The sequence below is a fragment of the Phyllobates terribilis genome, unplaced genomic scaffold (assembly GCF_046119375.1).
Source record: "Phyllobates terribilis strain yellow unplaced genomic scaffold, ASM4611937v1 Scaffold_1027__1_contigs__length_463685, whole genome shotgun sequence".
NCBI lineage: Eukaryota > Metazoa > Chordata > Amphibia > Anura > Dendrobatidae > Phyllobates > Phyllobates terribilis.
In genome coordinates, this window is record NW_027363787.1 from 304,312 (window position 1) to 376,400 (window position 72,089).

At 42.8% G+C, this 72,089-nt stretch overlaps 1 long non-coding RNA gene across 1 annotated transcript; it reads right to left on the reverse strand.

Annotated features, from left to right (window-relative positions):
• Nucleotides 1-17,785: 17,785 nt before the first annotated feature.
• Nucleotides 17,786-38,531, reverse strand: LOC141241985 (uncharacterized). Its single transcript, XR_012306641.1, has 3 exons — nucleotides 38,449-38,531; nucleotides 36,490-36,633; nucleotides 17,786-19,567 (listed from the first exon to the last, which is right to left on the reverse strand). It is a non-coding gene; the product is annotated as an uncharacterized lncRNA (long non-coding RNA).
• Between the last annotated feature and the right edge of the window lie 33,558 nt (nucleotides 38,532-72,089).

Sequence of the window (72,089 nt, forward strand, 5' to 3'; positions counted from 1 at the left end):
TGCTCACCACTCCGGCGGTTCTAGCCTGCTCTGACTCCTTTGCTCACCGCTCCGGCGGTTCTAGCCTGCTCTGACTCCTTTGCTCACCGCTCCGGCGGTTCTAGCCTGCTCTGACTCCTTTGCTCACCGCTCCGGCGGTTCTAGCCTGCTCTGACTCCTTTGCTCACCGCTCCGGCAGTTCTAGCCTGCTCTGACTCCTTTGCTCACCGCTCCGGCGGTTCTAGCCTGCTCTGACTCCTTTGCTCACTGCTCCGGCGGTTCTAGCCTGTTCTGACTCCTTTGCTCGCTGCTCCGGCAGCCTTGCTCCGCTCTGACCCTTTTGCTCACTGCTCCGGCAGTCTCGCTCCGCTCTTATCCTTTTGCTCACTGCTCCGGCAGTCTTGCTCCACTCTTGCTCACCGCTCCAGGCGGCCTCGTCCTGCTTTACTCTTGCTCACTGCTCCGGCAGTCTCGCTCAGCTCTGACACTTTGCTCACTGCTCCTGGCAGCCTTGTCCTGCTCTACTCATTCTCACCGCTCCAGGCGGCCTCGTCCTGCCCTGCCCTGCTCTCGCTCATCTCTCTGGGCGGCCTCACTCTGCTGTGTTTGTCCGCCACATCTGTGGTTCTGTTCCTGAGTCCCAGTGTGTACTGGGTCCTATCCCACCAGTGTCCCTACCTGCTAGTGCCTCCCTGTCTGCACTCTAGCTGTGCTTGCCTGTACCCCTCTGCCTGTATTGTTCCTGAGTCCCAGTGTGTACTGGGTCCTATCCCGCCTGTGTTCCTACCTGCTAGTGCCTCCCTGTCTGCACTCTAGCCGTGCTTGCCTGTACCCCCCTGCCTGCATACCCGCCTGCCTGCATACCAGTCGTGCCTGCCTATACCCACCAGTCTGTGCGCCAGCCTACCAGTCTGTTCCTGTGTTCCCCTGTGTGGGTCAACAGCCGTGTCTGGGGTCTGTCCTGGAGTAGCACCTGGTCCCTCTGCTCGGTTCCTCCTTGGTGCACTGGCGTCGTATGCCGTCGTGCGACCCTGGTCGGATCGGGTGAATACCTAGTTACGCCCCTCCAGGCATTCACTCTCCGGCACGGTCCAGTGGAATCACTACAATCACACGCACACGCCGCTCAGCCCGGGCGTGTGCATTACAGTATGTGTATAATGTATATACACTGCTCAAAAAATAAAGGAAACACTTAAACAACAGAATATAACTCCAAGTAAATCAAACTTCTGTGAAATCAAACTGTCCACTTAGGAAGCAACACTGATTGACAATCAATTTCACATGCTGTTGTGCAAATGGAATAGAAAATAGATGGAAATTATTGGCAATTATCAAGACACACTCAATAAAGGAGTGGTTCTACAGGTGGGGACCGCAGATCACATCTCAGTACCAATGCTTTCTGGCTGATGTTTTGGTCACTTTTGAATGTTGGTTGTGCTTTCACACTCATGGTAGCATGAGACGGACTCTACAACCCACAGAAGTTGCTCAGGTACTGCAACTCATCCAGCATGGCACATCAATGCGAGCTGTGGCAAGAAGGTTTGCTGTGTCTGTCAGCGTAATATCCAGAGGCTGGAGGCACTACCAGGAGACAGGCCAGTACACCAGGAGATGTGGAGGGGGCCGTAGGAGGGCAACAATCCAGCAGCAGGACTGCTACTTCCGCCTTTGTGCAAGGAGGAACAGGAGGAGCACTGCCAGAGCCCTTCAAAATTACCTCCATCAGGCCACAAATGTGCATGTGTCTGCACAAACGGTTAGAAACAGACTCCATGAGGGTGGTATGAGGGCCCGACGTCCACAGATGGGGGTTGTGCTCACAGCCCATCACCGTGCAGGACGCTTGGCATTTGCCACAGAACACCAGGATTGGCAAAGTCACCACTGGCACCCTGTGCTCTTCACAGATGAAAGCAGGTTCACACTGAGCACATGTGACAGACGTAACAGAGTCTGGAGACGCCGTGGAGAGCGATCTGCTGCCTGCAACATCCTTCAGCATCACCAGTTTGGCTGTGGGTCAGTAATGGTGTGGGGTGGCATTTCTTTGGAGGGCTGCACAGCCCTCCATGTGCTTGCCAGAGGTAGCCTGACTGCCATTAGGTACCGAGATGAGATCCTCAGACCCCTTGTGAGAACATATGCTGGTGAGGTTGGCCCTGGGTTCCTCCTAATGCAGGACAATGCTAGACCTCATGTGGCTGGAGTGTGTCAGATGTTCCTGCAAGATGAAGGCATTAAAGCTATGGAATGGCCCGCACGTTCCCCAGACCTGAATCCGATTGAGCACATCTGGGACATCATGTCTCGCTCCATCCACCAACGTCACGTTGCACCACAGACTGCCCAAGAGTTGGCGGATTCTTTAGTCCAGGTCTGGGAGGAGATCCCACAGGAGACCATCCACAACCTCATCAGGAGCATGCCCAGGCGTTGTAGGGAGGTCATACAGGCACGTTGAGGCCACACACAATACTGAGCCTCATTTTGACTTGTTTTAAGGACATTACATCAAAGTTGGATCAGCCTGTAGTGTGTTTTTCCACTTTAATTTTGGGGGTGACTCCAAATCCAGGCCTCCATTGGTTCATAAATTTGATTTCCATTGATGATTTTTGTGTGATTTTATTTTCAGCACATTCAACTTTGTAAAGAACAAAGTATTCAATGAGAGTATTTCATTCATTCAGATCTAGGATGTGTTATTTGAGTGTTCCCTTAATTTTTTTGAGCAGTGTATATAAAATATGTGTGTACATGTATAGGGTATATCTGTTATGTGCTGCATATATAGTTCTGTAATTGTAGTGTCACCATAATAGGGATCATCTCTAAGCACAGTTTATGTCTTATGTAAGCGTTTTACATTAGGGCCTGTTCACACTGTTTTTCTTTACTGAGCCTGGTGGTTTCTGCCTGAATTTCCTATGGAGCCATAGACTGCAATGACAGGAATGAACTTCAAATGAATTCCATGTGTGATTTTTTTCTGTATATGTCTGTCTGTTCCAACAGCCACAGAAAAATGGACGCTTAGAAGAAAAAACACAAACAGGGACTTTAAGAAACTAAATCAGAGGATCAATATCAGAAAAAAAAGCAAATGGAATTCATTTGAAGTCCGCTTGTGTCATTGTAGTCTGTGGCCCCATCGGGAATTTGTGTGAATCCTATTTTGGGGGGATTCAAGCAGAGCCCCCGGACGCACTGCAGAAAAAGTGTGAAAAGGGTTGAACATACTATAGTATGGAATAGTGCAGTCTACTATACAACTCCAAACTCTCCCAGTACAGCAGACAGACAGACACAGACCACAAGACACTTTTTTTTTATAAATCCGTTGCATGTCAATTCTTCCAGCATTTTTGCAGTGTTTTTTTTCCCTATTCAAATGAATGGGAAACGAAAAGGCTGAAAAAACGCAGAATTTTTCCTGCCAACACTCTGGTTTTTGATGCAGAACAATCCGCAGAAAAACTGTGCAAGTGAACAGACCTTACAGGGGTTTTCTGCGAGTGTAAAAATAATTCTCATGAAATGATGACTCCCCCGCGGCTCCAGCACTGATGCTCTAGAAGTCTATGGCAGTCGTGGTACTTGGCTGCAGTGATCTTGTGGCTCTACCTCTAGCTGCAAATTGAATAATGACTATCAGGGACACGGGAGCATCGGCACTAAAGCCAGAGGGGATTTAGCAGGGTAGTTTGGGGGACATATAGGACTTTATTTTATCACTTTTTATTCTGCCATTTGTGAGGTAGAATGTACAAAAAGATGGAAATTCTGCTAATGTTTTCTATTTGACTGTTAGATTTCATTCACATGACTGTACTTTCAGTCCGAGTGTTAACCGTGATAAAACCAGACAGCACTCGGACCAATGTGATCCAATGGGGCAGTGCAGATGAGGGATTTTTTTTTCACTGACCGAATTGCAGCATGCACTAGTTCCTACCATAAACCAGATGAGACACCCATTCAAGCCTATGGGTGCGTCATAAAAAATCAGATGCCACAATGTAGAATCCGATTTTACATTGCAGTTCTGTAACATAAGAAACTGTAAATGGTCCTGTAAAGGGTTAATAACTGCTGCTGTAAAACACGGATTGTACACGGAAGACAAGTGAGAAAAAAATTGCTCCACTTTTCAGAATGAAACTCTGAAAGATGTTTTATACGGTCGTGTGACCCTACGCTGAGGCCCCCTTCCTACGTCACTGTTTCCGGCACGTGTGGCATCCATACAGTACGTGTGACATTTTTTTTAGGGATTCCAAATGTACTCATTTCAACCTATGGTGCTGCTCACATGTCCATTTTTTTCCCTGCAGCCGGATGACAGGGGCCAATACAAGTCTATGGGTGTAAACACATCCAGCACACGGATGGCACCCGGGTACAGTCCATGTGCCGTGTGTATGTGTTTAACATTGAAAGCATAGTGGAAGCATTGTAATTTCATTTCCAGTATCCATACAGGAAAAACACGATGACACACACACGGCACACGAATGACACACTGATGGCACATTGATTACACTGGTACCAGTGTAAGGCTACGTTCACACATTCAGTATTTGGTCAGTATTTCACATCAGTATTTGTAATCCAAAAACAGGAGTGGGTGATAAATACAGAAGTGGTGACGTGTTTCTATTATACTTTTCCTCTGATTGTTCCTCTCCTGATTTTGGCTTACAAATACTGATATAAAATACTGACCAAATACTCAACATGGGCACGAGGCCAAACAGTGTTGTTGGTGGAATATTTCAGGATTGGGGGCCCCAATATGTCTAAAACCGGTCCTGCGTGTGTACCTGCATATATAGCGAGGTCTTAGCATTATGGAAACCTGTTTACTATAAATGTGAGTTACTGCAAATTATTACTTCTTGTATAAAAATACTCCTCAAAATTGCAAAAAAGAGTATTCGTAACCTGCTGTAAAATAAGCGGTGCGACCTGTGCTCCTATGAATGCTCACCAATGTACCAAAGTGTATTTTGTTTTTGAACATTTTTCTAGTTTTCTTTTTTCCCAGTGATGTTCATAGGCTTCCATTATTTATGTTAGAGTATCATCCATATTTATTCCCCGCAGCACAGGCAATATGTCCGCTCTTTCCCCATAGAGTAGGACCCACTGACTCATTTTTATTTTATTTTCAGTGAATTTTTATTTCGTTTTCTCAGATTAAAACATTTGTAGCTTTTTATGACAAAGACGCAATCAATTATACAATCAATAGTTGCTTTACAATCAGGATCATTAGGTATGACTCATTTTTGTAAGTAATTTTTATTTGATTTTACAATGCAATGAATACAACACAAAATATAAAGCTCGCTCGCACATAGGGGGTTCATCTACAGAGTGTTGGGCGCGCAGGCCTCAGAATATCACAATACATATTACATTATCAAATGCAGAGAAAAGCGATCCCTATGTAACAAAACCTAAAATCAAAATCTATAATCATTACCATAAATACACAAATACACATAACAATATTCATCTACATTCAACTGGGACATTGAAATCTCAATAAATTGCCAATTTTGCTTTCAGACTCTAGAAGGTCACTTCTACGTTATTTCTTTCTTTGAGCAATATCTAGAAATAGATACAGTAGCTTCCATTTTGTTAGGAATTTACTTGCTTGTTCCTCCTTTTTTCGGCATCTACCCTATCGGTGTGTAATATTTTTGTTTTATTTTTGTGATTAGTTCGGACAAGGTGGTAACTGATCTTACAACCAATGTTTCAAGTTGGAGCACATGTAATAAACAAGATGGATACATATAATGTTTGGAGCCATCATTGCCTTCAAGTAAAGTCAATGAATAGTCGACACTATGTATACAAGCTGGTGAACATGGGGAATCAACTTGAACAAATAGAAAGAACCAGCCCGGCACTCACGTGTTGATTAAATGCTTCTTTAATGGCAATCCATATAAAGCAAGACATTTCAGCCTCTCCTAGGTTTTTGTCAATAGTGGAACAACACATTCGACATGATTGTATATCACATATAGCCACGGAAATGACTTCATATAAATTAACATAAAAAGGAGGAACCAATATACCTAGAATGTTTTGCATATTTTTTCTTTTTGTTTCCTCCTTTTTATGTTAATTTATATGAAGTCATTTCCGTGGCTATATGTGACATATAATCATGTTGAATGTGTTGTGCCACAATTGACAAAAGCCTGGGAGAGGCTGAAATGTCTTGCTTTATGTGGATTGCCATTAAAGAAGCATTTAATCAACACGTGAGTGCCGGGGCTGGTCCTTTCTATATCATTGCCTTCAGACCATGAATTAAACAGTATGAGTTGAGACCTCAAATTTCTTTCACCCCCTCCCCGACAATCCTCCACTGATTACCTGAATGAGTACATAACCAAAACCCATGAGATACAGTCTTAGGTGTCTGGCATTTAGGGCAGGTAGTTATTCTGTTCGGTTTCAATTCTGCTCTTAGTGGGTCAAAATAATAAGTTACATTGTACATAGGTTTAACCCTCTGAATTTACCGTCTTGCCAGTAATTTTCCATATATATTCTGTTACCTGGAAGTAACTTGCAGATCATTGGACGGTGACTTGTGCGGAAGACGCTGAGTCTTTGTGCTGAGATCTCTGCTGGAACGTGGACTTCTATGACTTTGATATATCAGCTTGTACATGACACTGTCCCTACAGAAGACATGATATATTGTCATTTACATCCCAGAAGAGGCGGCACGTGACGTCCCATATCTGCACAGTACCAGGGCTGGGGTCAGATATAACCAGAAGCTCCTCACCGGAACCAACCGACACATTCCAACTGTCATCTCACAAGGGGCAGAAAAAGAAAGCATCTGATTGGTTGGTTCTACTGTCACTCTGAAATGATGGAAAACAGAGCAAGCAGCTGATTGGTTCATTCCACCTGTCACTTATATAAATGACAGAATCAAGGAAGAAGCATCTGATCATTCAGAGCTTCACATGTAAAACTGTGTATGGAGAAATATGTCACATGATATGATATTTAAATCATTCATAATCCGTATCTGTTACAACAAGTAGAAGTGCTGTCAGATATAAAGAGATTCCAGCTTGATAATTAAAATATAATTTTATTATTATTAATACATAAAAACAAGAAACCAATTAAAAAGAAAGGGCAATAGGCCTCCAAAAAGGATGGAGACAGACAGTATATTACAGATCCAAATAGTAAGATTGGATATATCTGCATATAGAAATCCTAAGCATAAGTGCAAAGGAACGGACCCCATATTGGAATCCCTCACTAATAAGTCATAAAATATAACTTTAATTTTTAATTGTAGAAAACTTGCTGTAGGGTATTACTAAAATATTGTCCCTAATCTGTTCAATCTCATATTATAAGGTATACACCTATATTTGATATGGACGAAACACGGGAAGTCACCAACTTTATAACAGAATAGGACAAGCAGACATTAAATCACAAGTCTCCCCAACATGTTTCACCTCAGGTGCGGCTTCATCAGGGAATGGGACACTGACATGAATCACATTCATACCATTCATACCCAATTTGTACCCAAGAAACCATCAATGAAATATATACTTATTATTACATAGGAATATACGTGTGTTAGTGTATTTTATGTCTGGCATTCTGTACATGAATCAGGAGTCTCAGGATGCACAATGCTACTCTACACATCCCACTCAATGAAATATTAATAAAATATATGGAATGAAATATAAATTTGCACTGATACATAGTAAAACATGCTTGTCAATCTTTATTATACTTCTGTCATACAGTTCATGAACCAGCATGTCCAGCCTGAGCAATGCTATAGATGCCGAACAGATAAGCTGATGATACTCTATACCAGGGGTCTCAAACACGCGGCCCCTCTGGCTGCTTCTTGCGGCCCACAGGCACAGACCCCGTAATGATCGCGGCTCTCTCCAGCAGCCGTCGACATCAGCGCTGTAATGCAGGGTATTGCCGCGCAGAGACCGGCTCTCTGCACAGCAATACCAGTGTCAGCCGCCGGCCTATCAGAGGCCAGCAGCTGCCATCTGCGTCCCAGCGCAGCAGCGTATGACGTCACTGCCATGCGCAGATGTCAGTTGCTGGCCTCTGATAGGCCGGCGGCTGACACTGGTATTGCTGTGCAGAGAGCCGGTCTCTGCGCGGCAATACACTGCATTACAGCGCTGATGTCGGCGGCTGCTGGAGAGAGCCGCTATCGTTACGGGGTCTGTGTCTGGGGGCCACAGGTGCAGGAAGGACTCTGAGGGAACGGAGGACAGGTGAGCACTTTTTTTTTCCTCTGTCCTCAGTATAGGGGGAGCACTGTGGGCAGTATGGGGGACGAGAACCCTGAGCGCTGTATGGGGGGACGGGGACCCTGAGCGCAGTATGGGGCGGAGGGTGGCCCTGTGCGCAGTATGGGGGGGGACCTGGATGGGGGACATGTCTGCAACATAAGGACCAGGATGGGGGACCATGTCTGCAATATGGGGGACCTGGATGGGGGACCATGTCTGCAATATGGGGGACCATGTCTGCAATATGGGGGACCTGGAGGGGGGACCATGTCTGCAATATGGGGGACCTGGATGGGGGACCATGTCTGCAATATGGGGGACCATGTCTGCAATATGGGGGACCTGGAGGGGGGACCATGTCTGCAATATGGGAGACCTGGATGGGAGGCCATGTCTGCAATATGAAGATCATGTCTGCAATATGGGGGACCTGGATGCGGGACCATGTCTGCAATATGGGGGACCATGTCTGCTGGATGGGGGACCTGGATGGGGGCCATGTCTGCAATATGGGGGACCTGGATGGGGGACCAAGTCTGCAATATGGGGGACCATAATGGGAGACCATGTCTGCTTAATGGGGGACCATGTCTGCAATATGGGGGACCTGGATGGGAGACCATGTCTGCAATATGGGGGACCTGGATGGGGGACCATGTCTGCAATATGGGGGACCATGATGGGAGACCATGTCTGCTGGATGGGGGACCATGTCTGCAATATGGGGGACCTGGATGGGAGACCATGTCTGCAATATGGGGGACCTGGAGGGGAGACCATGTCTGCAATATGGGGGACCTGGAGGGGAGACTATGTCTGCAATATGGGGGACCTGGAGGGGAGACTATGTCTGCAATATGGGGGACCTGGAGGGGAGACCATGTCTGCAAGATGAGGACCAGTTCAAAAGGTGTATAGAAGATAAAATGGTATCACTAAAAATGTCACTTTGTCATGCAAATAATGCGGCCCCCCAAATTAAATGTTTTTCCGTGTGCGGCCCATATGCCCAGCTGAGTTTGAGACCCCTGCTGTATACAATGAAATTCATTGTTATTCTCATAGACCCTAAGTGGAGTTTAAATTTTCTCTAATACATAACAATATACGTGTGTCAGTTTTATTACTTCTGAATCAAAAAACTCAGGATAAACAATGCTATACATATAACCTAATGACATATTAATGAAATATACTGACAGAAAAATACATTTCACTTATGCATGTATACAGAAGCATTGTGCATCCTGAGCTTCCTGGTTCTTGTACAGAATGCCAGACATAAAATAGGCTAAAACATGTGTATTGCTCTGTATCAGGGTAAATCTATATTCCATTCACGGTCTATGGGTACAATTATGAATTTCATTGTGTAGTGTTTCATTAGCTTATCTGGTTGGGATCTATGACATTGTTCATCCTGAGTTTTCTAGATGAGCTCTCATCTTTAGACAGACAGTACAGCAGAAATATCAGATACACATAAGATACACTGTACACACATCAGATACATGGTACACACATCAGATACACGGTACACACATCAGATACATGGTACACACATCAGATACATGGTACACACATCAGATATACTGTACACACACATCGGATACATGGTACACACATCAGATACATGGTACACACATCAGATATACTGTACACACACATCGGATACATGGTACACACATCAGATACATGGTACACACATCAGATATACTGTACACACACATCGGATACATGGTACACACATCAGATACATGGTACACACATCAGATATACTGTACACACACATCGGATACATGGTACACACATCAGATACATGGTACACACATCAGATATACTGTACACACACATCGGATACATGGTGAGCACACATCATTTACACGGTGCGCACACATCAGATATACAGAGCACACACATTGGATACACGGTGCGCACACATAATTTACACGGTGCGCACACATCATTTACACGGTGCGCACACATCAGATACACGGTGCGCACACATCATTTACACGGTGCGCACACATCAGATACACAGAGCACATACATTGGATACAGGGTGTGCACACATCATTTACACTGTGCACACACATCAGATACACAGAGCACACACATCAGATACACAGAGCACACACATTGGATACACGGTGCGCACACATAATTTACACGGTGCGCACACATAATTTACACGGTGCGCACACATCAGATACACGGTGCGCACACATCATTTACACGGTGCGCACACATCATTTACACGGTGCGCACACATCAGATACACAGAGCACATACATTGGATACAGGGTGTGCACACATCATTTACACTGTGCACACACATCAGATACACAGAGCACACACATCAGATACACAGAGCACACACATTGGATACAGAGTGTGCACACATCATTTACACTGTGCGCACACATCATTTACATTGTGTGAACACATCACATACACGGTGCGCACACATCATTTACACAGTGCACACACATCACATACACGGTGTGCACACATCAGATACACAGAGCACACACATTGGATACACGGTGCGCACACATCATTTACACTGTGTGAACACATCACATACACGGTGCGCACACATCATTTACACGGTGCACACACATCAGATACACAGAGCACACACATTGGATACAGGGTGTGCACACATCATTTACACTGTGTGAACACATCATTTACACAGTGCACACACATCACATACACGGTGTGCACACATCAGATACACAGAGCACACACATTGGATACAGGGTGTGCACACACCATTTACACTGTGCGCACACATCATTTACATGGTGCACACACATCAGATACACAGTGCACACACAACATTTACACGGTGCACACACATCGGATACACAGTGAGCACACATTGGATACTCGGTGCACACACATCGTATACACAGTTCAAACACATCATTTACACAGTGTAAACATATGATATACACGGTGCACATACATCGGGTACACGATGCACACACATCATTTACACGGTGTACACACATCGTATATCGTATACACGCATTGTATACATGGTGTGCACACATCACTTTGGGAAGACATATCTCGACTTCCTGAAGAAGAAGCCAATAAATGGATAGAGGCAACAGAAATAGAAATAAAATCCATGCATGACTCAAAAACATGGACACTAACAGAATTACCAGAAGGAAGAAAAGCTATAGGATGTAAATGGGTTTTTAAAGTAAAGTAACGAACAGATGACACAGCTGAACGATGCCGAGCAAGACTCGTAGCTAAAGGTTATTCTCAAAAATATGGAGAAGACTATGATGAAACATTTGCTCCAGTTGTCAAACATACTACAATAAGAACTTTGTTTGCAGTTGCAGAAATGAAACAAATGGAACTGAAACATCTGGATGTAAAGACAGCATTTTTGAATGGAAGCTTAACAGAAGATATTTACATGGAACAACCTCCAGGATTCAAAGATGAAAGTAACCCAAACATGGTGTGCAAATTACAGAAAAGTATATACGGTTTAAAACAAGCTGTTAAAGTGTGGAATGATAAAATCACAGAGGTGCTCACAAATGAAAAATTTAAAAGAAGCAAAGCTGATCCTTGCCTGTACACAAAAAGACTAATGGTCAGATGGATCTATGTACTCATATATGTTGATGACATTTTAGTTCGTTTTGAAAAAGAGATAAAGAGGACATACTAAAAATCCTGAATCAACATTTCGAGATCAAAGACTTGGGAAATGTGAAACCGTACTTAGGAATGAAAATAGAAAGAGAAGAAGATGGAAGTTTCCTACTTAATCAAAATCACATGATTCAAGACATATCCGAAACATTTGGATTGAAGGATGCAAAACCAGCAAAGTCTCTAATGGAAACTAATTATCTTAAAGAGATGAGTAGTGAGAAAAATGTGTTACCAAATAATGAAGAGTACAGAATGGCGATAGGAAAATTACTGTATCTAGCGACTGTTACAAGGCTAGACATTGCAGCAGAAGTAGGAATTCTGAGTAGAAAAGTGTCCAAGCGAAATAAAGCGGATTGGAATGCTGTGAAGAGAGTAATAAGTTATTTGAAATGAACCAGCAATGTTAAACTGAAACTGCCTACAAGTGATGAATGCATTTTATCTGTATACGTTGATGCGGATTGGGCTGGAGATCCAACTGACATAAAATCTACCAGTGGCTATCTTTTCTTTCTCTCAGGTGGACCAATTAGTTGGACTAGTAAAAAACAATCAATAGTAATGCTGTCATCAACAGAAGCAGAATATGTTGCAGCAGCACATGCGCGTCAAGAAGTTCTATGGTTTTAGACAATTGCTAACAGACCTAGGACAAGCACAGTTGGAACCAACAAAAATAAATGAGGACAATCAGGGATGTCTTGTTCTTGCTCAGATGGAAAGAGTTAACCCAAGAACCAAGCACATTGATGTGAAGTATCATTTCTTGAGGGACCATCAGGAACAAGGAATCCTGAAATTAGAATATTGTCCAACTGAAGATATGACAGCAGACATTTTCACAAAGGCATTGAATGCTGAAAAACATCAGAGAATAATGAAGAAATTAGGTTTGACTGAATAAGTCCTTACTGTTGAGAAAGGGTGTTGGTATATGCAACAGTTGTGGACTTCTTTGTTTGTGTGAAGGGGGACTTTATGCTGATCTGACAGTAGATGGCGATGTTGTGTAAAGTTTCCTTGTTTACTGTATTGTAAAAGAAAAAAAAGTCTCTCTTGTACTTTCAGTTTTGTTCTTACTTCCTGGTGCAGTACTGAGTGACTGCGCATTTTTTCCTTTACCTCATGTTCTGAGAAGTAAAAGCTTGTTATCCCATGTAATCTGCTCTGTGAAGTTTCTACCGCAACTGTGGGTATCCAGAAGCTGTGCAACACCAATGATGTTTCATTTGAGAATTCCAGTGAATTTTGGGATACTCACACGGGACAACATCAGGAGTCAGAGGCTGCGGACCTTTTAACAAAGCGTCATCTGTGACCTGTGTTTCAGGGGATGGGCTAGTCATTGCTTGCTTCGTGGTCTCCTTACAATTTCTACTGAGAGTGCTCTCTCCTTCTGGCTTGTCATTTCTCTCTAGAATAAGGCGCTAAGCTGAAATGCGTTGGTCTATCTGCACTGTCTCCTGGAATTTTCTTGGTGACCTGCTACTACAGTTTTTAAATTGTTCTAAATAAACTTTTTGCATTTTTATATATAACCTTTTTGGGCTTCTCTTTGCTATATTGTTCTCTCCTTCTGGCTTGTCATTTCTCTCTAAAGCTGGCAAGGGAGCGCACTGTGAATTCAAAAGAATATAGCACAGGAAGCTCATAGTGAGAATACGTCAGAATTTACAACCGACACATTATCATTAGAGTAAGGACTAGCCCAGCCCTGAAACAGACGTCGCTGATGCCGCTTTGTTTTTGGGAGGCAGCAGAGGCTACGGAGGTGACTGCAGCCTCTGCCCCCTGATGAGGGCTCATTTGAGTATCTCAGCATGCATTGGGAGTTCTCAAACAAAATTCCATTGGAAGTTTAAAAAAAAGAGGCAAGAAGTCAGACTGGGGAGGATACGTTAGGGAATTTGTAATTAAAGTGAGCTATAGTGTACAGCCGACAGCTGCTGCATTTTCACCCGTAGGAGGATGCTAAATTCACTTATAGCTCAGGTCAGTTTTAAGTCATATTGGTGGTCACTCAGTGGTTAATCTTTAATTCATATGGACTATATCATCTATAATGTTTGCAGTTATAAATCAATTATATATCTTTTATTATAATATTGATACATTGTTTTAAACTGTTAGAGTAATGGTAGATAGGCATAGAAAGTCTGACTAACAAGATTCATCTGAATAGATGCTGTGCAGGACTATCATCCCATAATTTACATAGGTTTAGCCTTGGACCTTATGTAGTAGGGTTGTCTTGCAGACCTGTGATGGTGAGGCAGGGAAGGTATTTTAGAAAGGTATGCAAGATGATAAAAAAGGGGAATTGTGAAAGAAATTGCTACATTTCCTTTTCATTTTGATTTTTGTTTCCTGAATATTCTTTAGTGGCGTTATCTTATGTCTGCACTTCATCCTTGTTTGTACTATATTGTGCAATATTTGGCTTTGACTGGATGGGAGTTTGGCTTCTGAAGTGAAGATAAAATTTCCCTTTTGAGATGGAACAATGAGAAACTCCAGGCTTCTATTCGGCCAAGGACAAACTATTTACGCTGGTATTTGAGACGTACAGTAGTTCAGGTGCCATAAAGACAATCCATCATCTCACAAAATCAGTATTTCTGCCAAATCATTGTCTTACCAATACTCATGCAAATAGTTATGCAACCATTATGCAATCTCTTATGTAACCAAGCCACCCCTATAAAAAGATGGGCTTATGTTAGTATAAATGAGACTTTCACAGTGACTCCCCGGCACCTGCGCAATAGAACACTGCTGCACTGTACTCAGCCAAACGGGCCTGGGAGGAAACAAAGCTCGCTCCCCGTGAGCTGCGCTTTGCGCATGCGCCGGGAGGTGAGGGGGAAAAAAGCGCATGTCACAGGGCCCTGTGACGTGCAGGGAGGGGGGGAAATATGGTAAACATGTACATAGGCGGGGAATTGGTGGAAGAACAAGCAGATGGGCGAAGATAGCTTGGCATCCGGGGGACACCAAGCCTGTGAAAAACCAAGGAGATAAAACTACATTTCTCTGCATTCAGACCTCTACCATGGGCCATACAGGTATGTATAGATTTACTTTTCTATACTCTGTATGCCCATAGTAGAGGTCTGGTAACTCCAAAGTGGTGACAGATTCCCTTTAAAAACCACCAATACACATTAAAACATCAGTCATAAAGAGGCCTCATTCCTGATCGGCGATTAGGAATAAGTGTATAGCACCTGCAAGTGAGCAAAATTCTCATGAGTGACAGCTGTATACGAAAACTGACACCCTGCAGCTTCGGCCCCTACCGGTTTTGGAAACGATCGGGCCCAATTAACCCCTTTCCACTGTCAATTGCGACAACAGCACCTAAGTTGTTAAAAGGGGTTTTAAAGATTCCGTTTGATACCATCGCCCCCCCCGTGATCCTAATCGCTGATGGTGATAATTGCCATGGTACCCCAAGGTCATCTGATGACCCCACAGTACGGTGGTTTGTTGATTCTGCTATAAGCAGGGCGTAACAGGCTGTGTCAGTGAGTCACTGGCACGTCTTACGCACTGCAGTACAAGAGTAAACTTATTATTTCTGTGCTAAAAGGCTCAACGTATAAAAGTACTTAAAGTGTACGTTAAATGGTGGAAGGCAAAAAAATGAAACATCTCTTGGTTTCTGCGCTTCTCCCCAAACATACAATAAAAAACAATTAAACCAATTAAATAAGCCTTCACCCAGTTCCTTGGACAAAAAAATAAATAGAAAAGGTTACCAGTCTCAGAAAATAGTGACAATAACCTTTTTTGTTAAAGAAGGTTCTGAATTTTCTTAACTATTAAAATAAACCTCTCATGTTAAAAAAAAATGCTATTAACCTGCAGATATGGGGTAACTCTGCATGTTAATAGCGTTCTAAAGCTGTCCGGTGCCCACACTGAGAGCCCTGCAGCCGGGAGGAAATTAACTTTATTCCTCTCTTCAGCCTCGGGCTTTCAGTCATACTGGTGCGGCCGGTGTAGCTTCCGTCATAGTGAGTGGTGGCTGAAACCACGCCCTGGCACTGACTGACAGCCGGCTCAACATTAGAGCTCAGGTTTAGAGCTGGCTGTCAAACAGTGCCGGGGCGCAGCTACAGCCATCGCTCATTATGCACTGAGCAGCGACTGAAGCTGCACTAGCCATACCCCTATGGTTGAAAGCCTGAGGCTGCTGCAAAGAATAAAGGTAATTCCCTTCTGGCAGCGGGGCTCTCAGTGCGTGAACCAGGCAGCTTTAGAACGCTATTAACCTGCAGATTAACCTCATATCTGCAGGTTAATAGCTTTTTTTACATGACTGTTTCCCCTTAAAATATAAAAAGTTTGGTATTGTAATCATACTGACTGGGAGAATCATATTACCAAGTAAATTTTGCTGCAGAATGACTTCTGTAAAAACAATCCCCAAAAAACAGTGAAGAAATTGCATTTTTGTCACCATTTCACCCCACTTGGATTTGTTTTCCCATTTAACAGAACATTATATGGTAAAAAGTTGTCATTAAAAACTACAACTCATCCAGTTTTTTGATCTTACAGTTTCCCTTTAACCCCTTAACGATGAATGATGAACATAGCACTTCATGAGCAAGTGTCAGTTCCCGCATCATGACGAGCTATGTCCATCATGAATTTAAGCGGTCACTGTGTGAAATCAAACAGTGACTGCTCCATGCAGACAGCTTCCACTGACAGAAATGCAGGGACCCATTTCATTGATCCCGCTCTCTGATTGCTGTTAGAGAAATTGCACAACAAATTATATAGCCCATTTTCTCCTGTTACCCTTGTGAAAATGCAAAATTTGGGGCTAAATCGAAATTTTTGTGGGAAAAAGTTCAATTTTAATTTTTTTCCTTGCACATTGCTTTAATTCCTGTGAAGCACCTGCAGGGTTAATAAACTTATTGAATGTGGCTTTGAGCACTTTGAGGGGTGCAGTTTTTAAAATGGTGTCACGTTTGGGTCATTTGTCATATAGACCCCTCATAGTCACTTCAGATCTGATGCGCTCCCTACAAAAAAATAGTTTTGTAAATTTTGTTTGAAAATTGAGAAATTGCTGGTCAACTTTTAACCCTTCTAAATTCCTAACAATAAAAAAATGGTGTTTCAAAAATGATGCTGCATGGAGGACCATGACAGGTGCATTATATTATATGGAGGACCAGGGCAAGTGCATTATATTGTATAGAGGAAAATGGGGGTTCATTATATTGTATGGAGAACCATGGGGGGTGCATTATATTGTATGGAGGACCATGGGGGTGCATTATATTTTATGGTAGACCATGGGGGGTGCATTATATTGTATGGAAGACCATGGGGAGTGCATTATATTCTATGAAGGACCATGGGGGTGCATTATAATGTATGGAGGACTATGGGGAATGCATTATACTATATGGAGGATTATGGGGGGTGCATTATGCTATATGGAGGATCATGGGGCGCATTATACTATATAGAGGATTAAGGGGGTGCATTATCATAGAATGGTAGAGTTGGAAGGGACCTCCTGGGTCATCTGGTCCAACCCCCTGCTCAAAGCAGGATTCACTAAATCATCTCAGACAGATGTCTGTCCAGCCTCTGTTTGAAGACGTCCATTGAAGGGGAACTCACCACCTCTTGTATCAGCCTGTTCCACTCATTAATCAAACTAACTGTCAAAAAGTTTTTTCTAATATCTAATCTGTGTCTCCTCCCATTTAGTTTCATCCCATTGCTTCCAGTCTTTCCTTGTGCAAATGAGAATAAAGATGATCCTTCTACAATGTGACAGCCCTTGAGATATTTGTAGACAGCTATTAAGTCTCCTCTCAGTCTTCTTTTTTGCAAGCTAAACATTCCCAAATCCTGCAACCGTTCCTCATAGGACATGGTTTGCAGACCAGTCACCATTCTGGTCGCTCTTCTCTGAACTTGCTCCAGTTTGTCTATGTCTTTTTTAAAATGTGGTGCCCAAAACTGTACACAGTATTCCAGATGAGGTCTGACCAAAGAGGAGTAAAGACCGATAATGACTTCACGTGATCTAGACTGTATGCTTCTGTTAATACATCCCACTATATGGAGGATTATGAGGGGTCGCATTACATTATATGGAAGACTATGTGGGGGACCATTTTAATATTTGGAGGGCTATGTGGGGGGCCATTATACTGTATGCAAGAAAGTATACAGCATGAAGGTTTGCATGGGGTCCATCATACTGTGTGGAGGGCTGTGTGGGGGCCATTATACTGTTTACTGTTTGGAGGGCCATTATATAGTATGGGGCAATTAAACTGTATGTAGACCCATTATCCTGCATGGAGGGCTGTGTGAGGGCCACAGTTGGGGGATTATACTGTGTTAGGGTCACCATACTTTACCTTAGGAATTGAGGTGGGGTACAGTTGAGTCATTATACTGTGCATGTGGAGGCTAATGTGGAGGAATTCACTGTGGGGGTATCATATTGTGTTTGGTGGGCACTTTTGTTGGCATTATACTTTATGGGGGCACTGAAAGAGGAATCTAAGACTTCAGCAGGAGGAAAATGACTATACAAAGGCTGAAAAGTTGTGAGATATGGTCTTCTGTGACGCTGACAATTATTTTTTTTTTGGGAGGGTGGACCCAATTAGAATTTCTGCTATGGGGCCCCATGATTTCTATGTACGCCCCTGGCTATTGCTAAAGCTCGGCTTTTTACCTGAGAACCATTGCAGACAGCTATTGGCTTGTCTACAGTAAACAGAGGAGAGAGACCGAGCATGCATGTCCAGCAGCACTAAGCACATTAACTGCGCCTGCACATTGATATACACTTTGAACACAAGAGGGTGCCATACTATATATTTAAATGAAGAAAATGACTGCATAATTGATGTTTATAACAACATGTAAATGCATATAACTCCTATTAACTATTTTTTTTCTAACATGAGATACCTACATAAGAGATATGAACACCTGTAGGGGAAAATGTAAATTTGCAACAAAGTATATATAAAGTAAAACACCTTTATAAATCAAATGTGTTTATCATATACATCACTGTATTATATAGAGTTTATAACAAAACGGGAAATTTTTAAAATGTTTTCATCCACCATTGAAGCTCGAGCAGGCATTAAAATATGTGTATCTGATACAATGACAGTAAGTGATGGTGGTACATATAATCCTTTACTTGTTCCATCAATAAACAGAGGTCCAATGAAATGTAAAACAGGGCCGAATGGAGTTTTCACTTTCCAGTATGAGCAAAAAGTGTCCCAGACCACAGAATATTTTTCATTGTTCGAGCTAAAAACCCATATATATTCTCCTTTTTGGAACCCAAATGACTTCGGGGAGAATCTGATGTAAATGCATGGTTAATTCTTTCCCATATCAACTTCATTGGCCAACATGCCTCATCAAATGCCGCCATCTGTACGAAATCCATCTCTGTATTGATTTCTGATGTCTTCTTTCTGTAATGTCTTCAGAAGTGTTAAATTGGTATTGATAATAAAGCATGTCTGGAATTAAAAAAAAAAATTCATGATGAAAGACGCAATCCAGCTACTATACCCCTCACCAAGTTTATTACACTCTGCAATTCTTTTATATAAAATTTACTCAGTTTCCTGCAGTTAAGCCCCATCTTTGCTTCTCTTTAGCCTCGGATTTCACAAAGAAGTTTTTCTTGTATACTTTGCTATCAGTACCATGATGCATCAGCACAGCATCACATGAGCATCCACAGCCAGGATCATCTGAGCCTCTAGGAAAGACATGGTAATTATCCTCCACTCTGCATTCCCTAGATAGGTTAACATAAGTAAACAGTCAGAGCTGTTTAGTCATCATCAGTAGCTGTGATATGAACTCATGTGCCTGCTTTATGAGACTGTGCTGTAATGAAGATTGTTGCTGTAATATCCCTGAACTGCACTGGCCGTGCTTAAGATTAAATCCCACTGTTAAACTGTTGAAAAAGACTCTTGTCAGATGTGTCTGGTCAGCAACTGAATCTATCATGTGCCTGAGAGAAGCTGCAGCCTATGGTCATCCTGAGTAACAGTTCCTCCAGGATTCCAATGAATTTATGAAACCCGTCTCGCCCTATCTGAACCTAGCGGTGTGCGTGTAACATTGGTGGCCCATATGGGGAGGACTGAGCGGGGATTAATGTCTAGAGGGAGAAGAGGAAAAATGTCTGGAAAAATACAGCAGCACAGCACCTCAACTTAACTCTGCTACACCACTTAAAGGGGACCATCCCTAAAGAAAACTCACTAGCAGCAATGGATGTTGAAATACAAATAGACAGAATTAGTGAGCGGTTTCTTCAGTTAACCTGCGAAGAATTAAGAACAGTAGCATATAAAGATGTCAGAAGAACAGATTTCTAAAGCACACAACCGCAGGCAACTGTTAGCTGCCATTAATGCAAAAATGGATGAGCTGGGGGAGAAAGAAGCTGAAGACGTCATGGGGACATGCCTCCAGGAGCTAACACAGTTTCTAACCAGGTTGAAGTTGGAGGATGGAGGGACGGCACCAATTACCAAAAGCGGGAATCTCTGTCCGCAGACTGAACTACGGGAATTGAAAGAACAACTCAAAACCCTAACAACAGCCCTGCAGGAATCGACCAAAATCTCTTAACGGGTGACAGACTCAGACAGAACCTTTAACCTGCTCGGGTTAGATAAATCAGGAAGACAGTCCTCTCTAACACCACAAATCACCATAAGTAAAGAATTCAAGATCCTGGGAAAGATTGGAGAGTGTGAACAGAAAGAGAAACTGTCTTATATGAACTTGTTTCACCAGATTGATGCAGGCTTACAGAAAGGCTACCAGCCAGATGAAATCGTTGAGGGGGTGGTGAAGTGATCAGCCCAGGAATGAACCTCTGTAGTATGCTAGAAATGAAGAGTCAATTGACCTTGCAACAACTGAAGATGATTTTAAAAGGGCACTATAAAGAAGAGAGTACTTCAGAATTGTTCCACCGACTCATTAACCTCTCACAGAAAAATAATGAATCACCCCAAAGTTTCTTGTGCAGAGAAATTGAACTGAAGGATAGACTGTTGTTTGCATCCAGAGATGTAGAAGCGGACGAGAGGTTTGATGCTGGACTAGTCCAGAAGAAGTTCTTGAGATCATTGGGAACAGGGTTAATCAGTACATACATCAAGTCGCAGCTGAAACAGTACCTAGAAGATCCTGGCATTCTGGACAAAATCCTAATTGAACAAATGAATGAGGCAGCTAGTTTGGAGTCAGAGAGCGAACAAAAGATAAAGAAAGGCTCTGCTCCTAAATCAAAAAATATCACAGTAAAAGACAAATTCCTTACCAACACCAGGTCAGATTACATGGAGGGGGTGGCTGTGTAGTATTATACGTGCACACGCACACCGATGGAGCTTGCGTATTTTTAATGTTTAATGTTAGGACTCGCAAGTATGGGGACCCTTGATGCTGGGTTGCGAGCTTGCGTATTTTGGTCAAAATATCGACCCTTACCTCATGTGGTGTATTTATCTTATACACTATTTTTCATCTTTTTTACACATTTTTGTGCAGGATGCAGCCAGGCCTCTTTAGTGTTGGCTGGGTAAATTGGGGCGTCTGTCCTGTGGGGGTGCACGTATATAGTGCTGGGCAGCCCCCCTGATCTAATAGTATGGGCGTCATCAATAGGCTGCAAGCCAGACACTGTGCATCACACATATCTGAGTGATTGGTGCCCTATGCAAACTCCATCGGTGTGCATGTATAATACTACACAGTCACCCCCTCCATGAATTGGTAGGTTAGTGAGTGGCTGTCTGCCTCAGTATTTTGCACATGTGCTGCCCCGGCCTTTATCATGGAGGCTTGCTGCATCCTGCAATGCCTTGGTAATCAGACCTGGTGTTGATAAGGCATTATCTTATACTGTGATGTTTTTTTAAATTAGCTTCTAAATCACCAAAATGAGTCAGCTGAGGTTGGAGACCCCCAGTGGCCAGTCTGAAGATAATCATGGAGACCCTCCAGTGCCACCTCCGAGAGGGAACCTTAAAGCACCAACAAAAGAGAGGACCGCCAGCGCTGACTGGGAAGAAGTAATAGGAGAACTGCGAGCTGAGTTGATTGAGATGAAAAAGTTGATTCATTCCAGAACAGAACCTGCATCCCTCAGACCCAGGAGTGGGTTCCAAAACAGAAGATACCCGGCTTGTGAAGCGTGCCGTTCATCAAATCAGAGTACGGTATGTGTACACTGACTAAGATGTGGTGAGGAAGGACATTATGCCAAGGAATGCCAATGGTCATGGTCTTTTGGGTTAAAAGACAGGAGGTTGCCAGAGAGGGGCGACTGGTAACCACGACACAGAGGAGGTCCCAGAAGCAAATCCAAATCTCACCAAACCCCAGAACGGCATATGAGCTAAAACAGCTGCGTTATTACTATCCCCAAGTGTGTTTCCGTCTACAACAGCTGCAAGAGAGACAGGGGCATCAGTTACTTAATGCCCAGTGTGGAGGTCAAATGATGAACTCCTGGGAGGAGGATTCCTCGGTCAGTAAAGATAGCATCATCGGCCTAATCAGCGAAAGATGCTTTATATAGTGCCAGCTAGATGGACTCCTGATAACAGCACTGTGGGACACAGGAGCCCAAGCGAGCCTTTTAAATGAAGAATGGAGAAGGCGCTACCTGCCACATACGTGCCTTCAAACTCTTAGGACCAGTGGAACTCCACGGCAAAGCAGTCAACCTGACCGAAGTCCCTTTCATAGGCTGGGTGGAAGTGACTTTCCAACTGAGGGCCACGAACAACAGCAACACCATTGAGCTTTTGGTACCTTTTCTCGTGACCAGTGATCAGAACGTGGAAGAGGATCCTATCCTGGGTTATAATGTAATCAGTGAGGTCATCATGAAACACAAGTCAGTGACGCTGGTGGTGGATGCAACTGTCACATTGCTTGCCATACCCAATGTCGTGGTGGAAAATGTGATTCATAGAGTAAAGAAAGCACAGAATACAATGAACCTAAAAGAAGTCAAGGTAGGCTGGCGCCCAAACATCATTCCTGCAAACCAAATGGTGGGGGTGAGGTGTGGAGTCCAGGTAGAACTGGTAAGAAAAGTTCAGAAAAGACTGTTCATGCCAAAAGACTCATCAGAACTTCCGGAAGGCCTAGTTCAAGGTGAGACTGTGCTTACCATTCCTACTGGTGGGTTTACTCGAGTGAAAGTACCGGTGATGAATACTACGAAACAAGGGATCCAAAGACTGTGTTAGGTCACATTGAAACCGTTAAAACTGTATATTCAGCCAGTGTGAGACCCGCCCACGGGTCTACCATGAATTCAGTCTCCCCACCAAGGAACAGGAGTTGACCAGGGGAGGAAATTGCACGACCCACCTCGGGGTCCTGGGATCCCCCAGTACCCCTAGAACACTTGTGTGCTGAAGATAGAGCGGTAGCAAAACAGATGCTGAGAGAAGAGTGTCATGCATTCTCCAAAGATGACTCTGATATAGGCGGTATCCCGTTGGTGCAGTTGGAAATCAATTTGAAAGACATGACCCCAGTAACCAGAAGTTACATGTCTGTGCCAAAACCATTACACCGTGAAGTGAAAGAGTATTTACAAGATCTAATCAACAGAGTTTGGGTCCAAAAGTAAAAGCCGTCTTATTCCTCTCCTATTCTTTGTGTTAGGAAGAAGGACGGTACGTTGAGACTCTGCTGTGATTACCGGGAACTAAACCGAAAGTCAGTACCTGATCAGCACCCGATACCACAGATTCAAGATATGCTGGATAACCTATCAGGAAGTACCTGGTTCTCTGTCCTCGATCAGGGTAAAGCATACCATCAAGGGTTTGTTGAAGAGTCCAGTAGACCTTTGACAGCATTCATCACACCATGCGGGATATACGAGTGGATCTGCATACCGTTTGGGCTCAGTTCAGCTCCAGAAAAATTCCAGAGGAGCATGGAGACATATTTAGAAGGATTGAGGGATAATATCTTCCAGCTGTACTTGGATGACAATGTGGTACACAGAAAAACTTTCTGGGAGCATGTTGAACACGTGAGGACCGTATTACAACGATATCAAGTCAACAATATGGAGTTAAGTTGACCCCCAAAGAAGTGTGAACTGTTCAAAAGGCAAGTCCGATTTCTAGGGAAAATTGTGTCCGGAGAAGAATATACCATAGACCCAGCAGAAATCGCTCTGGTACCGGCCTTAAAAGACAAGCGGCCCTCAACTGTCGGGGAGTTGAGGTAGATATTATTATTCCCCTCCTACTGTCGTACTTACGTTCGGAACTTCTCCAGGATTGCCGCCCCACTATACCTCCTCTTGGTGGGGGGGGGGCGACAGAGTCAACAACACCCACGGAGAAAAAGAAGAATGCGGGTAGAACTGGGCTTAAAAGAAGCAACGCCGTTTCATCCCAAAAGCCCATTCTCTGGACAGCAGACCACCAGGAGGTATTGGAAGAACTAGTAGACTACCTGGTAAAACCACCCATCTTGGGATATCCTGATTTCAACTTACCGTTTGTTCTTCATTGTGACGTTTCTCAAGTTGGACTGGGAGCTGCCCTGTATCAGCATCAAGATAGAAAAGGTTAAGGTTAAGGTTCTAGAACGTTGACAGACGCCGAGAAGAATTACCATCTACATTCCGGAAAATTGAAGTTCCTGGAGTTGAAATGGACTATCTGTGAACCATTTAGAGATTATCTCTACTACAGCAAAGAGTTTGAGGTATACACTGACAACAACCCTTTGACCTATGTCCTCACTACAGCCAAACTGAATGCAACAGGTCAGAGATGAGTCGCTGAACTAGCTGACTTCAATTTCAGCATCAAGTACAGGCCAGGAAAATGCAAGGCGGATGCTGACAGATTGTGGAAAATCCCACTAGAGCCTGATCAGTTCATGCAAGAAAGCTCAGAGGAAGTCAGTTTGGAAGCAATTGAGAGCACTGCCCAAGCAGTACAAGCTTATCAAAAGGACAACACACCATTGTGGTGTCCGTTGACGGTGGAAACCACCATAAAAGCGAGAGAACAAGATTACCCCCTGTCTATTCAACGACTACCAAAAGGAAAAATCCATAGAGCACAACGGGAAGATCAGATAAATGGTAGAATACTACTTTATGTGGACCAAAATTGGTTTCCAAGTAAATGGGAGAGAGATAATGAGTCACCAGCAGTATCTGTTTTAGTTAAAGAATGGATGAAGCTCTACCTCAGTGAAGACGGTATCCTGTATCGTAAAGGAGGTCAAAACCGGCAGTTGGTACTACCCAGAGTATTTCGTAGATTGGTCTTAAAAGAACTCCATGAAAACATGGGACACCTGGGAGTGGAAAGGACAACAAACTTGATCCGTGAACGTTTCTTCTGGCCGTACATGCAGTGAGATATTGAGAGATACGTGACCAGGGAGTGTGGGGGTCTGAAAGATAAACGTCCCAACACATCAACCCGGGCACCTATGGGCAACATCCAAACTACGTATCCGTTTGAGATGGTCTCAATAGACTTTCTACATCTCGAGACGTGCAAGGGTGGTGACGAATACATCTTGGTGGTGATGGACCATTTTACTTGATTTGCTCAAGCATATGTCACCACCAATAAAGCGGGTCGAACAGCAGCAGAGAAGATCTTCAATGATTTTGCTTTGAGGTTTGGGTTCCCTACGAGGTTACACCATGACCAAGGAAGAGAATTTGAGAACCAGATCTTTGCCAAGATAGGAAAGTACTGTAGGATTCAGAGATCCCACATAATGCCCTATCACCCAGAGGGTAATGGACAAGTGAAACGTTTTAGTAGGACATTATTGTCGATGTTGCGCACTTTAACAGCTGACGAGAAGAAAGACTGGAATAGTTCTCTGTCAAAAGTGGTACATGCCTATAACTGTACAAAGAGCAATGCAATGGGTTACTCACCCTTCTTTCTATTGTACGGTCAATCGCCAAGACTGTCAATCGACATCATGTTCGATACTCCAGTATCAGAGACTTACAGAACATATCCAGAGTTTGTTCGGAAATGGAAGGAACGGATGGCAGAGGGATACAACATAGCGTCCAAAGTGGTTACGCAAGGACAGAGCAAGAGCAAGGAGTACTATGACTGAAAATGTTATGGAGCAGAATTGGCACTGGGAAGCCGTGTGCTAGTCAAGAACAAAAGGCGGTCCGGGAAAACTTTGTTTGTACTGGGAAGACAAGGTGTATGTGGTCGTAAGGAGGAAAGCCGATGACAGTCCAGTGTATGAAATCCGATTGGAAACCAGAATAGTCCATCGGAATTTACTACTACCCTGTGATTATCTCCCACCACAACAAGACTTTCCAGAAGTAGAACAACATCGTCCGAGATCGACTAAGGGACCACCACAGACTGAAGCTCCGAAGATGGATAGTGATCTTGAAAGTTCACATGAAGAAGAACACACCGTTGTATTTCTCGGACCGGCAAGGAGAGGGATGTACCATCCTCAGGAGAGTGAAGTAAGTCCCCAGGCTCCAGAGTTTGTACCAAGGAGTACAGATATAGTCCAATTCAGATTTGATGATCTAACACCGTTCACTGAAGAGACCGATCGACACTTAGGAGTAGCAGAATTACCAGACCAGGTGGAAACGAACGATTCAAGAGAAGTACAGTAACTTACAGAGGCAGTTCCAAGATCATTTGAGGAAGTTCGAGAAATGAGTGTGGCAGAAGAAACTCCTGCAACCGAGGAACCCGTGGTATCTGAGGAACAACCTACCAGGAGGATGTCGACTCGAGAAGTGAGGAGGCCTGTGATGCTGACATATGAGACACTCGGTGAACCGAGTCAAGTGCCAAGGACTGTCCATTGGAAACAGGTATTTCTGCCTACGGACCAGGTAAGCTCACTTGAGTGGTATTCACCACCGAGAGACATTATGGACAATGTTACCTGGTGGAAAGACTTGTTTTGGCCTAGTGAGAGAGAGAGCTGGTTGAAGACGTATGAAAACCTCCAGCGGAAGAGATGCTGATTGTTTTAATTGTGTATTTCTTTCAGGAGTTCTACAAGCAAAAGGTCGTAAGAACAGGTTGTTATTGATGTTTGTAAATTTTATGCCAATATGACAATGCCAATTTGTATATAAAGTTATTCAACTTTTAGCACTGTCTCAGAATTGGTCAGCTTGACCAATTAAAACGAATATCGAGAACGACATTAAAAAAGAAGGGAAAGTGTGACATGCAGAAATAGTGCTGTTGCTTCAAAAGGATCCAGCAACTATAAGAGTTAACACAGTCACAAGAGACAGGGAGTGGTTAGCAGAGCCCCAGGGGGATTGTGGGGAACTTGTTTACTATTCTGGCTGCAGCCAAAGGGAGAAGTGGTATGTGATCTGTATCTCACAGAAGTGCAGGAAAGAGAACAGGATTCAAGTCTAGGGTGAAACTCAACACAGGTCAGATACCTTGCACTGTTAGTTCAGGAAATCTACCATCAGGCAGGAAGATAAGGAATTGAAGGAATTGTGTCACAGAGATCATCTTCCTCATCAAACCCTCCCCCCTCCATCTCCATGCAGAATAAAGAATGTTGTGTACTAGTGAGTCCTTGTGAAGGAAAAGCCTGCTGTTTACGTATAGAAGTGTGTTGCCAAGAGATCTAATTTGTGCTGAATTATGCTACTGAAGAGACTGAGGTTCCTGTGCCTGCTTTATGAGACTGTGCTGTAATGAAGATTGTTGCTGTAATATCCCTGAACTGCACTGGCCATGCTTCAGATTAAATTCCACTGTTAAACTGTTGAACAAGACTCTTGTCAGATGTGTCTGGTCAGCAACTGAATCTATCATGTGCCTGAGAGAAGCTGCAGCCTATGGTTGCCCTGAGTAACGGTTCCCCCAAGATTCCAATGAATTTATGAAACCCGTCTCGCCCTATTTGAACCTAGTGTCGTGCGTGTAACAAAAGCCTAGTTTTGTTGGTTGGCTCTGTCAGGCACTGTAGTAAGGGCACTAGCAGCAGCTATCTCAGTCATAGCAAATTTAAAGATGTGAATAATGTGTGGGAGCATTGAGCTCAGGACCTTTTTCATACTGACTCCGGGATAGTGATGATTTTGTAAAGGTGTCAGTTGTGTCAGCCAGACCTGGAGATTATCTGTGAACGAATGCATGGTCAGCAAGGCTACAGCATGTTAGAGAGGTGGTAGCTAGAGAGAGCCCCCTTAGGCTGCGTGCCCACGATGCCCACAATGTTTTTTAAGCACTTCCGTAGCAGCAATTCCGCCGTGGAAACGCTTAAAAAACGCTTGGTAGAAGGTCTGCAATGTTCCCCAATGATAATCCGCATTTGCTGAGCACATGCTGGGAAATTTCCGCTGCAGATTATCATTGCGGAAAAATCCGCAGCACTACCATTAATTTTGCGGAATCGCGGCGTTTTAGCCACCATTGACTTGTATTGGACCGCATAACATCCGCATGACTACATGTGCACATGCGGATATTATGCGGTTCAATGCGCAGATGGTACCTGTGTCTGGAGAAGAGGAGACTCCCTTTCAGTCCCGGGTACCATACTACCTGTAGTTAAAAAAGAATTAAAATAAAAAATAAACATATACTCACCTTCTGATGGCCCCCGGTCTCCTTCTCCGGTGTCTTCGGCTGCTCGCGGTGGTAAAAGGACCTTCCATGATGTCATTTAGTCATGTGACCTGTCACATGACTAAATGACGTCATGGAAGGTCCTTTTACACCACCGCGAGCCGCTGAAGACACCGGACGCAACGGAGAAGGAGATCAGGGGCCAGGTGAGTATATGTTTTTTTTTTATTTTTCACCATTTGTATTCTTTTTTTTACTATTGATGCTGCATTTGCAGTATCGTAACTTGGTCACACTATATAAATCCATGCCGTTTGCATGGATTTATAGTGTGACCAAGTTGTCAAGCACTTTTCCAAGTGATGCTAAAATCGCTTAGAAAAGTGCTTCACAACTCGCATGCGAAATCGCATGTTAAAAAAGCTTCACTTACGCTTCTACCTGGCAGAAAAAACGCATGTAAAATCCGCATGCGTTTTTTCTGCCAGAGAGATGCAGAAACGCTCAGGAAAAATCCACAGCATTTCTGCATCATGGGCACATAGCCTTACACTGTTTCACAAGAGTGCAACTAGGGTGCAGTGGTCACAGCGAAACACATGAGCCATGTGGCCCTATATCAGGAAGGTGGAGGTGATGTTATCAGTGTGGGATGATGTTGACAACAGACGCATGCTCAGTAGAGGAGGAACTAGCCCAGACCCTGAAAAGGACATCACTGACGGCTCTTAATTCAGGGAAAGGACAGGCGCTACTGCAATGACGGCAGCCTCTGCTCCCTGATGATGGTTTGTTTGTAAATCCCAGTATGCACTTGGGGTTCTCAAACGAAGCAACGTGAAACAGGAAGAAGATAAAAAAAAAAATAAAAAAAAGGAGTCAGATAGTCTAGTGAACAATAGGGATTTTTTAAGTAATGTATATTAGAAAAGAGATTAGGTAATGACATTAACCCCTTCACGACCTATGACGTTAATGTACTTCAAAGGTCATGTCCCTGACTTTAATGCAGGCTCATATGCCGAGCTCGGATTTTTCACAGCAGATAATGGCTGATTTAAGCCCAGATTCGGTTGGTCAAGACCCAAACCCCAGTCTTCACCAGTCAAGATGCCGCAGGTCAAGCACCGAAGATCAGACGGTGGTCATTGGATGAAGCAGGACGTCTGCCGTGCTGACGAGAAGACCCAAGTGAACCAGGCCTTTAATTCAAGCGTAGACGAACGGTACAGGGTGTGGGCTGCACTTCAGAAACGAACGAGGGTGGCCAGTGTGAAGAACCCACTAAGTGACTCACATATGAGGCACTTGTGGCTTAGCGGAAAGTACCGGTGTCCCCCGTTAGTGCCAGTATAACAATCAAAGGCGCTTGAAGCGCATATTACAGCTACAAGCCTGGCGCTGGCAGTGAGGCTCTTTGAGCTAAAGACATTAATAGTCGTTTAACTGTGAAATGAGACTGCACGCAGATAGAACATAGAGTAAGATATTGCATTTATTACACTGCTTTTATTGTCATTACTGCTAAGATTGTGTTAGTTGTCTCCATATACCTGCATCACCATGTGTTCCTATAGTTAAACGTTCTTTCTGTGGTAGGAAAATAAATAGCTTTGGTTAACTATCCCTGCATCCTCACTATCTGCATCATTACATCTAGATCATTTCACCCGATAAATGAGCATTTAGCTTGTTTATTGTGTGTGATTGGCTGCCTCTTTAGAAGGGACTGAAAGCTGTATTTTAGGTGTAAATGCAGCTTTCAGTCCCCCATACATAAGTCTAAAGTCGGTCGACGCATTCATATCAATAAGTATGCCTTACACTCTAATATGTGTGGTGCCCCTGAGGGTTCAGTCGCCACAGAGGTACTGCATCTCACCCAGAGGTGTGGTATCTCACTCTCAGGTAAGGAAGGAGTACAGCCCGGGACCCTAACACCTGCATCCAACACATCCACTTCAGTAGGGCAGGGCGAGATTGCTCCTACGGGAGTGCACAGTCCCTGGCTGGAGTGGTGGGGAACCTAGCGAGGGGGAACCATGTAGTGGGTGTGAGTGGAGGACGTAGATCAGGGGAGCACTGGTGAGGGAGTGATATAAAAGAGGGAACCATCTTAGAAAGACAAGCCAGTCAGAGGAGGAGAGTGTGTGGAGCAGAGGCTCTGCAGGAGCTCTGCTTCGGAGGCGGGCCTAGTGAGAGGCCCAGGACTGAGAGAGGAGAGGGAGCAGGAGAAAGGCTCCAGGAACAGAAGGGATCCCAGGGGTACGGGCAGTGCTGGAGGCCACCCGTACGCCCGAATCTGCCAGGCGGTGGAGGGATCGAGCCGCAGAGGGGACCGACCCCTAAACTAGTGGAGAACTACAAGGCTCAGCTAGGGACCGGAGGCTGCTGTACTTGCAAGGTGCAGTGGCCACATCCGCAACTATGTCGCCGAAAAGGTGGCCACAGAGGGTCCAGGGGACAGCAGGTCACCCGACAAGACCCGAGGCTACCGGATTGGGACACTGGTTGCGAGGCACAGGGCAGGAGGGCGAGAGCCAGCGCAGGAAGACGACTGAGGAAGGCACATAGAAAGGGGTCCTGTCAGACACTCTTGAATCACCTGAGGGATTGCTGAACCCCTGCCTGGTGAACGCAGCACGATGTGGGAGGTTGTAGTCCGGACCCTGTAACCGGAGGAACTTATCAACTGTAAGTAAACTCGGAAGACTGCACCCCACTGTCTCTGTGATTATTGCTGCGCCATCAACCCCTGTACTACAACGCCCAGCATAACCTATAACATCTACACTGCCCTGGAGCTGAGTTCTACCTGTGGAGAGCTACACCATCCCTGCTGCACTCACATCAGCTCCAGAGGACCTGCTCCGCAGCAGCGGCTCCCTTAGCCGCATACCACAGGTGGCGTCACGTACTTTATACAATCACTATAAATCCCCAATCAATAACCCTTTTTATTGACCGCCCTGGGTCACGGACCGGGTCACTGCCACTGTAACATCCCCCAGCATCTACCAGCCCGGCACCGGGTACCCCACGGCCCAGTGGGAGCGTCATATGTATGTGTGGCGCCCCTGCGGGTTCAGTCGCCACAGAGGTACTGCATCTCACCCAGAGGTGTGGTATCTCACTCTCAGGTAAGGAAGGAGTACAGCCCGGAATCCTAACACCTGCATTCAACACTACACTACTACAGACCAGCAGGAGGGGCAAAATGCGCTGCTCCTCTGCTGAGCCCTGTCCCTGGCTGGAGTTGGGGGAACCAAAGTAGGGGGAACCATGTAGTGGGTGTGGGTAGAGGAAGCAGTTCAGGGGAGCACAGTAAGGAGCAATATGAAAGAGAGGGTGGAACATTCTAGAGTGAGTGAAGTTCTGAGGGGGTTGAGTCAGAGAGAGAGTCAGAGCAGGAGCTCTGCTCAGGAGGAGGGCCTAGTGAGGAGGCCCAGGAGAAGGAGAAGAGGAAGGAACGGGAGCAGAGGGAAGGCTCCAGGAGTGAAGAAAGGATCCCAGGGGTATGAGCAGTGCTGGAGGCCACCCGTACACCCAAATCTACCAGGCGGTGGAGAGAGCGGGTCGCAGAGGGGACCGGCCCCTAACTAGTGAGAATTGCAATATTCAACTAGGTAACCGGAGGGTGCAGCATTTCAAGTGCTGCAGCCAAAAGCCACATCTATTTCACCGAAAAGGTGGCCATAGAGGACCCAGGGGACAGAGAAAACGTCACCCGACAAGGTCCGCGGTCACTGGATTGCGACACTGGGTGTGAGGTGTAGGAAGACAGCCAGAAGGAACACACAGAAGGGGGTCCTGTTATGTACTCAGGAGGTACCTGAGGGTTTGCTGTACCCCTCCCTGAGTAAGCACAGGACAACGTGGGAAGTTATGATCTGCAGTTGTAACCAGGAGCAAAGTGAGAACTGTGAGTAAATCCGGAAGACGGCACCCCACTGTCTCTGCGACTTATTACTGCGCCATCATTCCCTGCACTACACTTCACAGCAAAAGTGTTTAGGGGTGATAAAGTAAGAATTTTTTTGTTTGTCAGTTAAACTCATTGATGGTGATGTGTGTCGGGGCTCTTTAAATCACTGTAAGCAATAGCAGACACTTGTGCTAATTAGTTTGGCAGGTGTGTCCAATGAAAGGCAAGACTACTTAAGAAGGCTGTCCCACATTATTAAGCAGCCTACATTTTCTGCCAAAATGGGAAAGAAAAAGGATGTGTCGGCTGCTGAGAAGCAACAAATTGTGGAGCGTTTAGGTCAAGGCATGACTACAATCAACATTGCCAAGACACTTCATCGTGATCATCTCACAATCAAGAAGTATGTAGCTGATTCACAGTACACACGTGTGCGTGCTGATAAGGGAAAATTGAGGACTTTCCTACAGGCAATTACGTCAGGTTAAAAGAGCAGTGGCAAAAAAGCCTTGTCATAGCAGCAGACAAGTTTTTGAAGCAGCTGGTGCCTCCAACGTCCCCCGAACAACAAGATGCAGGGTCCTTCAGAGGTTTGCAGCTGTGCGTAAGCCAACCTGTCGACCTCCTCTATCCACTGCACACAAGCAGAAACGGCTCCAGTGGGCCAAACAATATATGAAGACTGACTTCAAAACTGTTTTGTTCACCGATGAGTGCTGTGCAACGCTCAATGGTCCAGATGGATGGAGTGGAGGAGGAGGATGGCTGGTTGATGGACACCCCATGCAAATACGGCTATGGCGCCAACAAGGAGGAGGTGGAGTAATGTTTTGCGCGGGAATCATGGGAAGAGAGATTGTCGGCCCCTTTAGGATCCCTGAAGGGGTAAAGATGAACTCCATAATGTATGTTGAGTTTCTCAAACAGCATTTCCTGCCATGGTTCAAGAAGAAGAACCGTGCATTCCGCAGCAAGATCATTTTCATGCATGATAATGCCCCGTCTCATGCTGCACATAACACATCTGCATCTCTGGCTGCTATGGGCATAAAAGGGGACAAACTTATGGTGTGGCCCCCATGCTCCCCTGACCTCAACCCCATTGAGAACCTCTGGAGCATCATCAAAAGGAGTGTCTATGATGGCGGGAGGCAGTTCACATCTAAGCAACAGCTCTGGGAGGGTATTCTGTCCTCATACAAAACAATTGAAGCAGAAACCAGCCAAAACCTGACAAATTCAATGGACGAGAGAGTTCAAAAGCTCCTTTCGAACAAGGGGTCCTATGTGCAAATGTAACATCACCTAGAATAAAGTTTTGAGTTGAAAACTGTTTGATTTCAGTTTGTAATAACCTGCTAATGCTTATAATTTCAAAAATGACCATTTTTTTGTTCTTTATTAAAATGAAAAGGTTGAAAACGCTGCTGTGCATAATAATTTGGAACATGCATTTTGAGTGCAGTTTGAGTGTTTTATTTTTTTTTAAATATACTGTTATCATAGGCAGTTTGTACAAAAACCTTTCAATTGTACTCTAATAGTTATTTGACTGGAAAATTACAATGACTGCAATTCATATAGGTAATTTGGGAAAATCTGAGAAAATATTATTTGCATAATAATTTGGAACACAGTGTACAACATCACCATTTCCTACCCTGGAGCTAAGCTCTGCCTGTGGAGAGCTGAACCAACTCTGCTGCACTAACATCAGCTCCAGAGGACCTGCTCCGCAGCGGCGGCTCCCTTTAGCCACATACCACAGGTGGCGTCACGAACATTATATAAAAACTATAAATCCCCTGTAAATATCCCCTTTTATTGACCACCCTGGGTCACGGACCAGGTCACCGCCACTATGACATCTCCCCTAGCAACGACCAGCCCGGCACCAAGTACCCCAGGGCCCATGTGGCGCGTCATATTGGCGCGCCAATCAACTGGTCAGGGAAGATATTATTTGGGCATATACAATTTTGGACTGCCGATCACTTCATTCTCTCTGAGATAAGCTGCTGACAGAGATGTTTGTCAGTTTCTCTCATAGAGAACACAGGAGCACTCGGCCAAGTGAGCGCTTCCGTGTATGGGAGAGACGGCCAAGATGGTTGTCGGCCAAATGATCAACTGAAGCATCATTTGGCCAACAATTCGGTCACAGTTATCAGATTCTAAATAATATTATCAGTAGGTCACACCAAAGGCTAAGCCTGTCCTGTTAACCCTTTCATGACATGCGCCGTACATATACGGCGCATGACGTGTCTTCGCCTTAGATGCAGGCTCCGACGATGAGCCCGCACCTTTCCGGGGACTTGACAGCGGATCTGATCAGCTGTCATGTGCTCCTAACAGCCGTGGGTGGAATCGCGATTCTCTCGTGATTATTAACATGTTAAATGCCGCTGTCAATCTCTGACAGCGGCATTTAAGACGGCTCCGCTGGAAGAGCGTCACAAGACCCGCCCATCGGCGCCCATGTCACATGACTGCGCATCGTCGATGGGTTGGCATGACAACCCGGTGTCTGCAGGAGACCCCTACAGTTGTCATTGCAGGGATGCAAGTGAACATTTTTGCTACATACAGCGCTATGTGTAGCACAGGCGATCGGATGATTGCAGCTTCTAGTCTCCCCAAGGTTTACCCCAAAATGGTATCAATAAAAACATCAGCTCGGTGAGCAAAAAATAAGCCCTCACCCAGCCCCAGAAGCCGAAAAATGGAGACGCTACGGGTCTCAGAAAATGGTGACTTTTTTTTTTTTTTTTAACAAACTTTAGATTTTTTTACCATTTAAATAAAAAAAAAAAACTATACATGTTTAGTATCTACAAACTCATAATGACCTGGAGAATCATAAAGGCAGGTCAGTTTCAGCATTTAGTGAGCATGGTAAAAGAAAAACCCAGAAAACAACTGTGGAATTTAATTTTTTTTGCAATTTCACCACACTTGGAATTTTTTCCTGTTTTCCAGTACAACCAATGGTGTCGTTCAAAAGTACAACTTGTCCCGCAAAAACAAGCCCTTACACGGCCATATTGACAGAAAATGTAAAAAGTTATGGCTCTGGTAAGAAGAGGAGTAAAAAACAAAAGTGCAAAAACAGAAAAGGGTCGCACCATGAAGGGGTTAAATAGGGAATATGACCTATTTATTCTACCTATTTCTCTACTCCCACATGGGTGACTAGCCGTCTTTGCCTCTCCTGAATTCCTACGCTGGCTAAGTGATAGCAATATGCCAATTTGACCATGATACTTGATTTCTCCCCAATATGATGACAAAATAGATGTCACATCTACAATCCAGGGGAGTAACTATAGGTGCAGGGGTTGCAATAGCACGCGGGCCCTGGAGCCGAGGGGCCTCAAAGGTCCCTTTGGCCCATGTGAAAAGACCATTACTATTGAAGATTTGCAATAACTAGGGGCCCCGTTGGAGCTTTTGCATCAGGGCCCATGAGCTTCAAGTTATGCCACAGCGAGAATCATTCTGACCCATGTTCACAACACATTCAAAGCCATGTAAATCTGCAATAACATATCCAGCAAATAATCATTATCACACAATAAGTGCAACATAACACATGCAATATCTCCCATGGGGAAAAGAACAACGGCCCCTGCAGCCTAAAAAATCCCTAGTATGTAATATACAGTGAGCCCCAAGTATAACAATGTGTGCAGAAAATAAGAAGAGCAATAGTTTGTAGATATAATGGAAGTAGGAAGCGTAATACTAATTATGAACCTATCCTAGTGATGCAGTTAGTATTATTTAGACGATATGAATCATGACGAGGGTTTATATAAATTGGGCAAAAAATAAACATTTAAGTCTCTTCTACATGTTTGATGCCTACCTGCTATATCATTTCTTCAGTGTCTGCTGCTTTTGACCTTTGATTTCTTAGGAAAAACTTATGGTCAGTGACCTCCTGTGTAATCAGTGGCTCCGTCCCTCCTTTCAGTACTGCAGCTCTGTGAACTCGGATTGGAACAGAGCCCTAAAAGATACAGTTACCAGAGTTCATAAATCCATACCCAAACCAGACTCTCTCTTAAAGAAGTTGTCCACTACTTGGACAACTCCTTCACCCCCACGCTTGGCCCCAATAAAATAAAAAAGCTTATACTCACCTATACTCAGGCGTTTTAATTTTATTATGGCCAAACATTTAGATCAAGAAGGGGTTGTCCAACAACCCCTTTAATGCAGACTCCTGACCACAATCCTCTGTAATACAAACCCCAGACTTCCTTTTGAAATAATGCCTAATCAGACTCCCCTCATGCTGTGGCACCCTGCTGTTCACAGGTACCACAGGACCCAGGGTGCATGGATGGACTTCTCCACAAGAGGCCCTCATTACATACAAACACCTCCACCCTTCCACCTCACACCACCAGAGGGAGCCTGTTAGGGATATATATATGGAGGGTGGAGCCAGGCAGCTCAGTCAGTGAGAAGTTCAGTCAGAGTCAGAGAGCGTGCTGACGCTGAGAGCAGCGAAGACGCAGCGCGTCTGCTGCTAAGTTCTGAGGGCCCCGAGTGTGGCCGACGGCAGAGAGGAGAAAGGAGAGAGGAGTTGAGGGGGCAGAGGAGCTTCATAGGCTCACCCCGATATACAAACCGGACACCAGGTCCGCGCCTACAGGGTCCCTTTATACCCAGTAGGGTTCACCGGCATTCCAGGACTACAAGTCCCTCGACGACCTGAAGCTAGACCCATTACAGGATCAGGTACCACGAAGGCCCCAGCTTTACCAGGGATAGTGGTTGCCAGCAGAAGGTCCTACTACCGAGCGACAGGTGAAGGAACAACACGACACATAAGCTAGGCCCAGTTGCAGGCTGGCCAGGAGCATACAGAGAGGCAGACACGGACCAGGAGGCCTTATACCCACTCACTGGGGAGAAGTTCTGAAGTGCACCCATCCTACTGAGTACCCTGGACCGTACCTGACATCCGCACCAGTAAAGGTATTGAAGCGAATCCCCTGACTCTGTCAGTTACTTCTGCTGCGCCATCCGCCTGCACTACAAGTCCCAGCATCACCACCATCAAACTCCACACGGCCCCGGGGGCCGCTCCACCTCAGCTGCCATCCCATCACCCCCCGGAGGTCTGCAGCAGCGCTGGTAATCCTTACCAGGTACCACAGGTGGCGTCACAAACTATTTATTATATTTTTCCTATCCAAGTTACAAATCCCCCTTTTTGGTTGACCACTCTGGGCCACGGACCGGGCCAGCCACCGTGATATCCCCCACCAGCATCCACAGGCCCGGATGCCGAGTACCCCATTGCCCCGGGGGCGCGTCAATGCCTCATTCAGACGACAGTGTTTCACGTACGGGTTATATCCGCGGTGTTCACCCACCCATTATAATCTATGGATCAGATCACATAGCCTTGTTGTTTTCCAGACTGTGTGTGTGTGAGACCCGCAGCAAATTTTAACCATTTTTGAGCCATTAAAGATAAATCTTTTTATTCAAAAACTGTTAAGAAATGTTTCATGATAAATTCCACCAATTCTATTTTTACCACAGACAGGGAACTCCAAGCAATCCAGGCATTAGAAAATCTCTTGCTGGGGCAGGCGAAGTATACAAGGGTAAGTTTCCCTCTACCATTAGTAAGGAAGGCCAGGGAGCCCCATAGGGCGTATAGGCCACATGACAAGATAGGAGGGTGGGAGTGAAGGAGTTAAAATTTTGAATAAGGGATTAGGAGTAGTGTGGGGAGTTTTGATTGGAGGGGAAGAGGTGGGGGGAGGAGCAAGAGATGATATAAGGAAGGGCAGGGGTCAGTTACCTCCTCTTGCTTCCTGGATCGCAGCTGAAGCAGACCAGACCCTGCAGTGGAGCCATGGCAGATCTTGTGGCCTTGCTGGACCTAGCGCGGCCTGTCTCAGCAATCCATGGGGCAGACTTGGTGCAGCAGCAGCTGCGGGTGACCTGTGCACAGTCGTCGGCTGCAGAAGAAGCTTCAGGGAGGCCTGCAGCGGTCACGGCCGCCGGAGCGTTACTCACCAGCAGGTGAGGTTCGGAGCAGGAGAAGCTCCAGGAGCCCCCTCGGGGACCTCGGCAGCCAGGGGAGCAGCGCGTGCCTGAGGCTCCTTCTCCGATCCCCAGGAGGAATCCTCGCCGGAGCCGCAGCCTACCAGAAGTGGGCGTGCCTGCGCTGCGGCCCTCTTCCGGTTTGCGGCCTAAAAGGCCCCCGAGCAGCGCGGCGGTGACCCCCGGTGACAAGCCAGCCGTGGGTTATACCTGGCAAGATGGCGGGATGAGGAGTCCTCCCACGGTCTGCGGATGAGGGCGGGACCAGCGTCCAGTGTACGGCGGGGGAGGAGTTGCTGTCTGCAGCGGTGGCCGCGATGTCATGCTGGGGTCGACCCCGGCGGGGGAGGGAGCGTGAAGGGCCTTCCCACAGTCGGCAGGGAGGAGCACGGCTTGCAGGGCGGAGGTGCAGCAGAGCCATGAGGAACACTGGCGCAGCAGCAGGTGGTCAAGAAAGGGGACGGATGAGAGATGAGCGGCCCTCCTGCAGGCGGCAGGGTGGGTCTGTGGATGGGAGGATCTGGGGTCCAGGAGTGCCACGGGAGATTGCGGGGGCAGGCTGTCCTGCGGGGCCCTTTTAAGATTATCGGGCAGGAAGCGGCCGGCAGATGTGCGGGACCTTAGGGAGCTATCTTTGGATCCGGAGCGGCAGCGTCGTCAGGCAGCTCCTTCTGCGCCTTTATCAAGACCTGACAACGTTGAAAACATGGAGAAAAGCTGAGAGGAGGGCGAGATTTCATAGGGACCGTCAGAACATGAGCAAGTTCCGTCAGGAGATGTCGCGGCCAGTCAGAGGATCTCTCTGAGGCAGCCTGATGAGGAGACTACCCTTGTTCATAATTTAACTGATGTGGGTGGTGCTCGGGGTGTGTTGGGGGTTAGTAATTCAGAGGGTGTTATAGGGAATATTCAAGGGGCAATTGGTGGGTGCATTATCTATGGGGTCAATTATTAAGTGTATTGCAGGGCTTGGCGTCACAGGGGGCAAGTGATGTGAGGTCGCCGGCAGTGGCGTGAGTGGCTTCCGGAGGTTCAGGAGCAGGATCTGGGCAGGCGGGAGTGCGCCTGCAGGGTGGTGGCTCGGTGTTATCACAGGAAAAGAGTAATACTGAGAAAGAAAAGGAGGATGAGGTGGTTCGGTTGGATAATTGAAGTGTATGTGGCACCCCAGGAGTCCGGGTGCCACAGTGGCATTGCCTCCCTCACAAGGGGTGATGCCATGCCTCGAAGCAAGGAGGGGTCCCCTAATCAGGTTTTGCTAGCATGCAACACTTTCCTGGCTCCAGACCAGCAAGGGGAGCTCCTCCCCTTAGCAACTGGGATCTGGAGGCGGGGTTAGTTTGAGGAAAGAAGAAAGGAGTTGAAGTCAGGACGTCGATGAGGAAAGACCTAGGGAGTGGAGCTGCATGGCAGTTCACCCCAGAGGAAGCGCAGAAGAACTGGACACCGGAGTCCGAGGTTGTGGGGCACTGAAAGCCCAGCAGCAGAAACCGGAGGGCAGGAGACAGCCAGCGGATCTTCAGTGTCTATAAAGAAAGGTTTTTGTTGGCAGTTCAACTAGGGGCAATGTAAGTTTGGGGGCACATGCAAGTTTAAGCACGAGTGTTTTGGATGTAGGGGAAGTCAGGGGCTCAGTAAGTGCTTTAAACGAGCAAAAGGCAAAAGAGGTGAGGGTTCTGGAAAGAGGGAGGACTCCCGTGAAGGTCGAGGCGATGCTTCCATTTTTAAATAGATATCCAGATATGGAGGCGGCTAGGTTAATTGAGCTGGGTTTTTCTGAGGGTTTCAGGATTCCGTTTGATCCTGGAGCGCCAAAATTTAGGCCGGGAAATTTGAAATCGGCAGGGGAACACCCGGAGGTGGTGATGGAAACGCTGTATAATGAAGTGGCTTTGGGGAGCACGGCGGGACCGTTTCTGGATCCGCCTTGGCCAGAATTGAGAATTTCCCCTTTGAATGTTGTACCCAAGCTGGTACCAAATAAGTTTTGGCTTATTCATCACTTATCTTCTCTAGAAGAGGACTCCGTGAATGGCATCCCGGTAGAGTTATCGTTTGATAAGTCATTAGGGTTGGTAAGGGCAGCAGGGCAAGCTGCGTTGGTGGTGACTCGCCCCCTGGGCCGTGGGGTACTCTGTAGCGGGGCAGGTCGGTGCTGGGGGTGTCACAGTGGCAGTGACCCGGTCCGTGACCCAGGGCGGTTAATAAAAGGGATTAAAGAAAAGGGAATATAGTTTTTATATAATGTTCGTGACGACACCTGTGATATGCTGCTATATGGGGCCGCCGCTGCGGTGCAGATCCTCTGGAACTGATGATGACACAGCAGAGTTGGTTCAGCTCTCCACAGGGAGAGCTTAGCTCCAGGGCAGTAAGTAGTGATACTATAGGGCGGATGTGGTTGGTGCGGTGTAGTGCAGGTGATGGCGCAGATAATAATTCTAGGACACAGTGGGGTGTAGTCTTCAAGGTTTACTCACAGTTGTTGAACTCCAGGTTACCAGGACCAGGGTAACCTCCCACACCGTCCTGTGTTTACCAAGGCAGGGGTTCAGCAATCTCCCAGGTGCCTCAGGAGTACATAACGGGACCCCAGTCTGTGTGCCTTACTCGGTCGTCTTCCTGCGCTGGCTCTCACCCTCCTGCCCTGCGCCAGTGTCCCAAGCCGGTAACCTCGGATTTTGGCGGGTAACCTGCAGTCCCCTGAATCCTATGTGGCTACCTTTTTAGCGATGTAGTTGTGGTTGTGAGCAGCTGCACCCTGAAAGTACAGAAGCATCCGGTTTCTAGCTGAGCCTTGTAGTTCTCCACTAGTTAGGGGCCGGTCCTCTTTGCGGCCTGATACCTCCACGTTCCTGCAGATTCGGGCGCATTGGTGGCTTCCGCACTTGCCGTGCCCCTGGGATCCCCTTACTCCTGGAGCCTTCCTCTGCTCCCTTCCTCTTCAGCCAGTCCTCCTGGGCCTCTCTGTCTAGGCTCTCTTCTCTGAGCAGAGCTCCTGCTTCCACCACTCTCTCCTCAGACTGAACACTGACTGACTGGACTCTCTCTCTCAAGATGGCTCCCCTTTTTATACACCTACTGAAGTGCTCCCCTAGCTGCTTCCTCCACCCTCACCCAATACTTGGTTCCCCCTCAGTCGGTTCCACCGCACTTCCAACAGGGACAGGGCTCAGCATAAGGCAGTGCATCTTGCCCCGCCTGCTGGCCTGGAAGGGTGTAGTGTTGGATGCAAGTGGGTGGGTCCCGGGCAGTACTCCATCCTTACCTGAGAGTGAGATACCACACCTCTGGGTGAGATGCAGTACCTCTGTGGCGACTGACCCCGCAGGGGCGCCACAATGGCAAAATCGGATATTGAGGCGGCTTTTCGCTTGCTTCCAGTGCATCCGGACACTCTTCATCTGTTAGGCTGCATGTGGGATGAAAACATTTTTGTAGATCGTTGTTTGCCCATGGGCTGCTCTATATCATGCTCATACTTTGAGGCTTTTAGTTTATTTGTTGAATGGGTGGTTCGGGACATGTCCGGGGTCTCTTCAATAATTCACTACCTGAATGATTTCTTTTGTGTTGGGCCTTCTGGCTTGTTAGTGTGTTCAGTTTTGTGGGTAACTTTAAAGAAGGTGACGGTGTTGTTTGGGATCCCATTAGCCGCAGACAAGACGGAGGGCCCTGCTACGGTGATGTGTTTTTTGGGTATAGAAATTGACAGTGTGGCGATGGAGTGTAGGCTTCCTAAAGGAAAGTTGATGGATTTGCGGCTGGCGGAAGCGGCGGTGCGACGCGTCAAGAAAATAAGGTTGAAGGTAGTACGGTCATTGTTGGGCAAGCTTAATTTTGCTTGCAGGATAATGCCGATGGTCAGGGTGTTTTCCAGGTGATTATCGGAGGCGTTGGCAGGAAAATCATCGTCGCATCATTTTTTCGCGTTACTCAGGAGATCAAGGCGGATCTGGAGGTTTGGGACTCTTTTCTGGCGAAATATAATGGTTGCACGCTGTGGATGGACAAAGTGGTGTCCAATGATAGTATATCTTGACTTCAGCAAAGCATTTGACAAAGTATCTCACACTGTCCTTATTGAAAAAATGACCAAGTATGCAATGGACCAGGCAACTGTTAGGTGGATTCATAACTGGCTTAGTGATCGGACTCAAAGGGTGGTTGTAAATGGCTTCACATCCAGCTGGATGAATGTCTCAAGTGGGGTACCACAGGGCTCCGTCCTGGGACCTGTATTGTTCAACATCTTTATCAATGATTTAGATGAAGGAATTGAGGGTAAACTGATTAAATTTGCTGATGACACAAAGCTAGGAGGGATAGCTAATACTAGAGAAGAGAGAGAGAGGATTCAAAAAGACCTAAATAAACTGGAGCAGTGGGCAGCAACCAACAGAATGGTTTTTAACCGGGAAAAATGCAAAGTACTACATCTGGGCAATAAAAATGAAAAAAGCATATACAGAATGGGAGGAATAGAGCTAAGCAACAGTACATGTGAAAAAGACTTAGGTATACTAATAGGTCATAGACTGAACATGAGTCAACAGTGTGATGCAGCAGCAAAAAAGGCAAATACAATTCTGGGATGTATTAACAGAAGCATACAGTCTAGATCACGTGAAGTCATTATCGGTCTTTACTCCTCTTTGGTCAGACCTCATCTGGAATGCTGTGTACATTGGGCACCACATTTTAAAAAAGACATAGACAAACTGGAGCAAGTTCAGAGAAGAGCGACCAGAATGGTGACTGGTCTGCAAACCATGTCCTATGAGGAACGGTTGCAGGATTTGGGAATGTTTAGCTTGCAAAAAAGAAGACTGAGAGGAGACTTAATAGCTGTCTACAAATATGTCAAGGGCTGTCACATTGTAGAAGGATCATCTTTATTCTCATTTGCACAAGGAAAGACTAGAAGCAATGGGATGAAACTAAATGGGAGGAGACACAGATTAGATATTAGAAAAAACTTTTTGACAGTTAGGGTGATTAATGAGTGGAACATGCTGCCACGAGAGGTGGTTAGTTCCCCTTCAATGGACGTCTTCAAACAGAGGCTGGACAGACATCTGTCTGAGATGATCTAGTGAATCCTGCTTTGAGCAGGGGGTTGGACCAGATGACCCAGGAGGTCCCTTCCAACTCTACCATTCTATGATTCTATGATATTATTATTATGGACTCTTTTTTTTTTTTTTTTTTTTCCAAAATCATTTTTATTACAGTTTGTCAATGGTACAAAATAGCAAAATAACAAAATAACATCATAAGAGCACAAAATCAAAATCAAACATAAGCCCCCAATATAGATACATCCACAAAATGCAGTACAGCCATCTATCATGTATATCAAATGACTCTAGTAGTGTCCTGAAAGATATCGAATGAAGGTTCCTCCGCTATCACCACAAACAATAAAACCACTTCTATATCTTTAAGATCCCCAGAGTACCATTCAAGTCTTCTAGTAGATACCAGTTGGAATTTTTAAATGGAAGGACCGTACGAACCAACTCGTCCGGGGTCAGATGCAAAATTTTGAAGGCTCTCCACGTATTAAAAAAAATTTCTGTCAAGATATCCTTGTTTCTCTCAGCTTCCATCCTCTCAGTCAATATGTTGTCTTTCAGCATTGTTACTAAGTCTGGGATCTTGGGGCATGCCCCACTCAGCCAGTCCCTTAAAATAAGTTTCTTAGCTGTTATAGCTATAATGTGCAATAATCTAGCTTCTTTTCATCTCCAAATTTTTTCCGCCGGGAAGTGTAACAGCCATGTCAAGGGGTCGTGACCTATGTCATTATTATAAATATCTTGTGTTGCCGTAATAACCCGTCTCCAAAAACCCTGAATAGCTGTACAAGTCCACAGGCCATGAATCATATCTGTCTTAGGGGTGTCACATTTTGGGCAACTTTGTAACCTATCAGGTGCTTGTGGTGTTGGTGGTATGGTAAAGCCAAATATCGCTCTATACATGATACGGAATTGCATGATCCTCCACTTTTCATTAGGTATATACTTTCTCACCAATTCCCAGCCTTTAAGTATTTTGTCCTCCAGATCTTCAGTTTAAATCAATCTCTCCCAACCTTTAAATCTCTTATCAACGCCCTCAAATGAGGTTATGTCTTTCAATCGTTTGTATAAGTAAGAGATTGTAACGCATTCCATCGAGACATCCTTCAGCTGGTTTAAGACATGGAACTGTAGTTGTCCATATTGCATCAACTGCATGGCCGATAGACCGTACTTCTCTAACACTTCCGACCCACGTAACCATCTTTTCTTAGTCACATGTAACAGGTCACCCATCCTCTGAATGCCCCTAACTCTCCATTCCTTGAATAGAATGTTCTCCCTTCCCATTTTTAAAGCCGATATGGGCCCAGGGATTCAAATATTTTGAAACCCTCCACGCCAACTTAAATTTCTTTCGGACCGCTTCCAGCACATCGCTGTGTCTCTGTATATCAATGAGTGTTTCAAAGACTGTGGAATGTCAGACCAAGAGGCATGAAGGAGACTAACCGGGTCCCATGGTTCCACCTCATCTTCATAGTTAGAGTGTTTGCTAGATTTCTTTAGCCAGTCTAGCACATGTCGGGAAAGACAAGCCAAATTATATCCCCTAATATCCGGGAGTCCTAACCACCCCCTGTCTTTGGGAAGCGTCAGGGTATCAGTTCTTATTCTCGCTCTCTTTCCTCTCCATAAGAATCTCGTGAATGCTACATTGAGTCGTTTGATGTCTGTATATCGGAGGAGAAGAGGGATCGTCTGTAGTGGGTACAGCAGTCTCGCTAAACTAATCATCTTTATCAGATGACACCTCCCCAATAGAGACAATGGGAGGTTTTTCCACTCCTCCAACTCTTTCTCTATCTTGGCAATTAACGGGCCAAAGTTCAGAGAATACACAGAGCTCGCAGACCTCCCCAGATAAACCCCTAGATATTTTATGTGGTCACGTCTAACCTTAATACCTCCTATCCGGTCCACCAACCTCTCATGATGGATGTTGCGACCTGACTCACCCAGTCTGAGCAGCTCACATTTAGATTTGTTTAGTTTGAAGCCAGAAAAGGAGCCATAGACTTCAAGCTGTGCAAGCAGGTTGCCCATATCTCTTCCCGGTCTATTTAAAAATAATATTACGTTGTCAGCAAATAAAGCTGATTCAACAGTTCTTTGCCCTACTCGTATTCCTTCAAATGCATCGCCATCATTGAGGAATCGAGAAAAAGGTTCAGTTGCCAGGTTGAAAAGCAAAGGAGACAAGGGACATCCCTGGCGTTTTCCCTTCTCCAAGGGGAAGGCTGCAGACAGAAAGCCCGGGGTGTTCACCTTCGCTCTTGTGTTAAAGTATAGTGTTTTTAGAAAGGTACTAAAGGACCCGAGAAAGCCAAAGGCATCCAAAACCATATCAAGCCATGCCCAACTTACATTGTCAAACGCTTTTTCGTCGTCCAACAATAGTAATGCCGGTGGATCATCCCTGCATAACCTCCCCCTTCCCACCTCATCCAGGATCAATATAGCCTTCCTAATATTACCCACTGCCGACCTTCCCTTTATAAACCCCGATTGTTGGCTCCCGATAAGCCGTGGCATAATTTGTGCCAGACAGTCTGCCATAATCTTGGGCAGAATCTTGAGATTCTGATTGATTAGTGAAATGGGTCTATAACTGGAGGGATCGGTTGCTACCCTTTCTCCTTTCGGGAAAAGTTTAATATATGCCATATTGGTTTGATCAGACAGGCGCTCACCCCTCAAGATCTTATTAAAGTAAGGGACCATGCAGGTGGCAACTTTATCATTAAGCGCTTTATAATATTCCCCAGTGAACCCGTCAGGACCCGGAGCCTTGTGGGAACCCAGGTGTTTTATCGTCTCAAGGACCTCTTCTTGGGTTATTTCTCTATTTAACCCCTCTAGTTCTCCCTCTGCTAAGTTTGGTAATTTTACTTTTTTCAACCAGTCCTCCCTTCCCTCTCTTGGCCCTAGATTGTCTTTGTAGAATTCTGAATAGTATTTTCCGAGTAGATTGTTAATCCCCCTTGGAGTGGATTCTAAAGTACCATCCTTCTTTTTCAAAGATGTTATTGCCGTATGCGGCCTCTTTCCTCTGGCTAAATTGGCTAAAATTTTTCCTGCTATATCCCCGTATCTATATAAATCAACCTCCCATTGGGCTTTCCAAAATAGCTCTTTTTTCTTGGCCCATGCGTCAAATTTTTGTTTAGCTGTCACCCACTGGGATTTCAAGTCCAAAGTTTGTAGATTTTTGAATTGAGTGTACGCCTTCCTGACGGCCTCGCTAGCAGTTTTAAACTGCTCATTGGCCTTACATTTCTGTGTCTTTGTGTAGGCTAGGATTTTACCTCTCATTACGGCCTTACTCGTTTCCCAAAATAACCGTGGATCAGACCTGTGAGCTTCATTGTCTAATGAGAATTCAGTCCACCATTCCCCTAATAATTTGTCAAAATTCCCGTCTCGTCTAAGATATGACGAGAAGCGCCACAGATAATCTGTCCCTCTTGGCGATGAATCTGTCAATTGTAGAGTGACTGGATTGTGGTCTGAAATAGCCATGTCTTCTATGGTCACATCTTCTACTCTATCTATCGGCACCCCCCCCCCAGTAAGAACATGTCTATACGTGACCACTAATCATGCGGGTGAGAATAATGTGTGAATTCACCACGATCTAGGGGATGATACATTCTCCACACATCCCCCAAGCATAAGCAGGAAATCAAATTGTGGAGTAGTCCCGACCCCTCCTGGAACTCCTCGTTTTGGGCAACACAGAGTCCATGACGTCCTCCCCTTCTTCTATCTTCTAAGCTAGATACTACTGTATTGAAGTCACCCCCAAAATTTTTGTATCCTCTCCATCTTCCAGGACCAACTTTTGAATGTATGTAAAGAAGTCTTTCTGGGCCGAGTTAGGGGCATAAATATTATAGAGACTTAGTCTACCTGACGGACTATCCAGTACCAGGTGTATCAGGCGTCCCCCATCGTCCCTGACCTCAGAGAGGATTTTGTGTTGGAAGGCCCTGTTGACCAGAATTAGCACGCCTGCTTTCCTCCCTTCCGCCCCAGAGCCATATACTGCCCTACCCACATTCTATGCATTCTAAACATTTCATTTTGGGACAAATGAGTTTCCTGTAACATGGCAATATCAGCGTTAAGTCTCTTCAGATGTCGCAATATCATTGATCTTTATTCCGGGGATCTTAATCCTTTAACGTTCCAGGTTATAACCTTAACCATGTTCTTTGTTATATAGTGAGATTAGGTGATGGTACTCTCTAACTGGGTAAGCATAATTTGTGGTATAACAGCACATTATAATTTGAGACGACGTTGCATTAAGTGGATCGCGCTCTGAAAACTCTTTATACAACAACAGTAAAAACCATTCCCATTTCCCCCCCTTGTAAAAATACCCTCCCCCTCCCCTCAACAATTATCCCTCTAAATATTCGACGTAAACGAACTTCCATATACTGACAGGTAACCTCCTTTCTCTCCCGCCCAACGGCTTATGAACAAAGTTTAAAGTGTAGCAACCGTCTTTGCATATACATAGCGCCTCTCCTCAACCCCTGTTCCAATCCTCCAAATGCTCAAGAAGTCATCCAATAGTGTAGAATAGAGTCCACGGAGGAAGGAAAAGAGGGAAAAGATTAAAAAAAAAGGGGAAGAAACCCCAAGAAAAACAGCTTAATGTTACCAGTGAGAGACAGACTTAGCACAAATCTTCACTGTCTTGAATAGGCAAAGGTTCAGAAGCGATTGAGTGCTGACCTCATGTGGGCCCACTGTAGTTTGTGCCCCCCTTTTCTTTCGGGGACAAGGTTTGGACACCTCCTCCCGATGACTAGGGCAAGATTTCACCATGCCGGGGCCCAGGCGATCGGGAGTCTGCATCACGGCAAGGTCCGGAGACCCCGACGGTCTAATTTCATCCGATCTGGGAGATATGTGATTACTTCTATCCGCAGGCTCTCTTTGCGTGAGATGTCTTAGCGCTTCCTGGGGATCACGCTGCACTCTAAGCCTGCCATCAGGGCCTCTATATTTAAGCACTGCAGGGTACAGGAGTTGGAGACGGATGTTCCTCTTGTACATGATGCTACATGCCGGGCTAAAAGCTTTTCTCAACTTGGTAACCGCCACAGAAAAATCTCCAAAAATCAGGATCCTATGCTCTCCAATCAATACTGGACGTCTCATACCCTTAAAGGTGCGCAAGATATTTTCTTTGTCTTTATAATCAAGGTAGCGCACAATCACTTGTCTTGGTCTTGACTGGAGGGAGGTGCGGTTCTTTTCACGCATCTGAGACTCAGAATTTTTGATTTTGCTGGAATCTGGTCTTGTCGCTGGAGGCATGCCAACTCTGTGGGCTCTTTCTACCTTGCATTTGTGCGAAATCCCTAAGGCACGAGAAATTTCAATTTTCAGATGTCATTTAGTGCCCCATTTGGTATAGATTCAGGCAGCCCTATGATTTTCAGGTTGATGCGTCTCGAGCGGTTCTCCAGATCCTCTAGTTTGTCTTTAGTGTAAGCTGACTGTTGGAGAAGATCAGAGACTTGGTTCTCCAGTTGTGACACCCTGTCCTCCGAATCAGATAACCTCTGTTCTAAGGTATGGAGTCTGGATTCATGCTGGTCAGATATGATTTGCAAGCCCAGCAGAGCCTCTTTCATCACCTCTCTGATTGTCTCCCTGAGATCTTCTGCTAGGTAGTGTGATGCTTCCTGTGCCAGCTTTTTATAATCTAGTGGGGGCATAGTGTGACCAGGTGAGGGTACTTCTTCGTCTCCTTCACTACACTCCCCTCCACTGGCTGCCACATCTATGCTACTGTCTGCGCTTACGGAACCCTCCAGCTTCTTCTGCTGTCGTTGTCCCCGCGTTGTGTCCCTCTGCTTCCCGCCCGCCGCCATCTTGGCGGTTACCTTCTGCCGCTGGGGCTGAGGAGACGAGGTTCCGTGCTCGCTCCCGGTGTTGCGGAGTCACCTCTCCATGCGTCCCTCCTTTGCTGCCGGTGACGCTGCCTTCTTAGAGCTCATTTTGAGCGTTGTGGCGTCGGTGCGTGGTGCGATGTTGCTGTTTAACCGCCACGGGGGCTGGGAGCTCAGACGCATCCCTGTCAGAGCCGGAACCGGAAGTCTGTATGGACTCTTTTTAATCTTGTGCACCTTTATTTATCCTATGGAAAACTGATATTTTGTGAAATTGTGCTGTTAACTTGTACCTATTAATATCACTATGTTCTTAATATCACATTTTACTTCTTTTTGAGGTTATCATTTTACTTATTCCTTTTTTTGGGTCTATATAACTTACCATATTGTAAGTAGCGCGATAGATTCAGTAGTTTTTCACAGTTAATTTATGTTTAAAGGAGGGGGGCAATCACTTTTTCACACAGGTCCCTGTAAGTTCGGATTTCTTTTTCCCTTAATAATAAAGACCTTTATTTAAAATAGCATTTTGTCTTTACTTGTGTTATCTTTGTCTAATATTTACATTTGTCTTGTGATCTGAAACATTTAAGTGTTAGAATAAGAAATCAGGGATGGGGCAAAAACTTTTTCACACCACTGTATATAGTGTATAGGTATAGAGTACATAGTAATATAGTATACAGTGTATGTGCATCTGTATAGTGTATCTGCATCTGGCAAAACGAGCTCTGATTAATATTAGTACCAAGATGAGTCCTTTATAGATTTATACATGTCATCATTTTATCATGTTTAACAGAGAGATATCTCTAAATAAATATTTATTCCAAATTATATAATGAATTTCTGTAGGAGATATTGCTATGCTAGTCCTGGGCTTCTCTCTTCTCTTATGACATCATCGGCTTCTCTCTTATGACATCATAGCCTTCTCCTATATGACACAGCTGGATCCTCCACATGCACCAGTTGCAGCCGATCACTTGAGCAGAGCAGTCTTCTTCCCAGCGGATGTTTCCCCTTAGATGCCAAACAAGACCAGCATTTTCTCCGTGTAACTGATGGAAGATTGTGATTGACTAATCTCAGACTCAGCAGAAAAAGTTCATCACAAAGTCACAGGTAAATATCAATAATCCAGTTCTATGTTTTTACTATGTATTTACTTATATATAAGGTGAATGTGTTTATACAGTGTATAAGAATGTGTATATATGCGTGTAGTGTATATAAGGTGGATGTGAAAATATGAAGATATGTAGGTGTAGCATATATAAAGTCTATGTGCATTAGTATGTAGTGTATATATGGTAGGTTTGTGTACATAGATATAGAGTATCCAATATACAGTGTACATGCATTTGCATATAGAGTATATATGGTAGGTTTGTGTATATAGATATAGAGTATCCAATATACAGTGTACATGCATTTGCATATAGAGTATATATGGTAGGTTTGTGTATATATAGTATATAGGTATAGAGTATACAGTGTATGTTCATTTATCTGTATAGTGTAACTGCATCAGGTAAAATGAGCTCTGATTAATAGTGCCAGGATGAGCACTTTAAATATTTATACATTTTATCATGTCAATAATAATAATAGTAGTTATGGAGTAAATTGCCATAGTGAGTTTTTTGGGGTGAAAAAGTTTAACCGGTTCCCGACCGCCCACTGTAGATAAACGTCGGCGCTTGCCGGGCTCTGTGCAGCGCCGACGTTTAAAAACGGTGGGTGGTCTCGCAGCGCTCAGGACCCCCAGGGTCCTGCAAGCGCTGCGATTCCAGTGCAGAGCGTTAGCTCTGACAGGGAACATCATCGGGACCTGATTAGATCAGGTCCCAGTGATGTTAACCCCTTGCTGTCTTCTATATGCTGCGATCTATAGTGATCGCGGCATATAGGAGACAGCAGGAGGAGAGGGGGTCATCTTACCTCTCCGAAGACCTCCGTTTCCTTCCAGGACCTGGGGTTGCTATGGCAGCTGGAGGTCACATGACCGCCTCCAGCTCTGCCATATACGGTGTCCTGTCTGGCTCAGCCTGCAAGCTGAGCCAGACAGGAGACTGACTGGAACAGTCAGGGAAGATCTCATGTAATGTAATATATGTGTATTACATTACATGAGATCAGTGATCAGAAAAATAAAAATTAATGTCCCATACAGGGACTAAGTAAAAATGTAAAAAAAAGTAAAAAAAAAGTTTTAAACTATTAAAAAAAAAATCACAAAATAAATAAAAATAAATAAAATATTAAACCAATAAATCCGTATATTTTTACAAAACCAAAAAAAGTACACATATTTGGTATCGCCGCGTCCGAAACAACCCGAGCTATAAAACTGTCACACTAATTAACTCCTTCTGTGCACACCGTAATAAAAATAAATAAAAAACGGAACAAAAAAATATGCTTTTTCATCATATCGCCAAACAAAAAGTGGAAAAAAATGCGATCAAAAAACAAAATAGAAATAAAAATGGTACCGCTGAAAACATCACCTTGTTCCGCAAAAAAAAAGCTGCCATACAGCTCCATCAGCCGAAAAATAAAAAAGTTATAGCGCTCAGAATAAAGCAATGCAAAAAAAATATTTTTTTCTATAAAATTGTTTTATTGTGTAAAAGCGCCAAAACATAAAAAAAATACAGTAAGTGTAGTATCGCTGTAAACGTACTGACCCCAAGAATAACGCTGCCTGATCACTTTTACCACACGCAGAACGGCATAAACAAAAACCTCAAAAAACAATTCCTGAATTGTTTGTTTTTGTTAATTTTACCTCCCAAAAAACGGAATAGAAAGCGATCAAAAAATGTCACGTTCCCAAAAATGGTACCAATAAAAATGTCAACTCGTCTCGCAAAAAACAAGCCATCACATGACTCTGTCGGCCGAAATATGGAAAAATTATAGCTCTCAAAATATGGTGATGCAAAAACTAGATTTTGCAAAAAAAGCGTATTTTAGTGTGTGACAGCTGTCAGTCATAAAAACCCGATATAAATCTGGTATCTCTGTAATCGCACCGACCCGAAGAATAAAGTAATCTAATCAGTTATATCACACTAGGAACGGCGTAAAAAATAAATAAAACCAATTCTTCACCTGCTACTGATTTGTTTATTATGTCTCCCAAAGATCCCAGTAAGGCTCTGCTCACATTTATCCTGTGCTCTGCGCTGAGCACTTACACCAGAGTTTCTGTGTAAATCTCTGAAATACGTGATTCAGCCGGAACCCATGATGGAAGATTCCCTGTAATGAGGCAGATATAGGCCACTGTGGACGCCGTCTAGCCTGGGATCCCACGGTGTCATTTGTTTTAGGCGTGCATAAAAGTGCGGTTGGCCACAGTTTTGTGCACTTCTGAAAAAAAGGACACCGCTAAACAGAGGCCAGACGGAGTCCAGAGTAACTCTGCTGCCTCATTATAGTGAATGGATCCTGCAGGGGTTTCATCTGAATTACATCACTTGGAAATTTAGATGGAAACCCCGATGTAAGTGCTCAGCCTAGAGCGCCGGATAAATGTTACGTAAAATGTTCCCAATAAAAGCTTCAACTCAGTCCTCAAAAAAAGCTAGTCCCCACTCAGGTCCGTCATCTGTTAAAAATATAAGGGACTTCCAAGTTACTGGTAGCAGAAAGGCTCTGGAAAAGCAAAATGACCCTTGCCCCCCAAAAGAAATTCAGAAAATTTTGTGCTCCCAAATCCAAATGCCTATTCTACAATAGTTTGTTCTCCAATTGTCAAATAGTGCTCCGTCCCCCCCAGATCTCGCGGTACGGCTGAGCGGTACAATACAGCCACATATGGGGTATTGCCACTTTTAGAAGAAATTGTGTGACACATTTCGGCACCATTTTTACCCATTGTCCTGTGTGAAAATGTAAAATCTGAGGGTAAAACATTTTTTTGTGGTAAAAATATAATTATGCTTTTTTCACTGCCCAATGGTATAAATTTAAAAATTAAAAAATACTCACTACTTCCCTAGATGAATTCCTTGAGAGGTGTAGTTTACAAAATGGGGTCACTTGTGGGGGTTTCTGCTGTTTTGGCATGTCAGCGACTCTTCAAATGTGACATGGCGTCTGCTGCCTATCCCAGCCAACATAGCGCTCCTTTCTCTTCCGAACCCTGCCGTACACCAAAGCAGTGGTTTTCCCCCACATATGGGGTATCGGCGTACTCAGGAGAAATTGTACAACAAATTTCATGGTGCAATTTATCCTGTTACCCTTATGATAATGCAAAATTAGGGAATGAAAAACATTTTTTATGGGAAAAATGTGAAAATTTTATTTTTACGGCTCAATATTATAAACTTCTGTGAAGCAGCTGGGGGTGCAAGGTGCTCACCACACATCTAGATAAGTTCCCTAAGAGGTCTAGTTTCCAAAATGGTGGCACTTGTGGGGGGTTTCCACTGTTTAGGCACATTAGGGGCTCCCCAAATGTGACATGGCGTCTGCTAATTATTCAAACAAATTTTACATTCAAAAAGTCAAATGGCGCTCCTTCCCTTTCAAACCCTGCCATGTGCTCAAACAGTAATTTGCCTCCACATATGGGGTATCAGCGTGTTCAGGAGAAATTGAACAACAAATTTCATGGTGCAATTTATCCTATTACCCTTAAGATAATGCAAAATTAAGGGATGAAAAACGGTTATGTGGGAAAAATGTGAAAATTTTATTTTTACAGCTCAATATTATAAACTTCTGTGAAGCACCTTGGGGTTCAAGGTGCTCACCACACATCTAGATAAGTTCCCTAAGGGGTCTAGTTTCCAAAATGGTGTCACTTGTGGGGGGTTTCCACTGTTTAGGCACATCAGGAGCTCTCCAAACGCAATATGGCGTCTGCTAATTATTCAGACAAATTTTACATTCAAAAAGTCTAATGGCGCTCCTTCCCTTCCGAACCCTGCAGTGCGCCCAAACAGTGGTTTTCCCTCACATATGGGGTATCAGCACGCTCAAGAGAAATTGCACAAAAAAATTTGGGGTCTATTTTTTCCTGTTACCCCTGTGAAAATAAAAAAAATTGGGTCTAAAGTAACATTTTTGTGAAAAAAGTTAAATGTTAATTTTTTTCTTCCACATTCCAAAAATTCCGGTGAAGTACCTGAAGGGTTAATAAAGTTCTTGAATGTGGTTTTGAGCACCTTGAGGGGTGCAGTTTTTAGAATGGTGTCACTTTTGGGTATTTTCTGTCATAAAGACCCCTCAAAGTGACGTCAAATATGATGTGGTCCCTAAAAAAATGTTTTTGTAAATTTTGTTGGAAAAATGAGAAATCACTGGTCAACTTTTAACCCTTATAGCTCCCTAACAAAAAAAAATGTTGGTTCCAAAATTGTGCTGATGTAAAGTAGACATGTGGGAAATGTTATTTATTAACTATTTTGTGTGACATATCTCTCTGATTTAAGGGCATGAAAATTCAAAGTTTGAAAATTGCAAAATTTTCAAAATTTTCGCCAAATTTCCGATTTTTTTCACAAATAAACGCAAGTGATATCGAAGAAATTTTACCACTATCATGAAGTACAATATGTCATGAAAAAACAATCTCAGAATCAGGGGAATACGTTGAAGCGTTCCAGAGTAATTACCTCATAAAGTGACAGTGGTCAGAATTGAAAAAATTGGCCCGGTCACGAAGGCAAAAACAGGCTCTGGCGCGAAGTGGTTAACAAGGAGATATCTCTAAATAAATATTTATTCCAGATTATATAATGAATTGCTGTAAGAAATATTGCCATGCTAGTCCTAGGATTCTCTTCTCTCTTATGACATCATCAGATTCTATTTTATGACATCATCGGCTTCTCTCTTATGACCTCATTGGCTTCTCTTTTCTCTCTTATGACATCATAGCCTCCTCCTATATAACACAGCTGGATCCTCCACATGCACCAGTTGCAGCCGATCACTTGAGCAGAGCAGTCTTCTTCCCAGCGGATGTTTCCCCTTAGATGCCAAACAAGACCAGCATTTTCTTTGTGAAATTGATGGAAGATTGTGATTGACTAATCTCAGACTCGGCAGAAAAAGTTCATCACAAAGTCACAGGTAAATATCAATAATCCAGTTCTATGTTTTTACTTATATATAAGGTGAATGTGTTTATACAGTGTATGAGAGTGAGTATATATGCGTGTAATGTATATAAGGTGGATGTGAAAATATGCAGATATGTAGGTGTAGCATATATAAAGTCTATGTACATTAGTATGTAGTGTATATATGGTAGGTTTGTGTATATAGATATACAGTATCCAATATACAGTGTACATGCATTTGCATATAGAGTATATATGGTAGGTTTGTATATATAGATATACAGTATCCAATATACAGTGTACATTCATTTGCATATAGAGTATATATGGTAGGTTTGTGTACATAGATATACAGTATCCAATATACAGTGTACATGCATTTGCATATAGAGTATATATGGTAGGTTTGTATATATAGATATACAGTATCCAATATACAGTGTACATTCATTTGCATATAGAGTATATATGGTAGGTTTGTGTATATAGATATACAGTATCCAATATACAGTGTACATGCATTTGCATATAGAGTATACATGGTAGGTTTGTGTATATAGATATACAGTATCCAATATACAGTGTACATGCATTTGCATATAGAGTATATATGGTAGGTTTGTATATATAGATATACAGTATCCAATATACAGTGTACATTCATTTGCATATAGAGTATATATGGTAGGTTTGTGTATATAGATATAGAGTATCCAATATACAGTGTACATGCATTTGCATATAGAGTATATATGGTAGGTTTGTATATATAGATATACAGTATCCAATATACAGTGTACATGCATTTGCATATAGAGTATATATGGTAGGTTTGTGTATATAGATATAGAGTATCCAATATACAGTGTACATGCATTTGCATATAGAGTATACATGGTAGGTTTGTATATATAGATATACAGTATCCAATATACAGTGTACATGCATTTGCATATAGAGTATATATGGTAGGTTTGTGTACATAGATATAGAGTATCCAATATACAGTGTACATGCATTTGCATATAGAGTATATATGGTAGGTTTGTGTATATAGATATAGAGTATCCAATATACAGTGTACATGCATTTGCATATAGAGTATATATGGTAGGTTTGTATATATAGATATACAGTATCCAATATACAGTGTACATGCATTTGCATATAGAGTATACATGGTAGGTTTGTGTACATAGATATAGAGTATCCAATATACAGTGTACATGCATTTGCATATAGAGTATATATGGTAGGTTTGTATATATAGATATACAGTATCCAATATACAGTGTACATGCATTTGCATATAGAGTATATATGGTAGGTTTGTGTATATAGATATAGAGTATCCAATATACAGTGTACATGCATTTGCATATAGAGTATACATGGTAGGTTTGTATATATAGATATACAGTATCCAATATACAGTGTACATGCATTTGCATATAGAGTATATATGGTAGGTTTGTGTACATAGATATAGAGTATCCAATATACAGTGTACATGCATTTGCATATAGAGTATATATGGTAGGTTTGTGTATATAGATATAGAGTATCCAATATACAGTGTACATGCATTTGCATATAGAGTATATATGGTAGGTTTGTATATATAGATATACAGTATCCAATATACAGTGTACATGCATTTGCATATAGAGTATACATGGTAGGTTTGTGTACATAGATATAGAGTATCCAATATACAGTGTACATGCATTTGCATATAGAGTATATATGGTAGGTTTGTATATATAGATATACAGTATCCAATATACAGTGTACATGCATTTGCATATAGAGTATATATGGTAGGTTTGTGTATATAGATATAGAGTATCCAATATACAGTGTACATGCATTTGCATATAGAGTATACATGGTAGGTTTGTATATATAGATATACAGTATCCAATATACAGTGTACATGCATTTGCATATAGAGTATATATGGTAGGTTTGTGTATATAGATATAGAGTATCCAATATACAGTGTACATGCATTTGCATATAGAGTATATATGGTAGGTTTGTGTATATAGATATACAGTATCCAATATACAGTGTACATGCATTTGCATATAGAGTATACATGGTAGGTTTGTATATATAGATATACAGTATCCAATATACAGTGTACATGCATTTGCATATAGAGTATATATGGTAGGTTTGTATATATAGATATAGAGTATCCAATATACAGTGTACATGCATTTGCATATAGAGTATATATGGTAGGTTTGTATATATAGATATACAGTATCCAATATACAGTGTACATGCATTTGCACATAGAGTATATATGGTAGGTTTGTATATATAGATATACAGTATCCAATATACAGTGTACATGCATTTGCATATAGAGTATATATGGTAGGTTTGTGTATATAGATATACAGTATCCAATATACAGTGTACATGCATTTGCATATAGAGTATATATGGTAGGTTTGTGTATATAGATATAGAGTATCCAATATACAGTGTACATGCATTTGCATATAGAGTATACATGGTAGGTTTGTATATATAGATATACAGTATCCAATATACAGTGTACATGCATTTGCATATAGAGTATATATGGTAGGTTTGTGTACATAGATATACAGTATCCAATATACAGTGTACATGCATTTGCATATAGAGTATACATGGTAGGTTTGTGTACATAGATATAGAGTATCCAATATACAGTGTACATGCATTTGCATATAGAGTATACATGGTAGGTTTGTATATATAGATATACAGTATCCAATATACAGTGTACATGCATTTGCATATAGAGTATATATGGTAGGTTTGTGTACATAGATATACAGTATCCAATATACAGTGTACATGCATTTGCATATAGAGTATATATGGTAGGTTTGTGTATATAGATATACAGTATCCAATATACAGTGTACATGCATTTGCATATAGAGTATATATGGTAGGTTTGTATATATAGATATACAGTATCCAATATACAGTGTACATTCATTTGCATATAGAGTATATATGGTAGGTTTGTATATATAGATATACAGTATCCAATATACAGTGTACATGCATTTGCATATAGAGTATACATGGTAGGTTTGTATATATAGATATACAGTATCCAATATACAGTGTACATGCATTTGCATATAGAGTATATATGGTAGGTTTGTGTATATAGATATACAGTATCCAATATACAGTGTACATGCATTTGCATATAGAGTATATATGGTAGGTTTGTGTACATAGATATACAGTATCCAATATACAGTGTACATGCATTTGCATATAGAGTATATATGGTAGGTTTGTGTACATAGATATAGAGTATCCAATATACAGTGTACATGCATTTGCATATAGAGTATACATGGTAGGTTTGTATATATAGATATACAGTATCCAATATACAGTGTACATTCATTTGCATATAGAGTATATATGGTAGGTTTGTGTATATAGATATACAGTATCCAATATACAGTGTACATGCATTTGCATATAGAGTATATATGGTAGGTTTGTATATATAGATATACAGTATCCAATATACAGTGTACATGCATTTGCATATAGAGTATATATGGTAGGTTTGTGTATATAGATATAGAGTATCCAATATACAGTGTACATGCATTTGCACATAGAGTATACATGGTAGGTTTGTGTATATATAGTATATAGGTATAGAGTATACAGTGTATGTTCATTTATCTGTATAGTGTAACTGCATCAGGTAAAATGAGCTCTGATTAATAGTGCCAGGATGAGCACTTTAAATATTTATACATTTTATCATGTCAATAATAATAATAGTAGTTATGGAGTAAATTGCCATAGTGAGTTTTTTGGGGTGAAAAAGTTTAACAAGGAGATATCTCTAAATAAATATTTATTCCAGATTATATAATGAATTGCTGTAGGAAATATTGCCATGCTAGTACTAGGATTCTCTTCTCTCTTATGACATCATCAGATTCTATTTTATGACATCATCGGCTTCTCTCTTATGACCTCATCAGCTTCTCTTTTCTCTCTTATGACATCATCAGATTCTATTTTATGACATCAACGGCTTCTCTCTTATGACCTCATTGGCTTCTCTTTTCTCTTATGACATCATAGCCTCCTCCTATATAACACAGCTGGATCCTCCACATGCACCAGTTGCAGCCGATCACTTGAGCAGACAAGTCTTCTTCCCAATAGACGTGTCGCCTTAGATGCCAAACAAGACCAGCATTTTCTTCATGCCATAGATGGAAGATTATGATTGAATAATCTCAGACTCTGCACAAAAAGCCAATCACAAAGTCACAGGTAAGTATCAATAATCAAGTTCTAAACGTTTACAAAAGGTAGGTAGCAACATTCAGACTTTGTCTCTCCTGTCAGTGTTTCTCCCCTCCACTGTGCTCCCTATAGTATAAATTTCTAGGACCCCAGAACAATGACCGAAGTACTGCTGAGTACCAGGATTGCAGAGGTTGCCTCATATCATATCTGTTTATTGTACGGCTGAAGCTGTGGGAACTGTGGGAGAAACCATGTAAACCCAATCCCATATTACTGCCACCATTCTGTGGGTACAGGAATAAATCCTTTCCATAGGACTTGATCTTCTGCGCTCACATCAATATCGCAGAGCTCCCGAAGCTTCATCCAACACTGTTACACATTTATGAGACAAGGGGGTGGGGGAGGTTGTGATAACTGATGCTGTAACTCACGCATTTTGAAACACAGTTGTCATTCTTCATGCTTTGGATACTTACACTGTAAGGACACAGACACATTTTGGCTTGGATTTGGCATCGGTATTTCTAAGCCAAAATCAGGAGTGGGTGAAAAACCCAAAACAGGTGCAGATCTTTTCATAATAGATTATGTTTATGTTTCACTCTTGATTTTGGTTTCACAACACTGATATAAAGACATGACTAGGTACCTGTGGCCAAATAATATTGAGACATGATTAGGTACCTGTGGCCTAAAAAGTACCGTTAATGACACCCAATCCAAGAGATGGATGGGTCCTATAAGCTAATACCACGTCATTATGTACTAATACCTGATTATCAAAACACGTAGTAGGCTATGTGCCCACGATACGTTTTTTAATCGTTTCCGCAGCGGCAAAAACGCTGCAGAAATGCTTAAAAAATGCATGGTAGAAGGCCAGCCATGCTCCCCAATGATAATCCGCATGTGCTGCGCACATGCTGCGGAAATTTCCGCTGCGGATTATCATTGCGGAAAAAAACGCAGCATGTCCATTAATTTTGCGGAAACGCTGCGTTTTCGCCGCCATTGACTTGCATTGGAACGCATGGATTACGCATCACTGGAACGCATGGAAGGCGCATCTACAGATGAAATGTGTGGATGGTACCCGGGTGTGGAGGACAGGAGACTCTCCTCTGGACCCAGGTACCATAGAACCTGTGAAAAAAAAATAAAATAAAAAATAAATATCATATTTACCTTCTGGCGGCCCCCGCAGCGCTCGTCCTCCTTTGCCGCCATCTCGCGGTGAACTGTAGGATCTGCGCTGACGTCATAGTCATGTGACAGCAGGTCCTTCAGTACAGTGCACCGAGAGTTGCCGGCAGCCAGGACGGAGCGTAGCAAGACTGCGGGGGCCATCGGAAGGTGAGTATAGATTTATTTTTTTTATGTTTTCACATTCTTTGGGGGTCACACTATATAAATCCATGCTGTTTGCATGGATTTATATAGTGTGACCAAGTTGACAAGCACTTTCCAAGTGATGCTAAAATCGCTTGGAAAGCGCTTGTCAACCCACATGCGGAAATGCATGTGAAGAACGCTTCACATCCGCATGTCCCTGGCAGGAAAAACGCATGTACAATCCGCATGTACAATCCACATGCGTTTTTTCTGCCAGGGAGATGCAGAAACGCTCAGGAAAATATCCTGAGCATATCTACATCGTGGGCACATAGCCGTATACTTCAGACATATAAAAAACTAAAGTGTTGTGAATACAAATTTCAAATATTGAAAAATAGGTGAACTTCACATGTAGAGTTTGAATGATATATACTCCCGCTACTCATGGAGATGGATAGGGCAGCTTTAAGGGAAATTGAGGAGGCTGTTTTTTTGATAGGTGTAATTTCAACATTTTCCTAATACTTAGCATAAATTATCATATTTTTCACTTTAATGCTTTCTATAAAAAACTCAGGAGGACTACATAGTAAAAAATTAGGAAAAACACTTTTCCAACTAATTACAAATTTCCTGGAGGTGTAGATATGTGGAGAAGTCAATTACACTAATTTTAATGCTTTAGGGTACAATAGAGTAGTTAGAGATCTAATATTAATGTTTCTCTGCAGCATGTGTATTATACTCATACAGCTTTAAAGCAGGCAAATTATATGCATTCACTACAATGCACAAAAACACATCACTTCTGCATCCACAGGACATGCACAACAAGCTCTGCTATATATGCATACACAGCTCTGCTACATATATACACACAGTTTTCTAATATAACCACCCAGCTCTCCTACAACATCATGAAATTCCTTCCAGGAATGTGACTGATCACATGACCTGAAAGGTTCAATGGCTAATCAACAACTTTGTTTGATTGGGACCCTATCCATGCCACCTCACATATCAGGAGTGTCGTTCTTCTTTTCATAAAGAGGTCCAAGGGCTAGTCTTGCAGAAGTTTTTTCAGCTACACAGGATGCGCAACATCCGTGCAAGTCCTGGTGACTTTCTCCCCTGCACTGCACCGATCAGATAGATCAGTGTGGGGCAGGAGAAAGGAGAACAGTTCTTTCAGTGATCATGAAGGATGCTGTCAGTGTTTTCCTCCATCAGAATAAGCAGCCTCTAGACTGTAAGAAACACACACATTTTAACATCATTTTGATTGTCTAAAATTTACTGCAGCTAAAAATTACATTTGGTTTACAATGCATTTTGCCAGATATGTTGTCACTTGTCAAAGCTAAGAATTTTACATGCTGGGTTTTTTTATGGCACATTTAGCACTGATAAGTTGTCACACTCTTGCTTAATATGTTAACATTCTGTCTGTAAACTGTATATGCATAGCTACCTTTTTGAAGCAATATTGAGATTTACTTAAGAACGTGGGGCCCAATAAATACCATCAATGGTGCCCAGTCCAAGAGATGGTGGATCCTATAGGTAAACACCACCTCATCATGCACTAAAACTTACTAAAAAAAAAAAAGATGTGAAGTTCACACATATAGAAAATGGACATTTTGTGAATACATATTACACGTATTGTAAAATAGATAGAGCTCATATGTAGAGTTTGTTTGATAAACTTTCCTACTACTTTGTCTAAATTAGAAGCAAATTGGTTGAACATTACTTCTACCTAAAATGGCAGAAAACGCACCTATCTTGGTGATGGACAGGACAGCTAGAGGGGATATGGAGGAGGCTGTTATTTTTTTTTTAATAGGTGTACTTTCACCAATTTGCTGATAATTCATTGAAAGTAGATGATCGGTACAATTGCTGCCAATGCATTTTTTAAAGCTGTATTGTCATGAGTCAAATTTGATCATGTTAGGTTCTTGCATAGGTCCTATAGCATTGATAAGTTTCCACCCTCTTTCCTACATACACACATCTCTCCTGCATACACACAACTCTACTACTATCACACACGCAATTTTCCAAAATACACACACAACTCTCCTCCATACACAAACACAGTTCTAACACATATAGCTTTTCTACAGCTTTGAAGTATGCACTCACACCTCTGTTACATACACGCACTGTTTTGCTACATACTTGTACACAGCTTTCTTACATACACCAACAGCTCTCTTATATACTCATGCAGCTCCACACACACAAACACTTATATATATATATATATATATGTACACTCATCCATCGTATACATTACCACATCTTGAAATTCCTTCCAGGAATGTGACTGATCACATGACCTGAAAGGTTCAATGGCTAATCAACAACTTTGTTTGATTGGGACCCTATCCATGCCACCTCACATATCAGGAGTGTCGTTCTTCTTTTCATAAAGAGGTCCAAGGGCTAGTCTTGCAGAAGTTTTTTCAGCTACACAGGATGCGCAACATCCGTGCAAGTCCTGGTGACTTTCTCCCCTGCACTGCACCGATCAGATAGATCAGTGTGGGGCAGGAGAAAGGAGAACAGTTCTTTCAGTGATCATGAAGGATGCTGTCAGTGTTTTCCTCCATCAGAATAAGCAGCCTCTAGACTGTAAGAAACACACACATTTTAGCATCATTTTGATTGTCTAAAATTTACTGCAGCTAAAAATTACATTTGGTTTACAATGCATTTTGCCAGATATGTTGTCACTTGTCAAAGCTAAGAATTTTACATGCTGGGTTTTTTTTATGGCACATTTAGCACTGATAAGTTGTCACACTCTTGCTTAATATGTTAACATTCTGTCTGTAAACTGTATATGCATAGCTACCTTTTTGAAGCAATATTGAGATTTACTTAAGAACGTGGGGCCCAATAAATACCATCAATGGTGCCCAGTCCAAGAGATGGTGGATCCTATAGGTAAACACCACCTCATCATGCACTAAAACTTACTAAAAAAAAAAAAGATGTGAAGTTCACACATATAGAAAATGGACATTTTGTGAATACATATTACACGTATTGTAAAATAGATAGAGCTCATATGTAGAGTTTGTTTGATAAACTTTCCTACTACTTTGTCTAAATTAGAAGCAAATTGGTTGAACATTACTTCTACCTAAAATGGCAGAAAACGCACCTATCTTGGTGATGGACAGGACAGCTAGAGGGGATATGGAGGAGGCTGTTATTTTTTTTTTAATAGGTGTACTTTCACCAATTTGCTGATAATTCATTGAAAGTAGATGATCGGTACAATTGCTGCCAATGCATTTTTTAAAGCTGTATTGTCATGAGTCAAATTTGATCATGTTAGGTTCTTGCATAGGTCCTATAGCATTGATAAGTTTCCACCCTCTTTCCTACATACACACATCTCTCCTGCATACACACAACTCTACTACTATCACACACGCAATTTTCCAAAATACACACACAACTCTCCTCCATACACAAACACAGTTCTAACACATATAGCTTTTCTACAGCTTTGAAGTATGCACTCACACCTCTGTTACATACACGCACTGTTTTGCTACATACTTGTACACAGCTTTCTTACATACACCAACAGCTCTCTTATATACTCATGCAGCTCCACACACACAAACACTTATATATATATATATATATATGTACACTCATCCATCGTATACATTACCACATCTTGAAATTCCTTCCAGGAATGTGACTGATCACATGACCTGAAAGGTTCAATGGCTAATCAACAACTTTGTTTGATTGGGACCCTATCCATGCCACCTCACATATCAGGAGTGTCGTTCTTCTTTTCATAAAGAGGTCCAAGGGCTAGTCTTGCAGAAGTTTTTTCAGCTACACAGGATGCGCAACATCCGTGCAAGTCCTGGTGACTTTCTCCCCTGCACTGCACCGATCAGATAGATCAGTGTGGGGCAGGAGAAAGGAGAACAGTTCTTTCAGTGATCATGAAGGATGCTGTCAGTGTTTTCCTCCATCAGAATAAGCAGCCTCTAGACTGTAAGAAACACACACATTTTAGCATCATTTTGATTGTCTAAAATTTACTGCAGCTAAAAATTACATTTGGTTTACAATGCATTTTGCCAGATATGTTGTCACTTGTCAAAGCTAAGAATTTTACATGCTGGGTTTTTTTACGGCACATTTAGCACTGATAAGTTGTCACACTCTTGCTTAATATGTTAACATTCTGTCTGTAAACTGTATATGCATAGCTACCTTTTTGAAGCAATATTGAGATTTACTTAAGAACGTGGGGCCCAATAAATACCATCAATGGTGCCCAGTCCAAGAGATGGTGGATCCTATAGGTAAACACCACCTCATCATGCACTAAAACTTACTAAAAAAAAAAAAGATGTGAAGTTCACACATATAGAAAATGGACATTTTGTGAATACATATTACACGTATTGTAAAATAGATAGAGCTCATATGTAGAGTTTGTTTGATAAACTTTCCTACTACTTTGTCTAAATTAGAAGCAAATTGGTTGAACATTACTTCTACCTAAAATGGCAGAAAACGCACCTATCTTGGTGATGGACAGGACAGCTAGAGGGGATATGGAGGAGGCTGTTATTTTTTTTTTAATAGGTGTACTTTCACCAATTTGCTGATAATTCATTGAAAGTAGATGATCGGTACAATTGCTGCCAATGCATTTTTTAAAGCTGTATTGTCATGAGTCAAATTTGATCATGTTAGGTTCTTGCATAGGTCCTATAGCATTGATAAGTTTCCACCCTCTTTCCTACATACACACATCTCTCCTGCATACACACAACTCTACTACTATCACACACGCAATTTTCCGAAATACACACACAACTCTCCTCCATACACAAACACAGTTCTAACACATATAGCTTTTCTACAGCTTTGAAGTATGCACTCACACCTCTGTTACATACACGCACTGTTTTGCTACATACTTGTACACAGCTTTCTTACATACACCAACAGCTCTCTTATATACTCATGCAGCTCCACACACACAAACACTTATATATATATATATATATATATATATGTACACTCATCCATCGTATACATTACCACATCTTGAAATTCCTTCCAGGAATGTGACTGATCACATGACCTGAAAGGTTCAATGGCTAATCAACAACTTTGTTTGATTGGGACCCTATCCATGCCACCTCACATATCAGGAGTGTCGTTCTTCTTTTCATAAAGAGGTCCAAGGGCTAGTCTTGCAGAAGTTTTTTCAGCTACACAGGATGCGCAACATCCGTGTAAGTCCTGGTGACTTTCTCCCCTGCACTGCACCGATCAGATAGATCAGTGTAGGGCAGGAGAAAGGAGAACAGTTCTTTCAGTGATCATGAAGGATGCTGTCAGTGTTTTCCTCCATCAGAATAAGCAGCCTCTAGACTGTAAGAAACGCACACATTTTAACATCATTTTGATTGTCTAAAATTTACTGCAGCTAAAAATTACATTTGGTTTACAATGCATTTTGCCAGATATGTTGTCACTTGTCAAAGCTAAGAATTTTACATGCTGGGTTTTTTTACGGCACATTTAGCACTGATAAGTTGTCACACTCTTGCTTAATATGTTAACATTCTGTCTGTAAACTGTATATGCATAGCTACCTTTTTGAAGCAATATTGAGATTTACTTAAGAACGTGGGGCCCAATAAATACCATCAATGGTGCCCAGTCCAAGAGATGGTGGATCCTATAGGTAAACACCACCTCATCATGCACTAAAACTTACTAAAAAAAAAAAAGATGTGAAGTTCACACATATAGAAAATGGACATTTTGTGAATACATATTACACGTATTGTAAAATAGATAGAGCTCATATGTAGAGTTTGTTTGATAAACTTTCCTACTACTTTGTCTAAATTAGAAGCAAATTGGTTGAACATTACTTCTACCTAAAATGGCAGAAAACGCACCTATCTTGGTGATGGACAGGACAGCTAGAGGGGATATGGAGGAGGCTGTTATTTTTTTTTTAATAGGTGTACTTTCACCAATTTGCTGATAATTCATTGAAAGTAGATGATCGGTACAATTGCTGCCAATGCATTTTTTAAAGCTGTATTGTCATGAGTCAAATTTGATCATGTTAGGTTCTTGCATAGGTCCTATAGCATTGATAAGTTTCCACCCTCTTTCCTACATACACACATCTCTCCTGCATACACACAACTCTACTACTATCACACACGCAATTTTCCGAAATACACACACAACTCTCCTCCATACACAAACACAGTTCTAACACATATAGCTTTTCTACAGCTTTGAAGTATGCACTCACACCTCTGTTACATACACGCACTGTTTTGCTACATACTTGTACACAGCTTTCTTACATACACCAACAGCTCTCTTATATACTCATGCAGCTCCACACACACAAACACTTATATATATATATATATATATATATATATGTACACTCATCCATCGTATACATTACCACATCTTGAAATTCCTTCCAGGAATGTGACTGATCACATGACCTGAAAGGTTCAATGGCTAATCAACAACTTTGTTTGATTGGGACCCTATCCATGCCACCTCACATATCAGGAGTGTCGTTCTTCTTTTCATAAAGAGGTCCAAGGGCTAGTCTTGCAGAAGTTTTTTCAGCTACACAGGATGCGCAACATCCGTGCAAGTCCTGGTGACTTTCTCCCCTGCACTGCACCGATCAGATAGATCAGTGTGGGGCAGGAGAAAGGAGAACAGTTCTTTCAGTGATCATGAAGGATGCTGTCAGTGTTTTCCTCCATCAGAATAAGCAGCCTCTAGACTGTAAGAAACACACACATTTTAACATCATTTTGATTGTCTAAAATTTACTGCAGCTAAAAATTACATTTGGTTTACAATGCATTTTGCCAGATATGTTGTCACTTGTCAAAGCTAAGAATTTTACATGCTGGGTTTTTTTATGGCACATTTAGCACTGATAAGTTGTCACACTCTTGCTTAATATGTTAACATTCTGTCTGTAAACTGTATATGCATAGCTACCTTTTTGAAGCAATATTGAGATTTACTTAAGAACGTGGGGCCCAATAAATACCATCAATGGTGCCCAGTCCAAGAGATGGTGGATCCTATAGGTAAACACCACCTCATCATGCACTAAAACTTACTAAAAAAAAAAAAGATGTGAAGTTCACACATATAGAAAATGGACATTTTGTGAATACATATTACACGTATTGTAAAATAGATAGAGCTCATATGTAGAGTTTGTTTGATAAACTTTCCTACTACTTTGTCTAAATTAGAAGCAAATTGGTTGAACATTACTTCTACCTAAAATGGCAGAAAACGCACCTATCTTGGTGATGGACAGGACAGCTAGAGGGGATATGGAGGAGGCTGTTATTTTTTTTTTAATAGGTGTACTTTCACCAATTTACTGATAATTAATTGAAAGTAGATGATCGGTACAATTGCTGCCAATGCATTTTTTAAAGCTGTATTGTCATGAGTCAAATTTGATCATGTTAGGTTCTTGCATAGGTCCTATAGCATTGATAAGTTTCCACCCTCTTTCCTACATACACACATCTCTCCTGCATACACACAACTCTACTACTATCACACACGCAATTTTCCGAAATACACACACAACTCTCCTCCATACACAAACACAGTTCTAACACATATAGCTTTTCTACAGCTTTGAAGTATGCACTCACACCTCTGTTACATACACGCACTGTTTTGCTACATACTTGTACACAGCTTTCTTACATACACCAACAGCTCTCTTATATACTCATGCAGCTCCACACACACAAACACTTATATATATATATATATATATATGTACACTCATCCATCGTATACATTACCACATCTTGAAATTCCTTCCAGGAATGTGACTGATCACATGACCTGAAAGGTTCAATGGCTAATCAACAACTTTGTTTGATTGGGACCCTATCCATGCCACCTCACATATCAGGAGTGTCGTTCTTCTTTTCATAAAGAGGTCCAAGGGCTAGTCTTGCAGAAGTTTTTTCAGCTACACAGGATGCGCAACATCCGTGCAAGTCCTGGTGACTTTCTCCCCTGCACTGCACCGATCAGATAGATCAGTGTGGGGCAGGAGAAAGGAGAACAGTTCTTTCAGTGATCATGAAGGATGCTGTCAGTGTTTTCCTCCATCAGAATAAGCAGCCTCTAGACTGTAAGAAACACACACATTTTAACATCATTTTGATTGTCTAAAATTTACTGCAGCTAAAAATTACATTTGGTTTACAATGCATTTTGCCAGATATGTTGTCACTTGTCAAAGCTAAGAATTTTACATGCTGGGTTTTTTTATGGCACATTTAGCACTGATAAGTTGTCACACTCTTGCTTAATATGTTAACATTCTGTCTGTAAACTGTATATGCATAGCTACCTTTTTGAAGCAATATTGAGATTTACTTAAGAACGTGGGGCCCAATAAATACCATCAATGGTGCCCAGTCCAAGAGATGGTGGATCCTATAGGTAAACACCACCTCATCATGCACTAAAACTTACTAAAAAAAAAAAAGATGTGAAGTTCACACATATAGAAAATGGACATTTTGTGAATACATATTACACGTATTGTAAAATAGATAGAGCTCATATGTAGAGTTTGTTTGATAAACTTTCCTACTACTTTGTCTAAATTAGAAGCAAATTGGTTGAACATTACTTCTACCTAAAATGGCAGAAAACGCACCTATCTTGGTGATGGACAGGACAGCTAGAGGGGATATGGAGGAGGCTGTTATTTTTTTTTTAATAGGTGTACTTTCACCAATTTACTGATAATTAATTGAAAGTAGATGATCGGTACAATTGCTGCCAATGCATTTTTTAAAGCTGTATTGTCATGAGTCAAATTTGATCATGTTAGGTTCTTGCATAGGTCCTATAGCATTGATAAGTTTCCACCCTCTTTCCTACATACACACATCTCTCCTGCATACACACAACTCTACTACTATCACACACGCAATTTTCCGAAATACACACACAACTCTCCTCCATACACAAACACAGTTCTAACACATATAGCTTTTCTACAGCTTTGAAGTATGCACTCACACCTCTGTTACATACACGCACTGTTTTGCTACATACTTGTACACAGCTTTCTTACATACACCAACAGCTCTCTTATATACTCATGCAGCTCCACACACACAAACACTTATATATATATATATATATATATATATGTACACTCATCCATCGTATACATTACCACATCTTGAAATTCCTTCCAGGAATGTGACTGATCACATGACCTGAAAGGTTCAATGGCTAATCAACAACTTTGTTTGATTGGGACCCTATCCATGCCACCTCACATATCAGGAGTGTCGTTCTTCTTTTCATAAAGAGGTCCAAGGGCTAGTCTTGCAGAAGTTTTTTCAGCTACACAGGATGCGCAACATCCGTGCAAGTCCTGGTGACTTTCTCCCCTGCACTGCACCGATCAGATAGATCAGTGTGGGGCAGGAGAAAGGAGAACAGTTCTTTCAGTGATCATGAAGGATGCTGTCAGTGTTTTCCTCCATCAGAATAAGCAGCCTCTAGACTGTAAGAAACACACACATTTTAACATCATTTTGATTGTCTAAAATTTACTGCAGCTAAAAATTACATTTGGTTTACAATGCATTTTGCCAGATATGTTGTCACTTGTCAAAGCTAAGAATTTTACATGCTGGGTTTTTTTATGGCACATTTAGCACTGATAAGTTGTCACACTCTTGCTTAATATGTTAACATTCTGTCTGTAAACTGTATATGCATAGCTACCTTTTTGAAGCAATATTGAGATTTACTTAAGAACGTGGGGCCCAATAAATACCATCAATGGTGCCCAGTCCAAGAGATGGTGGATCCTATAGGTAAACACCACCTCATCATGCACTAAAACTTACTAAAAAAAAAAAAGATGTGAAGTTCACACATATAGAAAATGGACATTTTGTGAATACATATTACACGTATTGTAAAATAGATAGAGCTCATATGTAGAGTTTGTTTGATAAACTTTCCTACTACTTTGTCTAAATTAGAAGCAAATTGGTTGAACATTACTTCTACCTAAAATGGCAGAAAACGCACCTATCTTGGTGATGGACAGGACAGCTAGAGGGGATATGGAGGAGGCTGTTATTTTTTTTTTAATAGGTGTACTTTCACCAATTTACTGATAATTAATTGAAAGTAGATGATCGGTACAATTGCTGCCAATGCATTTTTTAAAGCTGTATTGTCATGAGTCAAATTTGATCATGTTAGGTTCTTGCATAGGTCCTATAGCATTGATAAGTTTCCACCCTCTTTCCTACATACACACATCTCTCCTGCATACACACAACTCTACTACTATCACACACGCAATTTTCCGAAATACACACACAACTCTCCTCCATACACAAACACAGTTCTAACACATATAGCTTTTCTACAGCTTTGAAGTATGCACTCACACCTCTGTTACATACACGCACTGTTTTGCTACATACTTGTACACAGCTTTCTTACATACACCAACAGCTCTCTTATATACTCATGCAGCTCCACACACACAAACACTTATATATATATATATAT